The sequence below is a fragment of the Brassica napus genome (genome assembly GCF_020379485.1).
Source record: "Brassica napus cultivar Da-Ae chromosome C9 unlocalized genomic scaffold, Da-Ae chrC09_Random_69, whole genome shotgun sequence".
In the NCBI taxonomy this organism is placed as follows: Eukaryota; Viridiplantae; Streptophyta; class Magnoliopsida; order Brassicales; family Brassicaceae; genus Brassica; species Brassica napus.
The window spans coordinates 1-54,412 of record NW_026014428.1 but is presented as its reverse complement, the minus strand read 5'-3'; the positions used below and the strand labels follow the sequence as shown (position 1 = coordinate 54,412).

The window sequence follows — 54,412 nt, the reverse complement described above, 5'->3', positions numbered from 1 at the left end:
TGACATGGCCATGGCTACATACCCTGATATGCACCAACCTCTCTTGTTCATCAAAATTTGCACATGACTGGATTCAGCCCATTTGATTAATATACAAGTGAAGATTTGATCTCACACACTCTTAAAACTGCCAAAAAAACTACACCAAAATGTTAAAAGCATATATTAGATATATAAAGGTTCTAATGGCCGGGTCTTTGATCAAAATTTAGAACTTTCCTACAAAATAGAAAATCTAGGTTTGGGAAATAAATTTGGAATCTTATGCTGAAAATTTAGTCATGGTTTCATTGTAAATGCCACAAATAATAAGAATATAATTTTTCATAATTTGGGAATATTATCTAAAAATCTTCCCAGTTATCCAAATGAAGATGAAATTCAAACCTTGTGGTTTTATCATAGCCATCGGTTTCTGGACTCTAATATTTCAATGGGTGGCAATCGAATTTTCTTCTTAGCATTTAAGGAAATTTTAAAATTTATGGAGGGCAACTGCCCCCTGCTTACCTATGTAGCGATTTTGGGTTCACCCCTTAGGGTGAACCTCTAGTTCACCAACCAATAGGATTGTGTTATTTCGTATTTGAATCTTTAAAAAAGAAACAAAATATTGTCAAATTATATTATCTTTTTAAAAACTAATAGGTAAAAAATAAAAAATAAAAAATAGTAATAATTACAAAAAAAAAAAATTTAACGTCGTCAGCAAAACATTAAACCTTAAATCCTAACCTAAACTCTGAATTCTAAATCCTAAACCCTTGGGTAAACCCTAAATCTAGGATAAATCTTAAACTCTAAATCAAAATCACTAAACACTAAAACACTCAAGGGTTTGAGTTTAGGGTTAGAATTTTAGGGTTGTGTGTTTTATTTAGAGTTTACGATTTATCCAAGGGTTTAGGGTTACCAAAGATTTAGGTTTACCAAGGGTAGGGTTACATGGTTTTAGGTTTAGGATTTAGGGTTTAGGGATTAGATTTAGGTTAGTGCTGACGACGTTAAAAAGATTTTTTTAATTCTTTTTTCTGTAACTAGTGTTTTTTTTTTACTTTTTTTTTTAAAAGTATAATATAACTTGACAATATTTGTTTCCTTTTTAAAAGATATCGAATTTGAATAATGAAATCCTATTGGTTGGTGAACCTAGAGGTTCATCTTAGGATGAACCAAGAATAACTCTTATATTAATGAATAAGGAATATTAGCAAACACCCTTAACTATATCCTTGAAGCAACATGGAATTAAGTACGGTTTAGAAACGGAATTTCCATAGAATAAACTAAGAGTTATTCTTGGTTCAAGAGGTTCACCAACCAATAGGATTTCATTATTTCAAATTCGATATCTTTAAAAAAGAAATAAAATATTGTCAAGTTATATTTGTTTTTAAAATAAAAAAGTAAAAAAAATTAGTAGTTACAAAAAAAAGAATTAAAAACAAATATTTTAACGTCATCAGCAAAACACTAAACCTTAAATTCTAATCCCTAAACCCTAAATCCTAAACCCTAAACCCTTAGGTAAAACCTAAACCCTTGGATAAACTAAAAACCCTTGGGTAAACCCTAAACCCTTAGATAAATCCTAAACTCTAAATAAAATCACTAAATCCTAAAACTCTAAACCCTAAATCCTAAACCCTAGAGTGTTTTAGTGTTTAGTGATTTTGATTTAGAGTTTAAGATTTATCCTAGAGTTTAGGGTTTACCCAAGGGTTTAGGGTTTAGGGATTAGGATTTAGGTTTAATGTTTTGCTGACGACTTTACAAATTTTTTTGTAATTACTACTATTTTTTATTTATTTCTTTTATAAAAAAATAATATAATTTGACAATATATTTTTTTTTTAAAGATATCGCTATATGAAATAACACAATCCTATTGGTCGGTGAACCGAAGAATAAGTCTTAATATAATACATAATCACGTCACAAGTAAATTTAGGACAACTTCATCAATTATGTCATCCATGAGGCGTACATTTGCAGCTAAAGAACGGATAAGCTTTGGGCTAGATCTTAACCATTCAAAATAATACGTCTAACTAGTGTTTCCAAATCCCTTAAGAGAAGATGACATGGCCATGGCTACATACCCTGATATGCACCAACCTCTCTTGTTCATCAAAATTTGGCACATGACTGGATTCAGCCCATTTGATAATATACAAGCTGAAGATTTGATCTCACACACATCTTAAACTGCCAAAAAACTACACCAAAATGTTAAAAGCATATATTTAGATATATAAAGGTTCTAATGGCCGGGTCTTTGATCAAAATTTAGAAACTTTCCTACAAAATAGAAAACTCTAGGTTTGGGAAATAAATTTTGAATCATTATGCTGAAAATTTAGTCATGGTTTCATTGTAAATGCCACAAATAATAAGAATATATATTTTTCATAAATTTTGGGAATATTATCTAAAATCTTCCCAGTTATCCAAATGAAGATGAAATTCAACCTTGTGGTTTTATCATAGCCATCGGTTCTCTGACTCTTAATATTTTTCAATGGGTGGCAATCGAATTTTCTTCTTAGCATTTAAGGAATTTTAAAATTTTATGGAGGGCAACTGCCCCCTGCTTACCCTATGTAGCGATTTTGGGTTCACCCCTTAGGGTGAACCTCTAGGTTCACCAACCAATAGGATTGTGTTATTTCGTATTTGATATCTTTTAAAAAAAGAAACAAAATATTGTCAAATTATATTATCTTTTAAAACTAATAGGTAAAAAATAAAAAAAAAAAATAGTAATAATTACAAAAAAAAAAAATTTAACGTCGTCAGCAAAACATTAAACCTTAAATCCTAACCTAAACCTGAATTCTAAATCTAAACCCTTGGGTAAACCCTAAATTCTAGGATAAATCTTAAACTCTAAATCAAAATCACTAAACACTAAAACACTCAAGGGTTTAGAGTTTAGGGTTTAGAATTTTAGGGTTTAGTGTTTTTATTTAGAGTTTACGATTTATCCAAGGGTTTAGGGTTTACCCAAAGATTTAGAGTTTACCCAAGGGTTTAGGGTTTACCCATGGGTTTAGGGTTTAGGATTTAGGGTTTAGGGATTAGAATTTAGGGTTTAGTGGCTGACGACGTTAAAAAGATTTTTTTAATTCTTTTTTTCTGTAACTAGTGTTTTTTTTACTTTTTTTTTAAAAGTATAATATAACTTGACAATATTTTGTTTCCTTTTTTAAAAGATATCGAATTTGAATAATGAAATCCTATTGGTTGGTGAACCTAGAGGTTCACTTTAGGATGAACCCAAGAATAACTCTTATATTAATGAATAAGGAATATTAGCAAACACCCTTAACTATATCCTTGAAGCAACATGGAATTAAGTACGGTTTAGAAACGGAATTTCCATAGAATAAACTAAGAGTTATTCTTGGTTCAAGAGGTTCACCAACCAATAGGATTTCATTATTTCAAATTCGATATCTTTTAAAAAAGGAAACCAAATATTGTCAAGTTATATTATATTTTAAAATAAAAAAGTAAAAAAAAGTTAGTAGTTACAAAAAAAAGAATTAAAAACAAATATTTTTAACGTCATCAGCAAAACACTAAACCTTAAATTCTAATCCCTAAACCCTAATCCTAAACCCTAAACCCTTAGGTAAACCTAAACCCTTGGATAAACTCAAAACCCTTGGGTAAACCCTAAACCCTTAGATAAATCCTAAACTCTAAATAAAAACACTAAATCCTAAAACTCTAAACCCTAAATCCTAAACCCTAGAGTGTTTTAGTGTTTAGTGATTTGATTTAGAGTTTAAGATTTATCCTAGAGTTTAGGGTTTACCCAAGGGTTTAGGGATTATGATTTAGGGTTTAATGTTTTGCTGACGACTTTACAAATATTTTTTTTTGTAATTACTACTATTTTTTATTTATTTCTTTTTATAAAAAGATAATATAATTTGACAATATTTTATTTTCTTTTTTAAAAGATATCGTATATGAAATAACACAATCCTATTGGTCGGTGAACCGAAGAATAAGTCTTAATATAATACATAATCACGTCACAAGTAAATTTAGGACAACTTCATCAATTATGTCATCCATGAGGCGTACATTTGCAGCTAAAGAACGGATAAGCTTTGGGCTAGATCTTAACCATTCAAAATAATACGTCTAACTAGTGTTTCCAAATCCCATAAGAGAAGATGACATGGCCATGGCTACATACCCTGATATGCACCAACCTCTCTTGTTCATCAAAATTTGGCACATGACTGGATTCAGCCCATTTGATAATATACAAGCTGAAGATTTGATCTCACACACATCTTAAACTGCCAAAAAACTACACCAAAATGTTAAAAGCATATATTTAGATATATAAAGGTTCTAATGGCCGGGTCTTTGATCAAAATTTAGAAACTTTCCTACAAAATAGAAAACTCTAGGTTTGGGAAATAAATTTTGAATCATTATGCTGAAAATTTAGTCATGGTTTCATTGTAAATGCCACAAATAATAAGAATATATATTTTTCATAAATTTTGGAATATTATCTAAAATCTTCCCAGTTATCCAAATGAAGATGAAATTCAACCTTGTGGTTTTATCATAGCCATCGGTTCTCTGACTCTTAATATTTTTCAATGGGTGGCAATCGAATTTTCTTCTTAGCATTTAAGGAAATTTTAAAATTTATGGAGGGCAACTGCCCCCTGCTTACCCTATGTAGCGATTCTTGGGTTCACCCCTTAGGGTGAACCTCTAGGTTCACCAACCAATAGGATTGTGTTATTTCGTATTTGATATCTTTTAAAAAAAGAAACAAAATATTGTCAAATTATATTATCTTTTTAAAACTAATAGGTAAAAAATAAAAAATAAAAAATAGTAATAATTACAAAAAAAAAAAATTTAACGTCGTCAGCAAAACATTAAACCTTAAATCCTAACCTAAACTCTGAATTCTAAATCCTAAACCCTTGGGTAAACCCTAAATTCTAGGATAAATCTTAAACTCTAAATCAAAATCACTAAACACTAAAACACTCAAGGGTTTAGAGTTTAGGGTTTAGAATTTTAGGGTTTGTGTTTTTATTTAGAGTTTACGATTTATCCAAGGGTTTAGGGTTTACCCAAGATTTAGAGTTTACCCAAGGGTTTAGGGTTTACCCATGGGTTTAGGGTTTAGGATTTAGGGTTTAGGGATTAGAATTTAGGGTTAGTGGCTGACGACGTTAAAAAGATTTTTTTTAATTCTTTTTTCTGTAACTAGTGTTTTTTTTTACTTTTTTTTTAAAAGTATAATATAACTTGACAATATTTTGTTTCCTTTTTAAAAGATATCGAATTTGAATAATGAAATCCTATTGGTTGGTGAACCTAGAGGTTCATCTTTAGGATGAACCCAAGAATAACTCTTATATTAATGAATAAGGAATATTAGCAAACACCCTTAACTATATCCTTGAAGCAACATGGAATTAAGTACGGTTTAGAAACGGAATTTCCATAGAATAAACTAAGAGTTATTCTTGGTTCAAGAGGTTCACCAACCAATAGGATTTCATTATTTCAAATTCGATATCTTTTAAAAAAGGAAACCAAATATTGTCAAGTTATATTATGTTTTTAAAATAAAAAAGTAAAAAAAATTAGTAGTTACAAAAAAAAGAATTAAAAACAAATTTTTAACGTCATCAGCAAAACACTAAACCTTAAATTCTAATCCCTAAACCCTAAATCCTAAACCCTAAACCCTTCGGTAAAACCTAAACCCTTGGAAAAACTAAAACCCTTGGGTAACCCTAAACCCTTAGATAAATCCTAAACTCTAAATAAAAACACTAAATCCTAAAACTCTAAACCCTAAATCCTAAACTCTAGAGTGTTTTAGTGTTTAGTGATTTTGATTTAGAGTTTAAGATTTATCCTAGAGTTTAGGGTTTACCCAAGGGTTAGGGTTTAGGGTTTAGGGATTAGGATTTAGGTTTAATGTTTTGCTGACGACTTTACAAATATTTTTTTTGTAATTACTACTATTTTTTATTTATTTCTTTTTATAAAAAAATAATATAATTTGACATATATATATTTTTTTTTTAAAGATATCGTTATGAAATAACACAATCCTATTGGTCGGTGAACCGAAGAATAAGTCTTAATATAATACATAATCACGTCACAAGTAAATTTAGGACAACTTCATCAATTATGTCATCCATGAGGCGTACATTTGCAGCTAAAGAACGGATAAGCTTTGGGCTAGATCTTTTTTAAAAATACAAATATGAAATAAACACATCTATTGGTTGGTGAACCCAAGAATCGCTACATAGGGTAAGAACGGGCAGTTGCCCTCCATAAAATTAAAATGTTCTTTAAATGCTAAGAAGCAAATTCGATGCCACCCATTGAAATATCAAGTATCAGAAGAACCGATGGCGTGATAAAACCACAAGGTTGAATTTCATCTTCATTTTGATACTGGGAAGATTTTATATATTATTCCCAAAATTATGAAAAATTATATTATTTATTATTTGTGGCATTTACAATGAAACCATGACTAAATTTTCAGCATAATGATTCAAATTTATTTCCAAACCTAGAGTTTTCTATTTTTGTAGGAAGGTTTCTAAATTTTGATCAAAGACCCGGCCATTAGAACCTTTATTATCTAATATATGCTTTTAACATTTTGGTGTAGTTTTTTGGCAGTTTAAGATATGTGTGAGATCAAATCTTCAGGCTTGTATATTATCAAATGGGCTGATCCAGTCATGTGCCAAATTTTGATGAACAAGAGAGGTGGTGCATATCAGGTATGTAGCCATGGCCATGTCATCTTCTCTTATGGGATTTGGAAACACTAGTTAGACGTATTATTTTGAATGGTTAAGATCTAGCCCAAAGCTTATCCGTTCTTTAGCTGCAAATGTACGCCTCATGGATGACATAATGACGAAGTTTCCTAAATTTACTTTTGACGTGATTATGTATTATATAAGACTTATTCTCGGTTCACGACCATAGGATTGTGTTATTTCATATACGATATCTTTTAAAAAAGAAAATAAAATATTGTCAAATTATATTATCTTTTTATAACAAGAAATAAATAAAATAGTAGTAATTACAAAAAAAATATTTGTAAAGTCGTCAGCAAAACATTAAACCTAAATCATAATCCCTAAACCCTTGGGTAAACCCTAAACTCTAGGATCTTAAACTCTAAATCAAAATCACTAAACACTAAAACACTCTAGGGTTTAGGATTTAGGGTTTAGAGTTTTAGGATTTAGTTTTTTTTTTAGAGTTTAGGATTTATCTAAGGGTTCTGGGTTTACCCAAGGGTTTTGAGTTTTTCAAGGGTTTAGGGTTTACCGAAGGGTTTAGGTTTTTAGGAATTAGGTTTAGGAATTAGAATTTAAGTTAGTGTTTTTGCTGATGACGTTAAAAATATTTGTTTTTTTAATTCTTTTTTTGTAACTACTAACTTTTTTTACTTTTTTATTTAAAAATATAATATAACTTGACAATATTTGGTTTCCTTTTTTAAAAGATATCGAATTTGAAATAATGAAATCCTATTGTTGGTGAACCTCTTGAACCAAGAATAACTCTTAGTTTATTCTATGGAAATTCCGTTTCTAAACCGTACTTAATTCCATGTTGCTTCAAGGATATAGTTAAGGGTGTTTGCTAATATTCCTTATTCATTAATATAAGAGTTATTCTTGGGTTCATCCTAAGGTAACCTCTAGGTTCACCAACCAATAGGATTTCATTTTCAAATTCGATATCTTTTAAAAAGGAAACAAAATATTGTCAAGTTATATTATACTTTTAAAAAAAATAAAAAAAAACACTAGTTACAGAAAAAAAGAATTAAAAAAAATCTTTTTAACGTCGTCAGCCACTAACCCTAAATTCTAATCCCTAAACCCTAAATCCTAAACCCTAAACCCATGGGTAAACCCTAAACCCTTGGGTAAACTCTAAATATTTGGGTAACCCTAAACCCTTGGATAAATCGTAACTCTAAATAAAAACTAACCCTAAAATTCTAAACCCTAAACTCTAACCCTTGAGTGTTTTAGTGTTTAGTGATTTTGATTTAGAGTTTAAGATTTATCCTAGATTTAGGGTTTACCCAAGGTTTAGATTTAGAATTCAGGGTTAGGTTAGGATTTATGGTTTATGTTTTGCTGACGACGTTAAATTTTTTTTTTTTGTAATTATTACTATTTTTTATTTTTATTTTTTACCTATTAGTTTTAAAAAGATAATATAATTTGACAATATTTTGTTCCTTTTTTTAAAAGATATCAAATACGAAATAACACAATCCTATTGGTTGTGAACCTAGAGGTTCCCCTAAGGGGTGAACCCAAAAAATCGCTACATAGGGTAAGCAGGGGCAGTTGCCTTCCATAAAATTTTAAATTTTCTTAAATGCTAAGAAGAAATTCGATTGCCACCATTGAAAAATTTAAGAGTCAGAGAACCGATGGCTATGATAAAACCACAAGGTTGAAATTTCATCTTCATTTGGATAACTGGGAAGATTTTAGATAATATTCCCAAATTTATGAAAAAATATATTCTTATTATTTGTGGCATTTACAATGAAACCATGACTAAATTTTCAGCATAATGATTCAAAATTTATTTCCCAAACCTAGAGTTTTCTATTTTGTAGGAAAGTTTCTAATTTTGATCAAAGACCCGGCCATTAGAACCTTTATATCTAAATATATGCTTTTAACATTTGGTGTAGTTTTTTGGCAGTTTAAGATGTGTGTGAGATCAAATCTTCAGCTTGTATATTATCAAATGGGCTGAATCCAGTCATGTGCCAAATTTTGATGAACAAGAGAGGTTGGTGCATATCAGGGTATGTAGCCATGGCCATGTCATCTTCTCTTAAGGGATTTGGAAACACTAGTTAGACGTATTATTTTGAATGGTTAAGATCTAGCCCAAAGCTTATCCGTTCTTTAGCTGCAAATGTACGCCTCATGGATGACATAATTGATGAAGTTGTCCTAAATTTACTTGTGACGTGATTATGTATTATATTAAGACTTATTCTTCGGTTCACCGACCAATAGGATTGTGTTATTTCATAAGCGATATCTTTAAAAAAAAATATATATATTGTCAAATTATATTATTTTTTATAAAAAGAAATAAATAAAAAATAGTAGTAATTACAAAAAAAAAAATTGTAAAGTCGTCAGCAAAACATTAAACCCTAAATCCTAATCCCTAAACCCTAAACCCTAAACCCTTGGGTAAACCCTAAACTCTAGGATAAATCTTAAACTCTAAATCAAAATCACTAAACACTAAAACACTCTAGAGTTTAGGATTTAGGGTTTAGAGTTTTAGGATTTAGTGATTTTATTTAGAGTTTAGGATTTATCTAAGGGTTTAGGGTTTACCCAAGGGTTTTTAGTTTATCCAGGGTTTAGGTTTTACCTAAGGGTTTAGGGTTTAGGATTTAGGGTTTAGGGATTAGAATTTAAGGTTTAGTGTTTTGCTGATGACGTTAAAATATTTGTTTTTAATTCTTTTTTTTGTAACTACTAATTTTTTTTACTTTTTTATTTTAAAAACATAATATAACTTGACATATTTGGTTTCCTTTTTTAAAAGATATCGAATTTGAAATAATGAAATCCTATTGGTTGGTGAACCCTCTTGAACCAAGAATAACTCTTATTAGTTTATTCTATGGAAATTCCGTTTCTAAACCGTACTTAATTCCATGTTGCTTCAAGGATATAGTTAAGGGTGTTTGCTAATATTCCTTATTCATTAATATAAGAGTTATTCTGTGGTTCATCCTAAAGATGAACCTCTAAGTTCACCAACAATAGGATTTCATTATTCAAATTCGATATCTTTTAAAAAAGGAAACAAAATATTGTCAAGTTATATTATACTTTTAAAAAAAAAGTAAAAAAAAACACTAGTTACAGAAAAAAGAATTAAAAAAAATTTTCTTTAACGTCGTCAGCCACTAAACCCTAAATTCTAATCCTAAACCCTAAATCCTAAACCCTAAATCCATGGGGTAAACCCTTCCCTTTGGGTAAACTCTAAATCTTTGGGTAAACCCATCCCTTTCATAAATTGGATAAATCTGGTAAATAAAAAAAACAAAACCCTAAAATTCTAAACCCTAAACTCTAAACCCTTGAGTGTTTAGTGTTTAGTGATTTTGATTTAGAGTTTAAGATTTATCCTAGATTTAGGGTTTACCCAAGGTTTAGGATTTAGAATTCAGAGTTTAGGTTAGGATTTAAGGTTTAATGTTTTGCTGACGACGTTAAATTTTTTTTTTTGTAATTATTACTATTTTTTATTTTTTATTTTTTACCTATTAGTTTTAAAAAGATAATATAATTTGACAATATTTTGTTTCTTTTTTTAAAAGATATCAAATACGAAATAACACAATCCTATTGGTTGGTGAACCTAGAGGTTCACCCTAAGGGGTGAACCCAAGAATCGCTACATAGGGTAAGCAGGGGCAGTTGCCCTCCATAAAATTTTAAAATTTCCTTAAATGCTAAGAAGAAATTCGATTGCCACCCATTGAAAATATTAAGAGTCAGAGAACCGATGGCTATGATAAAACCACAAGGTTGAATTTCATCTTCATTTGGATAACTGGGAAGATTTTAGATAATATTCCCAAAATTTATGAAAAATATTTATTCTTATTATTTGTGGCATTTACAATGAAACCATGACTAAATTTTCAGCATAATGATTCAAAATTTATTTCCCAAACCTAGAGTTTTCTATTTTGTAGGAAAGTTTCTAAATTTTGATCAAAGACCCGGCCATTAGAACCTTTATATATCTAAATATATGCTTTTAACATTTTGGTGTAGTTTTTTGGCAGTTTAAGATATGTGTGAGATCAAATCTTCAGCTTGTATATTATCAAATGGGCTGAATCCAGTCATGTGCCAATTTTGATGAACAAGAGAGGTTGGTGCATATCAGGGTATGTAGCCATGGCCATGTCATCTTCTCTTATGGGATTTGGAAACACTAGTTAGACGTATTATTTTGAATGGTTAAGATCTAGCCGAAAGCTTATCCGTTCTTTAGCTGCAAATGTACGCCTCATGGATGACATAATTGACGAAGTTGTCCTAAATTTACTTGTGACGTGATTATGTATTATATTAAGACTTATTCTTCGGTTCACCGACCAATAGGATTGTGTTATTTCATATACGATATCTTTTAAAAAAGAAAATAAAATATTGTCAAATTATATTATCTTTTTATAAAAAGAAATAAATAAAAAATAGTAGTAATTACAAAAAAAATATTTGTAAAGTCGTCAGCAAAACATTAAACCCTAAATCATAATCCCTAAACCCTTGGGTAAACCCTAAACTCTAGGATAAATCTTAAACTCTAAATCAAAATCACTAAACACTAAAACACTCTAGGGTTTAGGATTTAGGGTTTAGAGTTTTAGGATTTAGTGTTTTTATTTAGAGTTTAGGATTTATCTAAGGGTTCAGGGTTTACCCAAGGGTTTTGAGTTTTTCAAGGGTTTAGGGTTTACCGAAGGGTTTAGGGTTTAGGAATTAGGGTTTAGGAATTAGAATTTAAGGTTTAGTGTTTTGCTGATGACGTTAAAAATATTTGTTTTTAATTCTTTTTTTTGTAACTACTAACTTTTTTTACTTTTTTATTTTAAAAATATAATATAACTTGACAATATTTGGTTTCCTTTTTTAAAAGATATCGAATTTGAAATAATGAAATCCTATTGGTTGGTGAAACTCTTGAACCAAGAATAACTCTTAGTTTATTCTATGGAAATTCTGTTTCTAAACCGTACTTAATTCCATGTTGCTTCAAGGATATAGTTAAGGGTGTTTGCTAATATTCCTTATTCATTAATATAAGAGTTATTCTTGGGTTCATCCTAAAGGTGAACCTCTAGGTTCACCAACCAATAGGATTTCATTATTCAAATTCGATATCTTTTAAAAAAGGAAACAAAATATTGTCAAGTTATATTATACTTTTAAAAAAAAAGTAAAAAAACACTAGTTACAGAAAAAAAGAATTAAAAAAAATCTTTTTAACGTCGTCAGCCACTAAACCCTAAATTCTAATCCCTAAACCCTAAATCCTAAACCCTAAACCCATGGGTAAACCCTAAACCCTTGGGTAAACTCTAAATATTTGGGTAAACCCTAAACCCTTGGATAAATCGTAAACTCTAAATAAAAACACTAAACCCTAAAATTCTAAACCCTAAACTCTAAACCCTTGAGTGTTTTAGTGTTTAGTGATTTTGATTTAGAGTTTAAGATTTATCCTAGAATTTAGGGTTTACCCAAGGGTTTAGATTTAGAATTCAGGGTTTAGGTTAGGATTTATGGTTTAATGTTTTGCTGACGACGTTAAATTTTTTTTTTTGTAATTATTACTATTTTTTATTTTTTATTTTTTACCTATTAGTTTTAAAAAGATAATATAATTTGACAATATTTTGTTTCTTTTTTTAAAAGATATCAAATACGAAATAACACAATCCTATTGGTTGGTGAACCTAGAGGTTCACCCTAAGGGGTGAACCCAAAAATCGCTACATAGGGTAAGCAGGGGGCAGTTGCCCTCCATAAAATTTTAAAATTTCCTTAAATGCTAAGAAGAAAATTCGATTGCCACCCATTGAAAAATATTAAGAGTCAGAGAACCGATGGCTATGATAAAACCACAAGGTTGAATTTCATCTTCATTTGGATAACTGGGAAGATTTTAGATAATATTCCCAAAATTTATGAAAAATATATATTCTTATTATTTGTGGCATTTACAATGAAACCATGACTAAATTTTCAGCATAATGATTCAAAATTTATTTCCCAAACCTAGAGTTTTCTATTTTGTAGGAAAGTTTCTAAATTTTGATCAAAGACCCGGCCATTAGAACCTTTATATATCTAAATATATGCTTTTAACATTTTGGTGTAGTTTTTTGGCAGTTTAAGATGTGTGTGAGATCAAATCTTCAGCTTGTATATTATCAAATGGGCTGAATCCAGTCATGTGCCAAATTTTGATGAACAAGAGAGGTTGGTGCATATCAGGGTATGTAGCCATGGCCATGTCATCTTCTCTTAAGGGATTTGGAAACACTAGTTAGACGTATTATTTTGAATGGTTAAGATCTAGCCCAAAGCTTATCCGTTCTTTAGCTGCAAATGTACGCCTCATGGATGACATAATTGATGAAGTTGTCCTAAATTTACTTGTGACGTGATTATGTATTATATTAAGACTTATTCTTCGGTTCACCGACCAATAGGATTGTGTTATTTCATAAGCGATATCTTTAAAAAAAAAAATATATATTGTCAAATTATATTATTTTTTATAAAAAGAAATAAATAAAAAATAGTAGTAATTACAAAAAAAATATTTGTAAAGTCGTCAGCAAAACATTAAACCCTAAATCCTAATCCCTAAACCCTAAACCCTTGGGTAAACCCTAAACTCTAGGATAAATCTTAAACTCTAAATCAAAATCACTAAACACTAAAACACTCTAGAGTTTAGGATTTAGGGTTTAGAGTTTTAGGATTTAGTGATTTTATTTAGAGTTTAGGATTTATCTAAGGGTTTAGGGTTTACCCAAGGGTTTTTAGTTTATCCAAGGGTTTAGGTTTTACCTAAGGGTTTAGGGTTTAGGATTTAGGGTTTAGGGATTAGAATTTAAGGTTTAGTGTTTTGCTGATGACGTTAAAAATATTTGTTTTTAATTCTTTTTTTTGTAACTACTAATTTTTTTTACTTTTTTATTTTAAAAACATAATATAACTTGACAATATTTGGTTTCCTTTTTTAAAAGATATCGAATTTGAAATAATGAAATCCTATTGGTTGGTGAACCTCTTGAACCAAGAATAACTCTTAGTTTATTCTATGGAAATTCCGTTTCTAAACCGTACTTAATTCCATGTTGCTTCAAGGATATAGTTAAGGGTGTTTGCTAATATTCCTTATTCATTAATATAAGAGTTATTCTTGGGTTCATCCTAAAGATGAACCTCTAGGTTCACCAACCAATAGGATTTCATTATTCAAATTCGATATCTTTTAAAAAAGGAAACAAAATATTGTCAAGTTATATTATACTTTTAAAAAAAAAAGTAAAAAAAAACACTAGTTACAGAAAAAAAGAATTAAAAAAAATCTTTTTAACGTCGTCAGCCACTAAACCTTAAATTCTAATCCCTAAACCCTAAATCCTAAACCCTAAACCCATGGGTAAACCCTAAACCCTTGGGTAAACTCTAAATCTTTGGGTAAACCCTAAACCCTTGGATAAATCGTAAACTCTAAATAAAAACACAAAACCCTAAAATTCTAAACCCTAAACTCTAAACCCTTGAGTGTTTTAGTGTTTAGTGATTTTGATTTAGAGTTTAAGATTTATCCTAGAATTTAGGGTTTACCCAAGGGTTTAGGATTTAGAATTCAGAGTTTAGGTTAGGATTTAAGGTTTAATGTTTTGCTGACGACGTTAATTTTTTTTTTTTGTAATTATTACTATTTTTTATTTTTTATTTTTTACCTATTAGTTTTAAAAAGATAATATAATTTGACAATATTTTGTTTCTTTTTTAAAAGATATCAAATACGAAATAACACAATCCTATTGGTTGGTGAACCTAGAGGTTCACCCTAAGGGGTGAACCCAAGAATCGCTACATAGGGTAAGCAGGGGGCAGTTGCCCTCCATAAAATTTTAAAATTTCCTTAAATGCTAAGAAGAAAATTCGATTGCCACCCATTGAAAAATATTAAGAGTCAGAGAACCGATGGCTATGATAAAACCACAAGGTTGAATTTCATCTTCATTTGGATAACTGGGAAGATTTTAGATAATATTCCCAAAATTTATGAAAAATATATATTCTTATTATTTGTGGCATTTACAATGAAACCATGACTAAATTTTCAGCATAATGATTCAAAATTTATTTCCCAAACCTAGAGTTTTCTATTTTGTAGGAAAGTTTCTAAATTTTGATCAAAGACCCGGCCATTAGAACCTTTATATATCTAAATATATGCTTTTAACATTTTGGTGTAGTTTTTTGGCAGTTTAAGATGTGTGTGAGATCAAATCTTCAGCTTGTATATTATCAAATGGGCTGAATCCAGTCATGTGCCAAATTTTGATGAACAAGAGAGGTTGGTGCATATCAGGGTATGTAGCCATGGCCATGTCATCTTCTCTTATGGGATTTGGAAACACTAGTTAGACGTATTATTTTGAATGGTTAAGATCTAGCCCAAAGCTTATCCGTTCTTTAGCTGCAAATGTACGCCTCATGGATGACATAATTGATGAAGTTGTCCTAAATTTACTTGTGACGTGATTATGTATTATATTAAGACTTATTCTTCGGTTCACCCTATGGGGTGAACCTTCACCGACCAATAGGATTGTGTTATTTCATATACGATATCTTTTAAAAAAGAAAATAAATATTGTCAAATTATATTATCTTTTTATAAAAATAAATAAATAAAAAATAGTAGTAATTACAAAAAAAAATATTTGTAAAGTCGTCAGCAAAACATTAAACCCTAAATCCTAATCCCTAAACCCTAAATCCTAAACCCTAAACCCTTGGGTAAACCCTAAACTCTAGGATAAATCTTAAACTCTAAATCAAAATCACTAAACACTAAAACACTCGAGGGTTTAGGATTTAGGGTTTAGAGTTTTAGGATTTAGTGTTTTTATTTAGAATTTAGAATTTCTCTAAGGGTTTAGGGTTTATCCAAGGGTTTTGAGTTTATCCAAGGGTTTATGGTTTACCCAAGGGTTTAGGGTTTATGATTTAGGGTTTAGGGATTAGGATTTAGGGTTTAGTGTTTTGCTGATGACGTTAAAAATATTTTTTTTTAATTCTTTTTTTGTAACTACTAATTTTTTTTACTTTTTTATTTTAAAAACATAATATAACTTGACAATTTTTTATTTTCTTTTTAAAAAATATCGAATTTGAAATAATGAAATCCTATTGGTTGGTAAATCTCTTAAACCAAGAATAACTCTTAGTTTATTCTATAGAAATTCCGTTTCTAAACCGTACTTAATTCCATGTTGCTTCATGGATATAGTTAAGGGCGTTTGCTAATATTCCTTATTCATTAATATAAGAGTTATTCTTGGGTTCACCCTAAGGGGTGAACCTCTAGGTTCACCAACCAATAGGATTTCATTATTCAAATTCGATATCTTTTAAAAAAGGAAACAAAATATTGTCAAGTTATATTATACTTTTAAAATAAAAAGTAAAAAAAAAACTAGTTACAGAAAAAAAGAATTAAAAAAAATCTTTTTAACGTCGTCAGCCACTAAACCCTAAACCCTTGGGTAAACTCTAAACCTTTGGGTAAACCCTAAACCCTTGGATAAATCATAAACTCTAAATAAAAACACTAAACCCTAAAACTCTAAACCCTAAACCCTAAACCCTAAACCCTTGAGTGTTTTAGTGTTTAGTGATTTTGATTTAGAGTTTAAGATTTATCCTAGAGTTTAGGGTTTACCAAAAGGTTTAGGATTTAGAATTCAGGGTTTAGGGATTAGGATTTAAGGTTTAATGTTTTGCTGACGACGTTAAATTTTTTTTTTTTGTAATTATTACTATTTTTTATTTTTTATTTTTTACCTATTAGTTTTTAAAAAGTAATATAATTTGACAATATTTTGTTTTCTTTTTTAAAAGATTTCAAATATGAAATAACACAATCCTATTGGTTGGTGAACCTAGAGGTTCACCCTGAGGGGTGAATCCAAGAATCGCTACATAGGGTAAGTAGGGGGCAGTTGCCCTCCATAAAATTTTAAAATTTCCTTAAATGCTAAGAAGAAAATTCGACTGCCACAAATATTTATTGCCCCCTCCCCTCCCCCCCCCCCCCCCCCCCCCCCAAACGTAATCAATCCCAAAAACTCAGTTTAAATGATCTACTATTTCCGTTTTCAAATGCCATTTAATATATTTGTGTTAGCATTATCATATTGCATTATTTGATTTGCAAACATTAAACCATTTTTCCATTTTGGTATAAAGAAAACGATTTTCTTTCTTCAACAATAATTTACCTGATGGTTTTAGTAAGCATCAAATAAATATTTATTCTTTCCATCATTTTGAGCTCATATTTTAAAAGAAAACCCCTTTTATAATCTAAATATATGTATTTTTATTGTATACCATGAAAAAAAACATATTTCCATTTTTTATAATTTTCTTTTTGACAAAAATGCATTTATAAAATAAATTAATTATTTAGTAATAATTTTATTTATAATTATTATTTGTCCCCAATGAAATTTTTTGCTGGCTCCACCACTGGATGGAAGTTCTACATACGGTAGAAGGCCTCTGCGAGTCGCGGATGCACACATGGACAAGTGGGGTTGACCCCATTAAAATTGGGGAAATTGTTTTTTAGTTTATTTTTTTCTAAAATTATTATAATATTTAGTCAATATTTGGTATTTGACCCACTAATTAAAGTTAAAAAAATTATATGCCCCCATTAATTTGTAAAAAAAAATTCTGTTATAATAATATATATTTCCAACCTTTTTTGGCATCAACTATATATTTCTAACTTAAATATTAAATTTATATATTATGATTCCAGTCAAAAATATTCATGGCTCCGCCACCGTCTGCGACTACCATCCAAAGATTCAAGAATTATCTCTTCACTTTGCTTGTAGAACCAGTACATTTTTCTAGGCTGCTACATAGAATTCTACCAATTTCTTACCCTTCATAACATTACTCGATGACATAGTTTGAAGCCACAACATAATACCTAGTTTAATATACACACCCGTAAGATCAAAATTACAGTTAGCTTTCAAGAGAATTACCATCCCATGACATTCAAGTCGCCAACAAGCCTCAATTCAATAGCAGTTTAACGATCCTCTTTTGCCTCATGCATAAACTAAAACAATATTTGCATTGAATAGAGCAAAAAAAAAAAACTAGATTTAGACAATAACAATATTACAAAAACAATTTAACAATTTTTTTAATTACATGAATGCATAATTATTATACAAATTTAATACAACAGCAACAATAATAGTCAGATAAATTTCATCCAAAACCTCCAAAATTCATAAAATATTATCCAAACAAATTGTGTATAATCGAAGATGGTTGTTGATCTTGACGTCGTTTTCATACGATTCATTCTTGTTCATATCAAATGTATTCGCGATTATTAATATCAGCAATATCTCTTGTTCTAAAACGCGGCGGCTTGACACGAGAACGCGGCGGCTTGACACGAGAACGCGGTGGATAAACGTTAAACGGTTGTGAACCGTGGCGATTTCAATCTAATCGGGTAAAAAAATCGGATGGTAGGAGAATCTCAAGTTTTTGTTCTTTTTAACCCAGAAACCAAATGTTCTACATAAGATCTATGACATATGTACTTAAACTGCAAGAAAAAACAAAGAGATGATGGAAAATCGAGAAAAAAAAATCAGCAGCCGTCGTGATTAAAATTGCAGAGAAATAAAACCTATATGAAGAAGATGGCTGGTAAATGACAAAGCTGCCCCTCCTTAAATGAAAACTCGAAAATACATAAAATTCGCACCAAATGTGCTTCGAAACTGAGCTGGGAGGTGTTAATTAAAAACACAAAACCACCACACCACTATGATTTTATTGTACATTGTAGCAATATATTAAATATATACGTCATTATACAAAAATGCCCTAAAATAAATCCCCGATTATTCCCCGTATATTCTCCAATTTATTGATTCAGCGCTAGGCGTCACTCGACCGTACGCGTTACGCCTAGCGTAGTTTCGAACGGGGGCAATATCTAAGTCTTTTAGCAATAATTTACTTCCCTCTTTTATGTCTTTAAAATCTAACTTTTTGGCTTTATATTGCATTCATAATTCAGTCATCTCATAACTTTTTTTTTTCCTGTTTGTTGCACTTTCTTTTAAAAATCAAGTTTTTGTTCCTTTGATGATATCAAAGTATCAACGGCTGAATTATCACGTTCGGTAGTCAAAAATAGTAATATATATATAAATTAATTTTATTTAATATATTTTCATTTTTATAATAGTATATATAAATTTTATGTAAATTTTGTAATATTATACATAGAAATAATTAAAGATATTATATATATTTTTATTTTTTTAATTATTGTTAATATTTTATATATATTAATATTATTTTTTATTTATTTAAAGATCCAAATCCGGATCCGGGTTTCCGCCAGATATTACAATTTTTAGAAGGATATCCGACACCCGGATATCCGAGAACCTCGGATCCGGATAAGGATAGTTAAATTATGGATCCGCCGGATAAAGATCTGAATCCGGATACCTTAAAATTGCCCGGATACCCGATCCGTCCTAGGCCTAGGCCACACATGGTCAAATTTAATTTTTTTTTTTTAAAGTTTTGGATCCTGTAGTGAAATTTTCTTAGCATTTTACATCTACAAAGTAATGAAACATAAACCTTTACTATAGCTTGATCCGCGCGTCCGCGCGGATTTTTGTTTTTGGGCGCGAGGATTTGGTTTTACTTTTCTATAAATGACGTAGTGACATTTTTAAACACATAAATTATTTGTCTAATTTTAGGTTTTTACGAACCTACCCGTACATAGAAGAATCATATTCGAACCGCCACCAGAAATTTATTATATTTAAACATAGTTTAATTTTAAAATTAAAAAAAAAAACTAATATCCGAAAAACCAATATGTACTCGAACATTATTTGAATGTCCATATCTAACTAATTCTGTAAAAAAAAAAATTGTTAACCAGCTTAAATTCTCGTCACGAATAAAACAATTTCATTCAAACCTGTGAAATTATTAAGATTAACACGTAAAATAAATTATGTCGAGTTATTATGGTAAATGTCATTTATGAAGTAGTTTGGAAAAATAAAAAAAATAATGTAAAAATATAATAAAATAATTAAAAATATGTAAGTTATGTTTTTTTCTTCTGAAGTCGAATTAATTAGAAAAGACAATAAATAAAGTGATTAGAATAAGTTAAAAAAAATAATAACCGTAAGAACCCACTTAAAAATAGGCAAATATTATTTTATACTTCTGTTTTAATAGAATAGATTAATTACAAAATAAATATCATATATATCGAGTAAAAAAGTATGCTTACAATGTTAACAAGTGTGATAACAAGTGCACCCACAAATTTATTGATATTGTAAATTTTACATGTAAAGCACTAAAGTTTCAGTGGATCAAATGGTAAAAATCAGTCTATTTCCCCATAATATCTTGAGTTCGAATTGAATTTCTTTCATGTTGATTTAGTTTTTATGACCAATACTGCACCCTGTATACAATTCCTTTGGATTTGTCCCTAGGTGCACTATTTGGATGCATGTTCTCCACTTGTGTTATGGATCTATTTTAATTTTTACTGCAAATTAAATTGAATTACAGTACATGCTACATCTCAAATTTAATTTAACACTGTATATCACCAATCAGAGGCATTATATAAAGTGTATCCTAATCACTTAAGTGAATTAGATAGATGGTGAATTATAAAAAAAATTGTTTGTCGTGCAGTCTAATTTCCTATAAAACAAGTAAATATTTAGTTAAATTATAAATAGAACTTATAATTTAAGCAAACTAATCTCATCCACTATATATTAATCGAAGAACATTTGAAAAAATGTAACCTTAATTTTGTAATAATTAAAAAAGACATTTTGCTTATGTGTCAATCAATTAGGTAGTTAATTAATCCTACATGTCAGCTTCACATTGAAATTGAAAAACATGTTGGTCCAATTCGATTTTTATATCTCACTAAAAACATTTAATACCAACTATATGATATCATATGATATTAACTAAAGCAAGATGACTATTTATTATATATTATTTCCTTAAATAAACCCTACGGAATTACATAATGTGATTATGATAAATATAGTAATTAATGATTTTAAATAATGAAGATTTGCTAATAATCTGTATGTTTTCTATCATTTTTTTTAATTCTTTACTATTAAAATAAATTACACAATTACATTAATCATATATTAAAATTTTAGTTTTTTTTGTATATGTTGTATTTTGAATTTTTCAAAACGAGTATAAATTACTAAAATTGTTAAAAGCCTCACATAAACTTTTGTGATCAATGTTTAAATTTTTTTCTATAATAAGATACAATGATAATAAAATCATATAAATAAATAATATTATTTTAATAGGTGTTTATGCAAATATATATATATATATATATATACTTCATATTGTTTAAATTTAATTATATATCATATACGATAGATAAGATTGATTGTTTTGACTTATTTATTCTAAAATTGTTGCGAATAAATAAGACCGATCATTTGATTTATATGTGCAAGCCAATTTATTACATAATAGTAACTGATTTTTTAGTTATTTAATATATAATTATTATTTTATTATTTCATATTTTGCAAAAAAATATAAAATAAATATTTATTCTGCAAAAGGCGAAGAACTTAACCTAAGTATGTATCTCTTTAATAATTTTGAATCTTAAAAAAAATTTAAATCTCATGCCAAAATAAAAGAAAAAAATGAGAATAAACTCAAAAATCAATATTTATATCGAGCAATAACCAAAATGACACAAAAATGAGTAAAATATCGAAGATAGATAGGATTAGCACGTGAACGTAAACTTCTCATAACCATAATTAACTTTTAATTTGCTAAATCATGATATAAAACCGAGCTCACATAGTTTCATTGTAACCAAATAGTATACATAAAATTTTTCGACCTAAACGTTAGGTTTTTATGCGATAAATAATTTTTTGACCTAAAATATTTTTAAAAATGAGATCAGTTCATTAGTAAACAAATTATGTAATTGACAAAAATTTTTTATAAAATTGTTTAAGGGGCAAATATATTAATTCGATCAATAATATAAATTTTTTTTCCATACGATATTTCTTGAATAATTTTCATATAAATTTACTTGCGCAGTTCTTATTCTAGTATATATTATTTGAGATTACCGAAGAATATATGTAACTAATATGGTAATATCTTCTCATAAATATGAGTTATTTTATGCAACAAATTAAAAAAGAGTTGTATGGTATTCTTGCATATAAGCACATAGCATACAAGTGAATCCCCTCATAATTCCCCACCATTTAAAATTTCATTCACTCCGTATAGGTGGGCGTTCGGGTCTTCGGATCGGGTTCGGGCCGGTTCCTTTCGGATCTGGATATTTTGGGTTTTAAACATTTAGACCCATTACGTACTAATAAATTTTTGGTTCGGGTCAGTTCTTCTCGGGTTCGAATCGGTTCGGTCTATAATTAAAATACTCATAAAATACCCGGATCGGATTCGGGTATTTAAGATATGAAAAGGACATGACATACCTAACTCCATCAAATTTAGTCGATATTTATCATATATATCTGAAATTTTATAAAATAATTTAAATGAAAACTATTAATAATTAAAATATAACATTTTTAAACTCTACATTTTACATTTTAAAACTTCATATTAATTAAAAATGTGACAAAATAATAACAAATGTTGTTAACAAAAGATATTTCAACTAAATCATAAAACAACATATATATAAAATAGAACACAAAAAATCATAGTTTTGGATATACATGTTTTTAATTCGGATACAAATCAGTTTTTAACGGGTCGTGTCTATTCGGATCGGTTCTTTTCGGGTCCGGATCTGTTCGGGTCGGTTCCTTTCGTTTCCGATTCTTTCGGGTAAAAAAAATTTTAGACCCAAAAACTACTTGTAAATTTTTGATTCGGTTCCAGATCGAGTATTTTTAGAACGGTTCCAGTTCGAGTTTTCGGATACATGTTAAAATGCACGGGCCTAACTCCGTATTTGAAACATTTATGTTTTATGATTTGCACACATATTAATAAAAATTAAATACATATGATTTGCACACATAGTAATAAAAATTAAATACATACTTTATTGAGAAAGGGCTTAATTAAATACATACTTTTATTTTAGCTTTGTTATTAGTTTTACTTGATTCTTTTTTTTTCCGGCTAAGTTTTACTTGATTCTTAATAGAGTTCTATTATTCATATTTTTAGATTTTAATTTATGTTTTAGTTTTAAAACAAAGTGCATTAACTAAAATTTAAAACATGAATCTTTCAAGTACAAAAATAAAATCTAAAATATTAATATTTTAAATACGGGTGAAGTATATAGTAAAAATGATGTTTTCTAATTTTTTGTTTTACAAAGAAACATAAATTGTTTTATATAATTTCACGCAGCGCATGTTGCTGGTCATCACCTAATCCTATTAAAGACTCTATTAATCCTAGTAAAATAAACATTTCTATACATAGTTGGAAAGTATAATTAAAATGACGCATACATTTGTCTCAGATCTGAGATAGACTGAAGACTATATAACTAAAAATCAAAATCCGCCGACGGTTATTTGATCCCGATCCCACACGTCTCTGTCTCTCAACTACAACAATGACGAAAATGCCCCCTGCAATCGCCATCCTCCTCTTCTCCGTCGCGCTCCTCGCCGTGATCCCACCTTCCACAGCCGAGATCAAATCCCTCGTAATCTCCGACGACGCCCGCCCCATGATCCTCTTCGAAAAATTCGGATTCACACACACCGGCCACGTCACCGTCTCCGTCTCCTCGGTCTCCGTCGTCTCCACCTCCTCGGATCCGAACCCCGACCCGTCGCGTCTCGGATTCTTCCTCCTCTCGGAAGAGTCCCTCCTCCAGGTCCTCCTCGAGATGCAGCAGAACGCTAGATTCTGCGTCCTCGATTCCCACTACCTCACGCACCTCTTCACGTTCCGAGATCTGTCTCCTCCGCCGAACTCGCGGTTCAACCACTCGTACCCGGTCACTTCCCCGAACGAGTACTCTCTCTTCTTCGCGAACTGCGTCCCGGAGACGAAGGTCTCCATGGCGGTTCGCACGGAGATGTATAACAAAGATCCCAACGGATCTAAGGACTATCTCCCCGCGGGAGCCACTCAGCTGCCGTCTCTCTACTCCTTCTTCTTCCTCTGCTACGTGGCGTTTTTAGGTTACTGGAGCTATACCTGCTGGACGAATAAGAGAGTTGTGCATCGGATCCATCTCCTCATGGCGGGGCTGCTTCTGATCAAATCGTTGAATCTGATCTGCGCGGCAGAGGATAAGCATTACGTGAAGATCACGGGGACGCCTCATGGCTGGGATATACTCTTCTACATCTTCCAATTCATCCGTGTTGTTCTTCTATTCACTGTGATTATCTTGATCGGAACGGGATGGTCATTCTTGAAGCCCTTCTTGCAGGAGAAGGAGAAGAACGTGTTGATCATTGTGATCCCGCTTCAGGTGCTAGCCAATATCGCTTCGATTGTGATCGGTGAGACTGGACCTTTTATCAAAGATTGGGTTACGTGGAACCAAGTGTTCCTGTTGGTTGATATCATTTGCTGCTGTGCGATTATCTTCCCTATTGTATGGTCGATTCGATCGTTGAGGGAGACATCGAAGACAGATGGGAAAGCTGCGAGGAACTTGTCGAAGCTGACGTTGTTTAGGCAGTTTTACATTGTTGTCATTGGGTATCTTTACTTCACGAGGATTGTTGTGTTTGCGTTGAAGACGATTGCGGCTTATAAGTACCAGTGGGTGAGCTTTGCAGCGGAGGAGATTGTGAGTTTGGTGTTCTATGTGATTATGTTTTATATGTTTAGGCCTGAGGAGAAGAATGAGTACTTTGCTGTTGATGATGATGAAGAAGAAGCTGCTGCTTTGGCTCTTCGAGATGATGAGTTTGAGCTTTGAAATTGGAGGATTTTTATGGGTAAGGACTCGGGAGATTTATTCTTTTTATGTGTTGATGAAAGCTCTGTGAAGACAGAGTTCTATGTTAAAGTCGTCTGATATTGCAACTTTCTTTTTCTGTTAAATTTTTGTTCTTTCTTTTACATGGAAATTTCATTGTTACAGATGTTCCACGCTTTTATATAGTTTTCTTCACAGTTTATCGTTTGTGCTTATTCAAAATGCGATGATGTGTTTCAACTTTCAATCACTGTTTCAAAAATCGTCGTCTCATTGACTCTACTTACTAAGTTCTTAGAAGGGACCAATTCAATTGATGTATAGCCCCTTAATCAAATTTATCACTAGTTAGCTTTTAGTTTAATACGATAAATTGACCGATTATAGATTAATGTAGTCTTACAATGGCCAAAATCCAAAATAAGAAGAAAAACTGTTTGTTTTTGTTAGCAGAGAAGAACTACAAACAGTTTCTCTTGTAAAAACAGAGAACATAACATACACCGTATAGACAAACCAGTACACTCTTCGTCTCCTTGAACTTGAAGACAAAAAAAAAAATTACAGAGGCAACATAATTTGTAAAAAACATTATATGGTAAATATATATTTCGCATTGTAGTTTCATTCAACAACAGATTCTCAAGTAACCATCATGTGCTCCAACGATGAACAACCTGGAGAATGGTAAAACACAAATGGTCGATAAGTCCGACCTCACTCTTCCTCCCTTTTCGGCCATATACAGTTTCTGTGGTATAATCCGCTGCTGCTGCTGCTGTTGCTCGTCCTGACAATTGAACAAAACCTGTCATCCTCACATACTTTATCTTGATTTCACCAGGAATTCTATAATTTCTAATATTTGTTCAGGCAATATAGCAAAATTGATCAACGCGTGTTTGGTTTTAACTCATTAACGTGAAAATCTCGATAAGGAGTGGGAAACTACCTCGTCTTGAGACTTTGACAGTGAGAAAACCCCAATGTTGTTTCTTGAGATGGAGATAACGTCTTTCCCCCAGAGGGAGAAACCTGAAACACCGTCGTTGTGTCCTTTAACAACAAAAGGCTCTGGTGTCCAGCTCCTGTTTTACCACAAAAAAACAAACCCGTTGTTATTACATGTAAACTTACAAAAAAAAAACTGTGATGATTGTTTTTCTCACTTCCTCAAGTCCCATATACGTAGGGTTTTGTCAAGGGAGCTGGAAACAAGTGAATGGCTCTCAGGCGCCGCTAACTGCAAGAAAGAAGAAAAAGTTCGTAAATGAGAAGCCATATATATTGACTTTACGAATTTATATTGGTTTTGGGAGGAATGAGAAACTTAATTCACCTTGGTCACATATCCGTCATGAGCTCTCCACGAGGAAATAACCCCACTTTCCCTCACGTCAAATAACTTACACTGGCCAGAACTAAAACCAGCTGCAATCCAAGAAGGTGATACTGATGCTCCGTCTCCTTGTTTTGTATGAGATCCTCCTGAACAAAGAGCAGATACGAGAGAAGTAGACCCAGATTCAAAAGATTCTCCACTCCAAAGTTGAAGCTTCTGGCCTCTTGCTAGATCGATAAACCTGAATTGTACAGTGGAAATAATTGCATATTATCTCTAATGCTTACATGTTATGAATTTTTTAGTGTAGTGGATACTGTTCTACCTGAGGGCTCCGGATCCGGTTCCGACAACAAGCTGATCCATGTACTCTAAATAATGCATACATGTATACATGTTTCCATCGAATATCCCATTTGATAACCCATGTGACACATGTCTATTAGACTGATTGGAATTATTGTTTGATGACAGATATGAGGAAGCTTGATCTTGATCCGCAGGTGATTCGGAGAACAAATATATTAGTTTCCCGGTTTGGCTGTTCCACACATGTATTGTTCCGTCACAAGATGCTATCTTTCCGGTGGAAGACAAAATACTGATGTCATTAACAACCTAAAATATACAACAAAAAATTAGATGCTTTCTATTTTGAATAAATTGGCGCTGAAGAAAAGCTTTAGTAAGCCAAGGAACCAACCTCTTCATGGGCATGATAACCAGAGACACAGCTTAAGCTTGCTAGTTCCCACTTCTGAACACTTCCCTTGAACCCTGGATCAATACCTGAGGTGAAAACTGTACACTCATCTTCAGAAACCACTAAAGATCTTAGAGCTCCGCGGTGGGCATGAGCTGAAGACAAAACAGATGCTCTAATTTTCCATCGTTGCTCATCTTTGGGGTTTCCAAAACGTCCAATGTCAAGTCCATCCCAACAAGCTACTGGACTAGGAAACCATGACCAGGGTTCATGCACCAAAGGGCATAAGACTTCTTCTTGTCCTTCAACTGGGTCATGTATATGAGGTTTTAAGTGCTTGGAGTTTCTTAAGCCCTGCGACTGGGGAACTACCCGTCCAGATCCATTGAGCAATGTCTTAGGAATGTGCTTAGACGCAGGGCCCTTGCTCAGCACAGGCTTGGCTTCCATATTATATCGAGAGGATCGTCCTGTGTATTCCCACTGAATCACAATAGATTCAGTGATAAATGACTATAGCTCTATGGATGTCTATATATCAGATATTATTGCAACAAAAACCAGAAGAACGTATATGAGGAAAGGATACCTTCCAGTTATGATGCTTTAGCAGATATTGCTCGAGTAGTAGCCAGGTTGGACATCCCTGACGTAATTTCTCCATACCAAGAAGTGAGGCGAAAGAAGGATATAGAAGCAACCTGTCATTCCTACAGTGTTAGGACATAAAATGGAATCACACAAAAGTTATTTACCGATGTATCAGGTGAAACACGCACACAAGATCCATACGGCTTTTGATTGGAGATTCTGGATGGGAATTTTTTTCTGTAGTCCTGATCTTCCAGTTGAGAGAGTCAGATACATCAGTACTCTTCTCAGAGAAAGCAAATTCATCGAAAAGCTCCTTCAACTGCGGTAGAACATGCAATGCAGTCAACTCTTGTCCAATCCGCTGGCAAATTGACATCAGGGAAATTGCAGCAAACTGGAACATCGAAGAAAACAACATTGAAAAGAAAGCTCCATATACTTGCAACGAGCAGAAAATAGGTGTACTGATAGATATTATATATTAGGCATTGGTGCATGCCTCGCAGTGGAAATACCTACAGAAATAATACTAGTACAGAACCCTTACAAATCTAGCTAAATATTATTTTTTGGAGACTATTTTCTTTCATCATCTACAGTGAGACACTCAGTGACACCTTAACCAGGTCGTACATCTTGATTATATACATGATTATCCTTCACACCTCCCTCAAAGGTACTGATAAAGAAAATAGAAGAACAAAGAAAGAATATCAAGAGTACCTGAAGGACTCGCAACTCCAGATTTTTCTGCATAAGTATCCTTACGTGTAGGCACAACCGACCCTATGTGATGATAGACAAGCCACAACAACAGACGAAAAGATAAGCAGTTGACATAAAACTATAATAAAGATAAGAGATTGAAATTTTTTGTAACATACTTTGGTTAGTTCATGTATAAGTAACTCGTCTGGAATAAGAGCAACTAGACCATCGAGTGTGAGTAGGCAATCAGTCAGTGCTAAAGAACACCAACTATGGACAGGCTCTGGTTTTTTCATAGAAGATAGATCGATACAGAAGCAAACAACATGTTCAAGCAATGGCATCATTTGTTTGACAATGTAGTTCACGCCCAACAGTCTCCCTGAAAAGTTACAACATAACAATCACTTGGCTAATATGGATCTTCTATGTAGAGCTAAGTTGCTTAAACCAACAGATTGAGTGTACCAATTCTAACCAGCACCTCAATCCCATCAGTACATATTCCTTTTCCGAAGTAATTAATCAGAGGCAGTATAGTCTGTATTGAGGGAAAAGTCAGGATCCAAATCAGAATTTCTGAAACACAGCATACCAGATGAAAGGTATATTAAAAATAATTTTGACACGAACAGGAAATCTTGTCTCACCTGATGGACTGTAACAGGGGCGCCAAGCTCTTCGCTGGAACCAATCAGCAGCACAGAAGCTGCAGAAGCCGAAATCTTGTCCGGAGAATTATACAAGTTTGATATGACTAGTGGATGAATCATTTCAAGGTATACTCTCTTTCCAATTCGAGTCCATAGTTCCCTCACAAACGAATCTTGAAGAAGAGAAACTTTCAAATGCGAGTAACCTGTCGTCTAAGCATATGATACTACATCAGACGACAATAACTGAACTTTACAGTAAGCTGATATTGTAAGTACATTAACAGATTCCACTGGTAACCAACAAACTATGCGTACCAATAAGATCTTCTGGATAGAAGGCAAGACAAGTCTTTGCACAGCCACTGGTGTCAAATATTTTGTGAATTCTTTGATAAGTACATAAGCCCATTCACACTCGTTGTCAGATAAAGGTGTCGTCACCAGTGGCAAGCAGTACGCAGCACACATCTCTGCCACAAATGATCCCATTGCTTTTAAGGCCCCCTGTTTGGCAAAACTAGCAGCATAATACAAGCGTGTTCCTCCTTTGGCCAAAAGGTGAAGTGGAGCAGCAAACAAGTAAGCTGACTTCACTGTGGCTGAGAAATACGGAGAGTTCAAAAGACTCTTTGCTGACGGCCTCCTAAATTTTTCGAAAGGAAGAGAAAGTAAAGAGTCAGTCACACATCTAAAAAGGAGAAAACGTGTTACTACATTTTTTATCAGCATATAGCACACACAGAGAGAGTCATAAAGCCAGTGGAGTATCAAAGATGACCAGGGTTTACCAAAAAGAGGTGAGACAACATACCTTCGCCAATCTCGTTCAATGCAAGCTTCAACAAGTACTTTGGTAAGAGGAGGAAGTTCCTTGATTAATCCAGGTAAGTCACCACCTTCTAAATAAGTAGCCAGAGACACCGAGTTAAACAGCGGCCTCATCAAATAAAGTTCCGCCAAGACACAGCCAATAGAGAAAATATCCCCTGCGATGTCCTTTCCTAGGCAGAAATCTTGCCGCCACAGTAACAACTCCTGAGGTTCTATAGAAACTTCGTCTCGCACGTCTATATGCTCAAGAAGATAATTCAAACATATATCGGATGGTACGCCTTTGTTTCTTGAAGTTCCAGAAAGACTAGTATCACCTTTTTTAGTGTTTTCACTACAAGATTCATGCAAAGGAGACTCATCCAAGTTTTGATAAAGGTGATATTGAGGACTTAGATGTGATGCGTGTTCAGAAAATGCAGATGCCTCTTCCGTTTCTTCCAAATACTCATCAGCTTCGAGGATGACAGACCTCTTGTTGTCCACCCCAAAGCCATGAAACGTATGCATTTCTTGTTCATTTCTACTTTGTTCCTTCTCGCGGGAAAAACGCAGGCGCACCGGGTGAGGCCGAAAAAAAAGCTGACGGCGTCCAACCGACCTTGGTACTGCTGGCTCAGATGAAGACAGCATAACATTCTTTGCAGTAATAGCAGCCTGTCCCGACATTTTGTAACCAAAAGTAATATCAATCCAATGATGTAATCGAGATGAAACATGGGGGCTTTCCAGAGCATCTCGATGCAATCTAATGAACTCCTCGGGGCTGCTTGCCCATGGAGGTACAGCCAAATCAGACATACTAGGATGAAGAGAGGAGAAGATGCGGGAATCGCAGTAAAACTCAGGGATGCACTCGTCAGGGGTCCAATCATAAAGCCTTTGCATATCAGAGGGATACTCATTAGGCTCGTACACAGATCGAACTGCCTTACGCAGGACGCTCAGTGGCAGTCTCCTAGCTTTGTAGCTGCAAACAGCCAACTCAGACAGACATTCATCTGAAACATGATGCGGAATCTCAAATGTTGAATAGGTAAAATCTAACTGCTCATCTCCTTTTGCCAATCTCCATTTGCTTTTCCTTAAATCCCGCCAGCCTGAGTCACTATCTTTTTCAGGTTTTTTGCTGAAATCTATGACCCATGGCATTACTGGATGAAATGTGTGGTCTCCCCACCTTCGCCCTGCTAGTTTATTTAAGAAGAGTAAATACTCAAAATTGCTTACCTCTCCCTTCCACCATTTATCAAAGATAGTCTGCCAGTCCAGATGTGAAGAAATTTTAAGATCAGCATAAAGGCCAGAAGAATAACAACCCTCTACACACAGACTTTTTCTTGAGGCAGACGAATTGGCATCTCCAGATCCTAAATCAGGCTTGCTATAGATCTTTAACCAACTCCACAACGAATTTGACAAGAATATCTTTGACGGACGAATGTCCCCATGGGAGATCCCTAACCCATGCAAGTGAGCTAACACAGACAACAGCTGATATATAATAAAATTTCTATGCCACTCTGACTTTAAAGCATTAGGACTGTAGTAGAGAATGTTTTCCAATGTAAATGGGGCTTTGCGGAGCACTGAGACCAAACAATCAGATGATGTCAGAACCCCTAGAACCGGCGACAGATTTGGATGCCTGAGACATGGAACATCGCTTTCCTCTTCTAACAACGGTAACCCAATAAGCCTAAGGAAACTTTCAGTTTCTTGTCCAGATGACTCTCCACCAATCAGGCGATTTAGAGAGGCTAAAATATAATCTTCCGGGCACTCAGAAAGGAAACTAGAAGCAAGCTTTTGAAGATGAGAGGCCGAACATTTGCTGATCTGAGCAATTGGTAAAAGTGCAGCCAACGCTCTCCGGCTTGGAAAACTACCTGAAGACTCGCAAGTGATGTTCTCTATGCCTATGCCTAACTCTCTGTCATCATCTTTCGTAGCCTTGGAGTGTGAACAATCCAAATTCTCATCAGATTCAACATCATCGTTTGAATTCCCAGGTCTTTCACTACAAAAAGGAAGTTTACTCAATCACAAATATGAGAAGATTCAAGTATTTAGCCAAGGAGAAAAAGATTGAACATACACGTAGTTGGCTAAGCAACCATGTTCTTCCTTGCGGAGATACTCCAAAACGAACTGTGATGAACTAGAATCAAAATCAGAAGCTGAAACTCCCTCCTCGCTAGAGTCAGAAACCTACACAAAATCACCACTCGAATCAGCTTCAAATTCCAATACCCCCACCATCTATATCTACATATGAATTGTGCATACTGAACTACCTTAACGACGGCGGAGGACCCGAAAGGAAGCGGAGAATCGGAGAGGCCGTAAGAGAAGACGATCTGATCGGAGAAGTCCGACTTGATCCGTTGCTCGAGGCAATCGAAGCAAACTTCACTTGCTTCACCTCGCATCCTTTATTTATCTCAGTATATTCCTCGCATTCTTATTGATGTCGAAGAGATTCCGATCTGAAGAGAGACGTCAATATTTTTTTCTTAGGGAAAGATCGACCAACCTCGGCGACCTTCTCAAATCAAACGCGGCCAAGCACGCCGCGTTTCCTTAATTCCTCCCCTTCAAAACGCCGCGTTTTAATCGGTTACCGCCAAATATAATAATAATTATTCCATAATTGGTTCGATACCGGTTTGATCGGTTTAATAGTCCGGTATGATTTTCGGTTTGTCAAATATTTGAAAGTTTCTGATCGGTTTAATGGGAGGAGGCGGAGGCATGGAGGAGCTGACGGAAGATGAGGAGAGAGCTCTCAGAGCCCAGAGGAAGCAAATTCGCTCCACTTGCTTCTCTTCCTTTCTCTTATCGCTCTCAGCTGCACAGGTTCTTTTTTTCACCCTTTATGGCTTTTTTCTTCTTTTCAATCTGAAGTTCCGACTTTGCTATGTGTTATGTCTATACAGATTAGCTCATCCAGGTGGACCCTTAAAGACGAACAAAGCGGCGGCTTTAGCTAAGTTTCTAGAAAGGAAGCTGCAAGATCCTAATGGGTTGTCTTCCATTGATCCTCCGTTACTTCGAGTGAGTACTACATTAAGACAAGACTCTTTGATGATGTATGTTTGAAAGTTTTGGAATTGGAGCGAAAGAGGATTAGTTCTCGTCCTGTGACGACAAGGCTTCTTGTTAGTATAGTATAGGACCACTTAATTAGCCTTGAAGAGTTTGTTGGTTGATTATAGTCACGGTTGATAGCTCAGCATTAGCTGAGAGCTGAGGTTGCTGTGCATAATCTGTTGACGTACTAATAAGGTGTTCTTGTTGAGTCTAATGCAGGACTATATTGTAATAGCTTACTGGTAGTGCAAGTTACTGGTAATGAAGGTGTTATTGTAATTATTTTCGGTAATTTGCTTTAGTTTGTTCTCTGTCCGCTTCTGTAAATTTATCTAGAGCGTTAAATAAAAGGAGAATCACTTCTGTTTCTTATCTGGTATTATAGATTTTCTAGTATTTTGGTTGGACATTAGCTTTGAGAGCTAGGATATGAACAAGGTCTTCCGAAATTGTAGCTCAGTTCTAGTTAAGAGAATTGGTACCAAGCCCAATTCTCTCCCTTCAATGGTGAAAAACTGTGAAAAGTGGAATAATGTAGTAGAAACTATGGGTGGCATCCATCAGGAAATATTATATGTTTGGGTATAATTGTGTTTCAAAGTTTATGTTAGGGCAGGATGTATGTGGTATTGAAACTTCACTAAATCGTTGCAAATAAATATTGGGCGTTGATGCATTCCTTTGGCTTTCCTTAATTTCATAGTTGCTTTGAAAGAGTTTGGATATGTAGTTTGGCATTCCTGAGATGAAATGCATAATGACTGCTTGCCTGAATGTAGTTTCACACTATAAGTCCATTGTAACTGTGGACTAAGTTTAGCTCACTTCAAACGTTAGAATAATGTTATTCCTAGATGTTCGGTGCAAACAACATAGCACACTAACATAGAGAGATTTGCTTTTATCCAAGCCAATGCCGTGTGAAATAATCCACAACGTTAATGTTATTGGGGAATATATATATGTGGCAGAACGAGTTTTCTTAAGGCTCTGGTAAGTATCGAATGTGAAGGCTTAATCTTTTATGATACTCTACTGATCTCAGGTGGGACTTCGATTTCAGGAAGAAGAATCCAACACGTTGCCTCCTTTGAAGACGTCGAGGTACCTGATTCTTTCTACTATCTTTGAGAATATGTTCTACTGACCAGTTCTTACGTACGCCTTCTTCGTCATGTTTTAGGTATCATCTGATGACGATAAGATAGAGAACACTAAGCTAAGCAAAAAGAAAAAGAAGAAAAAGATAAAAGAAGAGAAAAAGAAGAAGAAAAACAAAAAGCACAAGGTTATCTCCCTCGCACCCTTTGTCCTTACCTCATCTTTCGACTTGCTTTTCGTTCTCCCCACACAATTTTTATAAAGTCTGTTACTTTCTGGATTCCGTTACTCATATCTGCGTGGGGTAAACTTTTATGAAAGCAGCAGATCACAGTCGATGAAGATGCCAAGTTGACGAGACCCAACAAGAAGTTGAAGCTTTAGTGTCCCTTTAGTGGCTATACATAACTGATCACATGTTTGATAAAGATAGTTAAGACTAGAGCTGTTTTGTGAGTTTAGTACAGTTAGCTTCATGAATCTGATATTTGTATTTTGGTTTGAATTTATTGATTCTGTTTTTAGCCTCTTGGATCATTCATGATCCGGTCTAGTTCATTGCAGGAACAGAACAGTATATATATAACAGAGCTTATTGGGTTAAGTGTTTGTACTACTTCCAAGGGACAAAAAGAGACAGAAATAGTACAAAACAAAAATTATTCAGTTATGATTTTCTTAGATTTGATTCATAATTATTTTCTACGTGATGATTATCAATTCTCTTTCATGTCGTCGCTTTACAATTCAATGGATCAAATCTAATGAGATTTAGTAGCTACCTAGTCTAATTAATTGATTTTTTGTTTTTGGTAAAATAGTCAAATTAATTGATTTTAACATTATTCAATTAATTTTATCGTTCGTATATTTGTGAACACTATTCCTAGTATGTCACCTGGTCCGAGCTCAAATTTCAACAATTTTGTATTAGAGAAACAAAAGAAGAATTATTGGAAATGAACATAAGAAAATTTTACACTCGCCGACATTTGGTAGATGCGGATACCAATGTTTATGGTCGAAAAGATGGTATGGTTGGGAGAATAACACTCTCTCCAAAAAGCTGCTCACATGTGGCCAATACCTCTCCAAGTCAAAAAACTTCACCATGCTTTATAAATGCCTCACTTGGCGACAAAAGAAAATACACCGCCTCACTTTACTAACTGATCTTCACTCTTTTGTGAGTGGCTCGAATCATCGATTATACAGTGTCACATTTTTAAGTGGTCCGAAGGCAAATCCCCACGTGTTTAACTTCACGCGCTTCAAAATAGTTATTTGGTTAAAATTACAAGATTTTTTTCAAAAGAAAACAAACATATCTTCCTTGACAACAAATATTTCAAACATATAAATGATGATGGTGGTGGTTTCTTTCATAACCATTAAAAATGTCATTTTTGGCATATCTCTAACGATAGTTTTCGAAATCATGACGACAGCTATGTCAATAACGATGAGAGAAATCACTATCATCATCAGTGATATGTTTGAAATTGTTATCGTCAATGATGACATGTTTATTTTCTATAAAAAATAATCTTGTAATTTAAAAAAAAACTATTTCGAATTTTCTTTTTTTTTTGTTTTACGATTTTTCTTTATTTTTTTATTTTTCTGAATTTTTATTTAATTTTATGTATTTGATTTAATCTTATTTATTTATGGATTTTTTATTTAGTTTTCTGTATTTTAATTAACTCTAATTTGTTTTTGAAATTTTAATTAATTTTCTGATTTTTTTTTATTTTTCGAATTTTATTTACTTTTGTGAATTTTATTTTGTTTTCTGATAACTTTTATTTAATTTTCTTAATTTTTTTCTTTTTTTTTAATTTAATAATTATTTTTTTCAGAAAAAAGACTGATACATCTTCACATTTACCTGTACAACTGGTCAGTTTTTTACTTGATGAACAGGTAAGCCAGGTTAGAGGTTTTTTTTGAAACAAATGTCACCTTGAAGTTTAAAATGCTGGTCAAAAAAAGTCAAGGTTTAATGTGTCAATAACTGCTATTTCAAGGTTTTTCATGCGATTTTCCCGAACAATATATGTAATGATGATACTCGAAATGCCAGAGAGATTTCATCCAACTTCGAATAGGTGACGCAGATCAAAAAACGCAGATCAAACAAAATGCAGATCAAGTAGAACAAATGCAAATCATGCAAATCATGGAGAACAAATGCAGATCAAGCTAATTTAATAAATTATTGTAATTAAATACATGATGAATTTTTAAATGAACACAAGCGTAAATGACGTTTGTGTTGTACATGTGTACATAATCTCAGATGCTTATTGATTTTTTTTTATTGTGTAATTTTGGTTGCAGCTGACTGTGCTACTGATGATGGAGTGCGGGGAGGAGAAGGAAGATGATTGGGGAGTATGGACAGTGAGATTTTTTATTGTAAATGTGCAACATGTTTCTTGTTTGGTAAATTGTTCAATTTATTCGTAAGAAGATGTATGATGTCTGGGAAACTAGTTTATGCATGAATATTATTAAAGATTTCTCTATGGACAATAAATCATAGACACAAATAAAGTAGACAACCTAGCTATAAAGACAATTAATCATCTACAAAAAAATGTTAAGATATATGAGAATGATATATATGTGTAAAAACAAATAGAATTGATGAGTAATAAATACATGGAATGACATAGGAACCCACCTTTTGGAGTTATGGTAAAACAATGCACACATTATTCTATGTCCATGTGTACTTAGAACTTATAGTGTACATGTTTACACAGTTTTAAAACTCAAGAAAATTATGTACACAAGACTCAAACTTATAGTGTACTAGGGGGGTGTCCGCGCTGCGCGCGGAATATTGTTTTATTATTGCTAAGAACATGATTTTTTAGATAATGTAATTATTTTGTCGTTTTTATTTGTTAAGAGCATTATTTGGTGTTTTTAATGTGTTATGTAGTAGTAGGTGATAGGTTAATATATTTTGCGTTTGTTTTTTTTGAATAATGTGTTATTGTGTGTACAGTACTTGTCAATAGTGAAGTGAACCTCTACCGTAAAAGATTATTGAATTTCAATAACTTTGCATCTACGCATTTGTTGATTAATTCTAAGATTAACGGTTTCAACGTCAAAATTGTATTATATTTTTTTCATATTTTTGAAAATTAAAACTTTTAAGATATTTTTTGTCATCTTCCCATATTTTGACTTGAGCCGTCACCGTCTATGTAGTTCGGTACCTTTCTGGTGTGCGGTGCTTCTCACCATCACCGGAAAAAGACTCACTTCTTTCTCTTGTTTTTCTTTGGATTCTTCACCTGTAAGATTATATGATATTTGTTGTAGATCAGATTTCTGAGTTTTCAGTTGTTCGGTTGATTCTCACGGTATTGTAGGTTGTTTCAGTCAATATTGATTGCTTATCTTTTTCTTTAGATGTCAGCTGATGTTAGGAATTGCATCTCCTTGGTTGGGTCAGAGTTTAGTCGTCTTTGATGTTTTATTCCTCGTCGTTGGCTTACCGTCAATAGTCTTTGCTCGTCTTGGTTTTCAAGATCTAGTTTTTGGTGTTCTGACTTCTATGCTCTCTTTCATAGCTCGTGTGCGGCTCCATAGTTTGCTGATTTCGTTTCGTCTCTCTTTCCCTCACTATTCTCGCATCTCTTTGCAGCTTTCATCGCATCTCTGGTAGCTCTCCCTTTCACCATGTTTGCCACTCGAGGTTTAGATAGTGTTTTCGTTCGGGTATGCCATGTGGGCTTGGAAGGTAATTTTTGGTCTCAAGTTTAGTTTTTGATTTTTTGGTGGTTGTCTTCCATTCTCAATTCCTCAAGTTGTTTCTTTTCTTTCCATGTTTCCTTTGGTATAGGTGTGCGGAGTTATTCTCTTGGAGCTTTGGTCTTTTCTATCCAGAGCTTTGTGTTTTTTCACTTGCATGGTCGTGTTGTATGTTCGTGTTTAGTTTATGAGATGTTTCTTACCTTTTAGCTACTGGTTGTGATTCCGGTGCTTTAAGCATATATCTTCCTGCTTCTTGGTGGCTTTGGTCTTTCGATTATTATTCTCCATCTGGCTAGTTTTCTTGGTTATTTGTGTTGGTGCTCTAATTTCTTATTCTTAGTTTGATTATTAATAAATATATAATTTGTAAATAAAATAAGAAAAATTAGTAAAAAAATAATAAAATGGTGAAAGTTTATGTATTTTTAGTTATTAATAAATTTAAAATTTAAAATATATTTATATTATTTTATTTATTTCGGACCAATAAGTGCGAGAAGGATTAGATAGTACACAATTAGAAATTTATGGAGTAAATTGTAATAATTTAAAAGAAGAAGGATTTAAAATACAAAAAAAAACATGAAGACACATGTCAACAAACCCCCCTTCCACATGTCATAAGAAGGGAAAAAGCCAACTTTATATATATAGATAAGCTTCATCTAAAGTGCAAATTCAATATGTACAGAAAAATGAAAGCATAAATGTGTTGTGTACAACAATAAATATAACAATTTGAAATATCAAGTACACAAAAAAACACACAAAACACACAACGTGTATATATATATGTATCAAGCTATCAATGTATCAATGTATATACATGTATGAAGCTATACATGTATCAAGGTATATACATGTACAACGATTTATGCACTTTGAAAATGTAGCCTAGTCTCGGACACTTGAGGGGTAACAGGGGAGGTTGGGGTGAGTTGGATGTCGTCTGGTGGGGTGTACGTGTGGACGCGTAGGCTGGTGTCCATTCGGATAATTGTGATGATGTACGCCGGTGTTGGATGTAGCCGGTGAGTTGTACGTGTGGGCGATGAATACTGGTGTACATCTGGATAATTATGATGATGTACGCCGGTGTCGTCTGGTTCAGGCTTCCAATAATTTGGTAGTACCCCCGAGATAAGCAGAGTGTGGTCGAACGCATTACCGGTGGTGCAATGAATGATGTGTGGGGCGATTTTGGTTACATTGATGCCAACCATCACCTCGGGGCATGAGAACCGCCAAGTGTGTCGTCGAGGAAAAAGGATCCCAAAAGTCATGGTCATAGCGACGGGGTTGAACCGTCGTCGTATATCTTCCATTCACCGGCGATAACCATACAGTGGTCCGCCATGAAAGATAGATGGAAGGAGGAACTAGAGTTAACGGCTTAGACGCAACGTGAACAAAAAGAAATAAACAAACTTAGAACACAAACCTCGAGTTATAAGAGTTTAGGATCCAATCATCAGTAGGGTTAAATTTGCTTGATTAATTAGTAAGCTTGAAATTTCTAGGATGAACAATTTTGGAGAAGATGACGATGTGGAGAACCGAAGAAGGTGAGAAATAAGAGAGTTAATCAGGGTCGTCGATTGGTGGTAAATCTAATGGTTGTGGTGAAGTGGCAAATATATGTCTTATCAAGATCTGTTAAGTTTGATTTGGGCCATTTAAATTTTTTCAGCATCAAGGGCTGTGAATAAAGTCCACCAAAGTGATAAGCTAGTTGGCAATTCTCTGGTTAGAATTGAACAAATCAGTTAAGATTTAGTTGGGACCCACCTTCAGCTCCTAAAAAACGTGTTTTAGTGACATAATGTGTCCTAGCGTGTAATTAAATAAGAGGAATGTGACCTTCAATGTAAATCTAAAATTTAAAGTGAAAGATAGAAGTGCAGTAATAGAAAGTTGACAACCGGTCATTAGTCTCTTTAAAACATGTTAAAGTTTCTGGGAGAAAAATCGATTCTCTTCCTTTTCCATTCCTCTCTCCTCCTATTCCTTTTTTTATTTATATTTGTGGGGAGAAACCATTTTTAAAATGACCACTGCCGGTGCTCTTACGAATTTACGATGGCCGGTGAAATAATCATGTTTGACATATCCCTTATATATTAAAAGAGAAACATTGTAATAAATGCATTCACACTATAATAGACATGTGATAACCTGACATTAATTTGATAATAAGTATGCTAACGCGTTCACACTATATTCATAAATGTGTTCAAATTATGTACTTTGCGCTTTTTATTAATATAAAACTCACATACATGGTTCCAATAAAACTCTGGATTTTTCTGTTCGAATAAAAATAAATAATGAATCAAAAGCCAAACTGTATATATATTATTTTTATTGTTTACGGATAAAGTTGAGCAAAATATTCATAAATTTTGATTCGATTCGTTATCCATTTTTATTTGAATCAAAAAATCTGGATATCCGTAACTCTACGAAACAAATCAAATAATAAAATACAATATCCAAAAAAGAAGCAAATCGCAAATACCAATATTTTTAAGAACATATATCTAATTCGATCTGTTATATCCATATATATACATATATGTAAAGAATTATATATATATGTTATATATATTATACTTGATATCAGTTTTACAATATTTTTATGAATTAAATTTATTATATTAGGTACTAGAATTTAAAAAGTTAAATAATGTTTTATTTTTGTGATAAAATGTTATTATTAAAATTTTCAATTTTTTAAAAAATTTTATTTTATTTACGGATCAAATCGGATATTCTTTAAAATTCTAAAACATTTCGGATATCCGAGTCACCGAATATCTAGGTGGCTAAAGATCGAATCGACACGAATGCTTCCAAATACCCAGATATTCGATCTGTGTCCACCCCTATTTACGGATACAATTTTATTTTCTTTATATGAAAAAATGACTAATGTCAAGGCCTTTTTTATTTTAAATTAATTTTAATTTTATCTTTCATGTATTATTTTGAACAAAAATGTCATTTAATATTAATTAACAATATATTTATATATTTTAAATTATTTTATATACTTTTTACATACACATATAAATGTGCACCTTGATGTGAGCACCTTGTAATTAAGTATTCACCACAAATGAAGAATCTATTTCTTTTGAAAGTTGAAATATCTTTTCTTAATGTTTCTTTCACTGCCGACCAAATTTTAGTGAAATAATTTGTCTTAATATTTTTCTTTTCTTTTTCTTAAATTATTATCTGTTTAGAAACTATAATATGAAACTATTGATTCGACATGACTACTATCTAAAATTCATAATATGCAAATATTAATGTTTAGTTTTGACCCAAAAAACTAAAAAAAATCAAACATTTTAACCGAATAAACTAAATTGAATATTAATTTAAAATAATAGTTATATTTTAGAGGATTGAAAACCAAAAAAAAAAACTTAAAACCGAACCAATATTCAGATTAAACAAATTTAATATCTTTTTATTAAAAATAACGAAACTAATAATCACACTTGCGCATGATTATTACCTAGTTTTACTTATACTACGATGATGACCTTGGTAAGTAATAATTCATACAACGCATTAAAATTACGATTCCATATAAATATCAGAAGTGGTAATAATGCTATGAAGTGACTCTTAAACGTTTCGTGTTGAGTGCGATTCACACTCTTTGCGTGAGCGTGCAAGACAAATACTTTCCGCAATCTCCTTCTCACCACGTCAATTTTTCTTTGTGCAAATAAAACAAGTTATTTTTGTATTCTTTTTTTTTTTTGATAACTCTGGTATCTGGACAGCCACATTCCCAACTATCCCCCGAAAGAGGTCCAGCGCCCCAACGGAAAGGATGTTAAATCCGTTGTGGCCAAGGCTCGAACCCGGGTGGCGAACAGTACAGCTGTACCTCCTTTACCACCAAGCTACGAGCGCTTGGTTAAAAAAGGTTTTCTAATGTTTAAAAAAATGAAATTCCAATTTTATTTTTGTATTCTTTTATAAACTTTTATAGTTTTCATTTGTGAATATTGTTTCCCTCTATACAAGCCCATGTCAAAATCAGGACAAACTGTAAACAGCTCGAGGCGCCAAGACTTCAACGAGTTTCCTTATTTGCATTCACGATTTCAGAAAGGAAATCTACTGTTTGTCAACGAATATCAAAACCAATCATTTATCAAATGGTAATATTGGTTTCTCTTGGTCGGTTGTCTTTTATTTAATTGTGTTCTATTACTTTTATAGTTTCTGCATGCAGATAGAGATAATTTGTTTAATGGTATAGTTATATTCATATCGTTTAACCAAAGTGAGTGTAATCTAATGGTAACGGCGTAGTAATCTTCTCAAGGAATATGAATATCTCATCCTCTCTAGTTTTAATCCTTGGGAAGATTTACGTCCACTAAAAGATATTATCAACGGCTGCTTTCAAATTTTGAAAGACTACGGGTTTGTTTGGGACTTTATTAATTAACAAAGAAATAATTCTTGTTTATAACGTTTTTTTTTTGCTAAATTCTTGTGTATAACGTTTACAGTTAAAATATTACATATACGAAAAACTGTTTTGTATCTGGCCATACTCGACAAACACAGCTAGTCAAAAATGTTAGGCGTAGATAATATATCAAACCAAGAATATAAGGTGGATACGTCGTAATCAACGTTAGCACAAAAAATATAACTCTAACATGCTCGAGCAGTGTAGTAGCGAATAGCGACCCATGGGCAAGTTTACAAAATAACTAGCAGATTGGTTGAGAAAACAAAATGTTAGCATCAAATATTAAATAAGATATATGATATATAAAAAAAAAGATTAATAAGACATGAGTTGATTTTGACAAAGAAATTGTCTTCTTGCTATATTTGCAACTTGAACCGACAGAGTTTAATTTATTTGACTTTTGTTTTCCTAACCATTACAATTTCCAAACGACCATTTGCCATTTAAAAATAATTTATATAGTAAGATATTGCATTTGGAGAGACAACTCTATATTTCACAATATATGTGTCTACACATTTAATATGTGATTTTGTGTGTGTGGTGTTTTTGTTTCAAGAGCTAAGAGCATGATTAACCCGGGGTTCTTAAGATGGAGTTCTTAGCGGAAGTTAAAAAACTGTTTCTTAACTTTTAATTAAAAAAACTAAGAACCGGTTCTTAAATAAAGACTTTAAGAACTGGTTCTTAGTTTTTTTAGTTAAAAGTTAAAAAACAGTTTCTTAACTTCCGCTAAGAATCTCACTCTAAAAATCTCATGGTCTAAGTACACAAGTTTGTAAACTCATTGTTTTGTAGATCAAAGTCAAATTTTGAACCCCACCATCCAAAAATTGGTAGAAGTTCATTCTAATCGGTAATCACTTTCAATGCCTTAGACCATGATTAACTCTAATCTCTTAACTGGATTTTTTAGCTTCGACTAAGAGACGGTTCTTAGCTTTTCTTAGATTTTAACTAAGAAAAGTTAAGAACCGTCTCTTAAATAAGAGATATAAGAGCTGTTTCTTAGCCAAAAAGTGTTTAAAAAAAATTGTCAAATCATGAGTTAAGAACCCCGGCTAATAGACCGGGGTTAATCATGCTTAGTTGATAAAATATCCGATTTTCTATTTACATCGATAATTAATCTTGATTTTTACCTATAATCCATCTTGATTATATATACAAAAGTTTCACTAGCATCATTTCTAATTCGTTGTAATATAGAAAATTAGATCTCGATCCACGCAACCGCGCGGATTTTTGTTATCATTTATTTTTATATAAATATTTTATTTTCAATTCTAAATTGGTATATCAATTTTTAAAACATAATAAGTTTACTGTAGATTTTTTTCATTGAATAAATTGTTTCAAACTTTCACATGTATTTGTATCTTCTTATATATATATATTTTCGGATTATTATTTCATTATTAAAATCGTAAATATATATAAAGATTAGTAAAATATTGTTTTATTTTCATATTCAAAGATATTGTAACATTTCACAAATTTAGAAAGTTTTTAAAAAATTAAACTTTTCGCTTCACAGATTTATATTATCGAGTAAATAATTAAACATTTAGTTTTTGTTTAATTTTTAAAATAAACTATGTAGTTTAAAATTTTTTTCATTGGTTTAAGGTGGTAAAGATTAATCATTGTTAGATAATATGATTTTTTTTATTTTAAAAAAAATTTATAATTTTAAAGTTAACATTGACAAATATTTAAATATTTAGCATATAGAGGTGTAGTATTAAAACATTAAATTATATCTATTTAATTTATACTATCTATAAATCCAATGTATCATCTATTGTTTAATCCAATTATTGATAGTCCAATAAAAATTTCTGGTAGGCCCAAAATTTAAATGATAAGATTAGATATTAAACGTAACATGACTTTCTAGCAATAATTCCATTAGGTCTATTTTTAAAAAAATCACACATGAATCAAGGTTGTGACTTATGTTTTAATATATAAGATACCTACATTAAAAAGCTAAAAAATCAATACATAATAATGTTCAAAATACCTGATTCAGCTAGCTATGAGGGCATAAATATCTTTTAAAAAAAAATTAATGTTATCCTAGGGTATTTTTTAAAAACATATCCACATATTATTTCAAGTGTTTCATTTTGAAGGTATAAATTTCACAGTAAATCAAAATCAATAGTTGATAAAAATAGAAAATATCAAGAATAGAAAGCAATCCCCTAGACTATATTTGCGAAGTGATTTTGCCACATGTCATTTCTACAATCAATTTCACAAAACAAATATGACATGACTACTGAAATTGATGACATGTCTTATAGTTTAATATGACATGGACAATTGCATTTAATGTTAATTTATATTTTTGGTAAACTTTTTAAAATATGGTAATAACTCATATATTACATTTAATGCCAATTTATATTTTTGGAAATTTTTTTAGAATATGTGAATAACTCATAAATCATCATTAAATAAATATATTCAAATATGGCATTATAAATTTCAAAATATAATTTAATTATATATTTTTAAATTATACAATTTTACTACTAAAATTTTCAAAAATGTATACAATTTTTTTAGAAAATTATAATCGTTAATTTTTTTTTATATATTTACAAATTTTATAAATATTGTTTAATTTTAATTTTTGGTAATTATGCAATTTTTATAAATTTATTTAATATATTTAATTAAAATAAATAGATAGAAAAATCTATGTAAAGAGAAGTCATGTAGTCTAATGTTTGGCGCGTATATTAACCACCACCGGCAAAAAGGCGACCCACGCATAAAGAAAGATCAACACCTCCCCCCTCCATCCCCCTTCCAAATAAAATAAAAATAATAATTAACAAATAACTCCTTAGTCCTTACGAATTAAAACCAAAAATATCGGCACAGACGAAAACAAAAACTGAATTTAACAACTTTAAGCAGAGAGAGAGATCAAGCGAGCGACTGAGAGAGAGTGGTGTTGAGACAGAACCCAACCACGATCCGTGCTTCTTTGTCCGTTTCTTCCTTCTCCAAACAAACAAAAGAAGAAGAAGAAACTTCCTTCCCCGACACTCCCATTTGATCGGAGCTCAACATTGCTCGGCAGAGAGGTTAGGGAGATAAACGATATGGAGCGGTACGGTCGCGTCGGCGAAGAAGGCTCGCGGGCGGATCCATCACCTCCCGGAACCGAAACCGGTTTAGAAGGTATAACGTTGCGATTTAGCGTTTTGCAATCGTTGTTTTTCAAAATGCGGTTTTTTGTAGGTTCGACGTGGCGGTTAGGGCTGCGAGGCGGTGGAGGTGAATCATTCCCGGAGCGACCCGATGAGCCTGATTGTATTTATTACTTACGAACCGGTGTTTGCGGGTACGGTTCCAGGTGTCGGTTCAACCACCCACCAAACCGTGTACCGGTAATAACCTCTGCCTCTCTCTCTCTCTGTTTTTGATAAAGTTACTACCTTTTTGTCTGCTTCCCATGTGTGTTTAATCAGTCAATTGGGGTGATTCAGTTTGATCACAGATGCATTGTTGTATCTATATGATCTAATATCACTAACACCATGTAGTTTGCTTGGAAGCTCTTAACTAGATGTTTTCATTCTTTTAGGTCTTGGGAGGTCTCAGAACAGAACCTGGAGATTTCCCTGAGAGAATGGGACAGCCCGTGTGTCAGGTTTCATCTATACAATTAAAGCAATGCTTAAACTTTCTTTAGTGTAGCCAAGTCTCATTTTTTTTATGCTTTTTATTTGAACAGCATTTTATGAGAACGGGAACATGTAAGTTCGGTGCTTCTTGCAAGTATCACCATCCTAGACAAAGAGGAGGAGATTCTGTTACTGTCTCATTAAACTACATGGGATTCCCATTACGCCCGGTTTGTTTGTTCAATCTCTCTCTGGTTTTGTCTTTGTTTCTTTTGGTGGTGTATTGATCTCTCAATGGTTTTTCCTTACAGGGTGAGAAAGAATGCTCCTATTACATGAGAACCGGTCATTGTAAATTCGGTTCCACATGTCGGTTTCACCATCCCCTTCCTCCTGGTGTACAACCTCCATCTCAGCAGTTATCAGCTATTTATCCATCGTTACACTCTCAGTCAGGTGTTTTTGTAGCGAGACCTCAGCTATTACCAGGCTCATATGTTCAAAGCCCTTACGGTACTTACAGCCAAATGGTTCTTCCTCCTACGGGTATGGTTCCATACCCGGGCTGGAACCCTTACCAGGTAACGTTCCAAAACGATCCTACTTTCTTCCTTACCTCTTAATCTTAACAAAGTCTCATTTTAATTTTGTTTAGGCTTCCCCTGGGAGTCAACCCTCTATGGGATCAAGCTCTGTTCCTTTGGCGCCTTCTTATCAAACGAGCCTATCTTCAAATAAGGAGCAATCTTTTCCTCAGAGACCTGGAGAACCTGACTGTCAATACTTTATGAGAACCGGAGACTGTAAATTTGGAGCCTCTTGCAGATTCCATCATCCTCTTGAAGCAGCACCACCAAAAGGAGTTAATCTCAGCAATATTGGCCTCCCACTTCGTCCTGTAAGTCTCACTCATTGCCTATTTTAGCTTTTACGCCTTGCGTCATGAACAGAACGGTCATGAAATTGTCATGAACTCAACGTTATAGAGTTTATTGTTATGAATTAATGATAAGTTCCGTGTAGAAACTCTGTTTCTTGAATTGGTTATAAAGCTCTGTTCAGACGTAATGCATCTTAATAACAGCGAGAAAGCTAATAAGAATAAGAAACATTTGCAGGGCACAGCGCCATGCAGCCACTTTGCGCAACATGGGATCTGTAAGTTTGGGCCTGACTGCAAATTTGATCACTCCATGGGCTCTTCTTCACTAAGCTACAGCACGTCTGCTTCTTCGCTCACTTACCCTCTCGGATCCTCATCGCTCGGCACATTAGCTGCGTCATCATCATCCACGTCTGACCAACGCACAGAACTTCACTCTTCGAGCTCCGTTAAACCAAAAACCACAACAAGTGGTGGCTCGGAAACTGTGTCCGCTGGAGTTTCTTCTTCTATGACTGGCGGCGTGAGCCAGTCCGAGCCTGTTGCTGAGACCAAAAATGGTGACTCGGCTAGCATTGAGGATGAGGTTAAGGCTTCAAGTTAAAGAGACAAAACTCAAAGGAGAGAAGAGAAGAGAAACTCTCTCTATTCTTCTTAGGTTATCATCTCTCTTTTTTCTCTCTATCTTCTTTTCATCAAACTTTCATGAACTCAGGAACATAAAAAGGAAAAAGATTCGTTTTTGGGTGGAGACAACAACAGGAAGCAGAAGTAGAAGTAGAAGCAGAGAGAGACGAAAGCAGCCTAGTTTTATGTGTTATGTCTCTCCTCTTATGTCTCTCTTACCATGTTCATATGATTCCTTCATACGGCCATCTATCTTTTTTTTTCTTTCCTTTTTTTCTATTCAAACTTTTCGAAAACAATTGTTAATAAAATGGCCTGAAAATCCTTTGTTTTTTAAGGAAAAAGGTTATGGAAAATGGGTTTTGATCGAGAATCCGATTTTTCTTTTTAATTGCGTTTTTTTAAAAGGTGAAGTTATTAAGTAAAACCCTTGTTATTTTCAAGAGAAGATACATGTATAATGTTTCAGTCAACCCTTTACTTGCTAAAAAAAAATGGTTTGGCAAAAGACTTTTAATTTCTAAATGTAAACAAAATGTCAAATATGTTAAATAGTAAACGCAATAGTCTTGAAACAGTCCGATTCTAAATGGTTGGGAGCAGCAACAAGAAGAGGAACAGAAAATATATAACAGGTTTCGGTGTCACGTTTCTATTTTCGTTCTTCTTGTTCTACACTCGATCCGTACGACTCTGATCATGCTATGAAAAGTAGGGTGGGTAAAAAACACTGTTAATGTGGACGTAGAAGTCAGTAATTCTCGTACTTGGTTCTTTATGTCGGTGATATAACATGTGCATGTGCGGTTTGTTCATTGCGTCTAGTTTTACTCAAACAACTGAAAAATCATAATCATGAGTTTGGTCAATGAAACATCACAACAAAATCTATCAACAACCCATATACTACTAATCATTAAACGATTTATCTCTCAGTTTGGCAATTAGATAATCTACCATTTTTAAAGGCTGGCTAAAGATATCGCTTTTATATTATGGTAGACTTCACAGATTTATGGCGATTATAGTGATACGTGGCGAGTGGAGTGCCACAATCCCATTCATCATTTTTGATCTACAGAAGCCAAAGCCCTCCGCACTGGCTCTTTATATTTTAAATATATAACTTCCGATTGGGATTATAAATGTTATAGAATACATAGTTGTTTGCAAGTTATTTTCTTTGGCGCCAAACAAATTCTAAAGCATCATATATGAACTCCATGGCGCATTGTTATATATATATACACACACACATATGCGTGCGTGTGTATCTATGTTTGATCTGTATGACAGCTTTGATTGGATCTGATAGTTTTATTAAGTAAAGTGAAGTTGATCAACATTGGAAAGGGGACTAATTGAGTTCTATGAAACAAAGACAAAAACCTTAACCAGATGTTTTTTAAAGACAGAAAGAGTTGTGATGTTGAGTTGTTGTAGACAAAAGTTGCAAAAGAAGGGAGACATGAAACACTGACTGTGAAATCAAAGACCAAACAATTCATGACCAGAACACATGTAAACACCATCATGCTACTTCACTAAAAGTCCATCTCACTTTCCCTAATATTATTAAATTAAAATGCAAAATTTGAAGCCAAATCTCCTGTGTATTTAATCTTAATATTTTTCGCATAACCATATATATATCCCTTATATTAAAAAGAAAAAAAAAATATATATATATATATATATATATATATATATATATCTTATATTAAAATTCAAACTAATGCCAAATTTACAATTGTCATAAACTTTCACAATAACCGAGCATCAAAAGTTCAAAACTATGGATACTTGAGTTTCTGCAACTAATCTAATAATCCTGTCAAAATAATTAACATATCTCAGTTATTCACGTCGAGTCAAATATCTGTTTTGAGTAAGACATTGATTTCATTATATTATACACACCACTTATAATATTACATAATGAGTGTGTTGGAAGTAGCATGGACAAAAAGTGATCTATAATATAACTCGCATTAACACCGTTTGCTAGTCAAATCCATGATATTAAAAAATCATACAAAATAAAGAAAGAAAATAAAACTTCATGGTAAGGTAACCTTATGGTGCATGATACAATAAGCAGAATATATAATTAAGTAGATAACATATTGTCAACGACAAAAATCAAAATGACCATGGAATAACGTTTATATTATTACTTAAAAACAAAAATATCAAAAAGAATGTTCTAATAGAGTGAGTAGAAGCCTGTGTCTGTAACATCACCAAAAGCAGCGATAGGAGAAGAGAAATCTTGAGGCTCCATTATAGCGTAATCTTCCATTGACATTGAAGCACCAGCACCATAGTTAGTGCTCATGGCAGAGAGATCACACGAACCGAACTCATGACGATTCATCATCAGCATATCACCATCATCGAAGTAACTACTACTAAACCCTCCGGGTGACTCAAAGGCCTTGCTTGCCGGAGTTGTGAAACCTGCTCCGGTTTGGTTTTGGATGGTTGTGGTTTCCGCAGGTGGTTTAAGGCAGTGGTGTGGGACAATGCAGTCCAAGTAACCCGAGTTGGTACTGGAGTTAGTTCCTTCTAGCGAGAAGAAGTTGCCTTCTTCGTCTAGTGAAGAAGATAGCGAGCCGTTAGAAGACGAGTTCTGAGGACTATTACCAAACGCTTGAGTATCTGCGTTTTGATGACGAACAGGCGTTTTGAAAGAAGCGACGGGTGAGACGGCTTGGGGGAGAGTATGTTTAGGTTGCTGATATTTTTGATAATGAGGAAGATGATCAATAACAAACTGAGGAGAAGAGTTTGGTAAGAAAGATTGGTTATTATAAGGAGAGACGATGAGAGAGTGAAGATTAGGGTTTGTGAGGATAGTGTGAACATCAGTTGGAGTGTAGACGAAGTTAGTTCGACCTTGAGTGCCTCTCATTGAAAGAGCTGCTCTATCGTAGGCAAGAGCGGCTTCGTGAGCAGTGTCGAAAGTGCCGAGCCAGTGACGTTCTTTGGTGGTTGGATCTCTGATCTCTGCTGCGTAACGACCCCATGGACGTCCTGACTCCTAAGAATCTCCCTGGCTCTGCTTGCTTTGATCTCCGGCCTCTTCTCTCGCCGGTTGTGGCAGTTGTGGTGGTCGTTGTGTTGGTTGTGTTTTGGTGGATTACAGAAAAAACCATTTGAGTTTGCGATGTTCCACAGGGTTTATTATGATTTAGGGTTTTGGAGGTTGACATGATGATGAAGAAATGGGTTTTTTCCAAAAGGAGGTTTCTTCTAGGGTTTTGGCTAAAGATGAGTAAAGGGAGAAGGTTTTTTTTTTTGTTGTTGTTGTTTTGCTTCTGTCTAAAGATGATGAGTGTTGTTTGGGAATGAAAGTGAAGTGCTGTTATAAATAGAGAGACATTGAGCTTGATAGAGAGACATCACTTTTGATTTAACTGCTTTTAGTAGACCATCATCTTCTTCTTCTTTTTTTCTTTCCTTTTTTTGGTTTTTTTTTTATCTCTTTTCCAAAGATATTAAATTTAGGCTTCAGCGACAGAAATAATTAAACTTTCGCACATTAATTACTCGGATTTTTATAAATTTTTTAATATATCATTCGTTAACATAAATCGAAACCGGTTTTAAACAGCTTAATTGACTGTTTCTTTAAATTTGTTTTCTGAACATTACTATTCACCGGTTAGTCTCATTTTTTAACGTGTGTATACAGTATGTATGTATATATGGCTACTTATGAAAGCCTAAGAAGGAGGCCAAGAATCATTAGAACTACTGCAAATATGGAATGTCACAGTATATTTTAGCTCGATGGGATCAATCTAATTTAATTAACTCAAATAATCTGCTTAATGGTCACGTGCAATATGCATTATAACCCCACATACCATAACCTAAAGGTCAAGGGTCTACGTAAAAAAAATCGATATTTCTCAAAAATTAAATCCCCTGTCAATTAGGGTGGTGTCTAATAAATTCGTTTGTACTGAGGTATATAGAATCATGAATTTGTCTTCTAACCAATTTTATTAACAATTTGAATATATTTCAAAATCAGTAAGCTTAAAATTTTCTCCCAATAAGCGACATAAACATTCGAGTTTTCTATCGTATTTTGATTTGTTTAGTTTAGTTACATTTAAGTGTTAATCTAAATTTATTTTAGAAGCCCCCTGATGAAATCACATGGTTACCCGCATTTTAAGCGGAAATAGAAATGAGAATAGATTTTTTGTCATCTAGCAATGATTTTTTTCAATGGGAGTGGTTAAGGAAAGACAAGATGAACCACACACAAATTAAAATGCTTACAACGTACGTTTACATTTCTTTTTTTAAATTTAATATCTCAGTGGACAATTTTGTATTGATGTCCATGTATGCAAACAAACACAAGTCAACACAAAATTAGTCTCTTTGCGTTTGTAATTTTCTAGGATTACACATGAGCTTCCAGTAGTTATTTGTCACATGTGATTGCATTTAGAAATTAATGTCTTACCCGACAAACAATATATATGATGAATTCACGAAAAGTGTTCATAGTCAACGATAACACGACTTTAACTAAGAGCTATAAAGGGTCAAAAACTAGTTAATCATTCAATAATAGCCCTGTTCGTAAGTAAGACGCTGTGCGTCAACGTCCAAATGACCGGAAATAGACACAGATTACGGCAAAACAACAAAAAGTTGAGAGAGAAATCGACGCCGGATTTCTGAAAACATAGACGCCGCGCCAGATTTCCAAAAATTATTAACGCCGTTAATTCCGGCGTCCGAAGTCGACGTATATCAACAACGTTAAATGATCGCTGCGTTTAAATCCATCTAATGTATTTCCAGATACACGTCTTAAATATTGGTCGCTGACGCTAGTTTCAGCCTCTTACAAACGATGACTATGATTATTAGAGACTTTAAACTAAACATACGTGATGAGCCAGAACACTTATCTTTGAATCGTTGTGGATTGATGATACATTAAACTTAGGAGTTTCCAGGTTGAAAGAAGTAGAAATATAACATAAAATATTATTAAATATTAGGTTTGAGATCAACTATATATAATTCTTCTTTAATGATATCAGAACTGAATAACCGCAAACATATATTTTTTGGTGTGACAAGCTTTTATCTATATATATGTTTTGGTTATTGTCTTTAGTAGAACGTTCGACGGTATCCAACGGTAAAAAAGGCTGATGTTTTGCGACATGTATAAACTAGTAATTTAGGTGTATATGTATAAACTAGTACTTTAGGTGTGAAGATTATTTTGATTCATATATAACGAATCGAATTGATACACGGTTTGGGTTTAAGAATTTTTCAGCATATGTTAGAGAAAGATTAGTCAAAGAAAACAATTAATAATCGGGCACGTGAATCAATATTCCGAAACAATACCTATCAAATTTTAAAATTAAAATCGAATGTCAAAAATAGATTTAAGGAAGACACATATTGCTTGGACTGCCTATGTACACGATGGACCCTTACATTTCGTTGGCGGTATGCAAGTATGTAATCTACATTTTCCTCTAGTAACCGCAATGTTATTTCAAATAGCTTAAAAGAGCTATGACTTGCAAATAATTGCATTTTACTATGTTTTATCGGGCAAATCTCCAAAATAGCATATTTCTAAGTTATATTATAAAAATAGCACTCAAAAACTAAAATGACCAAAATAACACCTTTCTAAGTTTATCCTTTGAAAATTTTAATTTTTTTATTTTTCAAAATTTGAAATCTTATCCCCAAAACCTCATTTCTAAACTCTAAACCCTAAACTCTAAACTCTAAACCCTAAACCCTAAACCCTAAACCCTAAATCTAAACTCTAAACCCTGAACCCTAAACCCTAAACCTTAAACCCTAAATTCTAAACCCTAAACTCTAAACCCTAAACCCTAAATCCTAAATCCTACCCTTTAACTCTAAATCCTAAGTTTGTGACTTTTGATAAAACATTAGTGCTATTTTTGTGACTTTTGACCTTGAGTGCTAGTTTGGGAACAAAAACTTGATTTAGTGCTATTTTTGTCTTTTTCTCATGTTTTATCCTCGTGCATACAATATTTAAGACATTTTTCTCGATTTGTAGTTTATTAATGAAATTATATAAGACTGAACACATATAACTTCAAAAGCCAAAGACACTTTAACAATATAGATAATCGAACCCATTAGTTTAGTCTTGTGTACATTTACCATACTATTAACGGGACCAGTCTGAAGAAAAAGAATTGATAGTCAATGGGAAGTTCGGAAAGCTCAAAAGAACTGTAAAGCAAAGTTGGATCAAAACTGCCCAACACAAGAGCAACAAGGTAGGCCCCCTACAAGAAAACAGCGGGCGTAAGGGAAAAAATCGTCGGTATGTCGTCGGAATAACGCTATTCCAACGACATACCGACGAAAAAAATCCTCGGAAATAACTCCTCGGAAATTCATTTTTCCTCGGAAATCCCTCGGAATTTCCGACGGAATTCCGAGGAACTGAATTTTCGAGGAACTCCGAGGACCACTAGATCGTCGGAAAGTTCCTCGGAATATACCGAGGAGGACTTCCTCGGAACGTGGCCCTCGGAAATTTCCGAGGAAAGTGGCCCTCGGAAATTTCCGAGGAACGTAGTCCCTCGGAAAATTCCGAGGAACATTCCCTCGATTTTTTTTTTAAATTCCACGACTTATTCCGAGGAAAAGGTCGTCGGAAATTTCCGAGGGTGCTTTTCCTCGGAATTTCGAAAAAATTAATTTTTTTAAAAAAAATATTTTTTTAAAAAATAATTTGTGAAATTTAAATTCGAAAATATAAAATTAAAATTAAACTGAAAACATATTAGATAATTCAAAGTTCTACAAATAAAAATAAAATATTCCGAGTTTTTGGTAAAAAAAAAAAACTACGGTCTTGAATGTTCGGGAACACCTCGTTCGGGTACATCCTCTTCATCATCTGCTCGTTCAGCCTCTTCTATTTCTCATAGCCA

At 33.0% G+C, this 54,412-nt stretch overlaps 3 protein-coding genes and 2 pseudogenes across 4 annotated transcripts; 3 read left to right on the top strand and 2 right to left on the bottom strand.

The window, feature by feature from the left end:
* Positions 1 to 23,476: 23,476 nt before the first annotated feature.
* LOC125595194 (protein CANDIDATE G-PROTEIN COUPLED RECEPTOR 7) lies at positions 23,477 to 25,154 on the top strand. Its single transcript, XM_048771091.1, has one exon. It carries the CDS (start codon positions 23,626 to 23,628, stop codon positions 24,952 to 24,954), a length of 1,329 nt encoding a protein of 442 aa, XP_048627048.1. The 5' UTR covers positions 23,477 to 23,625; the 3' UTR covers positions 24,955 to 25,154.
* A 221-nt stretch (positions 25,155 to 25,375) lies between these two features.
* On the bottom strand, positions 25,376 to 32,330 carry LOC125574869 (protein GFS12). 2 transcript variants are annotated; one of them, XM_048771089.1, is made up of 16 exons: positions 32,089 to 32,330; positions 31,890 to 32,002; positions 29,772 to 31,811; positions 29,276 to 29,603; positions 28,955 to 29,170; positions 28,773 to 28,845; positions 28,481 to 28,686; positions 28,320 to 28,382; positions 27,782 to 27,990; positions 27,592 to 27,703; positions 27,000 to 27,485; positions 26,622 to 26,914; positions 26,294 to 26,537; positions 26,124 to 26,197; positions 25,907 to 26,042; positions 25,376 to 25,762 (listed from the first exon to the last, which is right to left on the bottom strand). In XM_048771089.1, the coding sequence occupies exons 1-16, from the start codon at positions 32,221 to 32,223 to the stop codon at positions 25,583 to 25,585; spliced, it is 4,908 nt and encodes a 1,635-aa protein (XP_048627046.1). In that variant the 5' UTR covers positions 32,224 to 32,330; the 3' UTR covers positions 25,376 to 25,582. The 2 variants fall into 2 exon arrangements, with proteins under 2 accessions (XP_048627046.1, XP_048627047.1); XM_048771090.1 differs by having other exon boundaries at positions 25,376 to 25,744.
* A 154-nt stretch (positions 32,331 to 32,484) lies between these two features.
* On the top strand, positions 32,485 to 34,589 carry LOC106370500 (annotated as a pseudogene).
* A 10,527-nt stretch (positions 34,590 to 45,116) lies between these two features.
* On the top strand, positions 45,117 to 47,820 carry LOC106371929 (zinc finger CCCH domain-containing protein 58-like). Its single transcript, XM_013812044.3, has 7 exons — positions 45,117 to 45,473; positions 45,534 to 45,682; positions 45,880 to 45,945; positions 46,030 to 46,149; positions 46,231 to 46,500; positions 46,575 to 46,817; positions 47,038 to 47,820. The coding sequence occupies exons 1-7, from the start codon at positions 45,395 to 45,397 to the stop codon at positions 47,404 to 47,406; spliced, it is 1,296 nt and encodes a 431-aa protein (XP_013667498.2). The 5' UTR covers positions 45,117 to 45,394; the 3' UTR covers positions 47,407 to 47,820.
* A 1,695-nt stretch (positions 47,821 to 49,515) lies between these two features.
* On the bottom strand, positions 49,516 to 50,896 carry LOC106370499 (annotated as a pseudogene).
* Between the last annotated feature and the right edge of the window lie 3,516 nt (positions 50,897 to 54,412).

Coding starts and splice junctions, on each gene's coding strand:
- LOC125595194 (XM_048771091.1), top strand. CDS start 23,626: ATGACGAAAATGCCCCCTGCAATCGCCATCCTCCTCTTCTCCGTCGCG.
- LOC125574869 (XM_048771089.1), bottom strand. CDS start 32,223: ATGCGAGGTGAAGCAAGTGAAGTTTGCTTCGATTGCCTCGAGCAACGG. Junction 27,991..28,319: donor TGGAGTTGCGAGTCCTTCAG/GTACTCTTGATA, acceptor TCGATGTTCCAG/TTTGCTGCAATTTCCCTGAT. Junction 26,538..26,621: donor ACCGGATCCGGAGCCCTCAG/GTAGAACAGTAT, acceptor TGTACAATTCAG/GTTTATCGATCTAGCAAGAG.
- LOC106371929 (XM_013812044.3), top strand. CDS start 45,395: ATGGAGCGGTACGGTCGCGTCGGCGAAGAAGGCTCGCGGGCGGATCCA. Junction 45,946..46,029: donor TGGGACAGCCCGTGTGTCAG/GTTTCATCTATA, acceptor TTATTTGAACAG/CATTTTATGAGAACGGGAAC. Junction 46,501..46,574: donor CGGGCTGGAACCCTTACCAG/GTAACGTTCCAA, acceptor AATTTTGTTTAG/GCTTCCCCTGGGAGTCAACC.